This window comes from Alnus glutinosa, chromosome 3 (genome assembly GCF_958979055.1).
Source record: "Alnus glutinosa chromosome 3, dhAlnGlut1.1, whole genome shotgun sequence".
In the NCBI taxonomy this organism is placed as follows: Eukaryota; Viridiplantae; Streptophyta; class Magnoliopsida; order Fagales; family Betulaceae; genus Alnus; species Alnus glutinosa.
This window is the reverse complement of record NC_084888.1, coordinates 8672798-8744886: the sequence shown is the minus strand read 5'-3', so window position 1 is coordinate 8744886 and position 72089 is coordinate 8672798. Positions and strand designations below refer to the sequence as shown.

Sequence of the window (72089 nt, the reverse complement as noted above, 5' to 3'; positions counted from 1 at the left end):
TAATGGTTACCAAATCCTTCAGAAATTTAGCATACGAAGGCACTTGCTGAATGGCATCGAGGAAAGGAATGTTGATCTGCACGTGTTTAAATACTTCCAAAATGTCATCAAACTTTGAGCCTTTCTTGGGAGTTGCCAGTCTTTCTGGAAACGGAGCTTTGGGAACAAACTTCTGGGGAATCTCCTTAGCAATTGGAAAGATAGTGTCTAGTCCAAGATCTCTATCAAGGTTGTCCTGGCTTTCCTCCTCTTTTGTCGCCTTAGTGACTTCTTCCGGCATGGCCACTTGATTATCCACTCGCCTTCCTGACCTCAAAGTTGTGATGGCTTGCACATGCTCTTGCCCATGAGAAGGACCGGATGTACTCCCAATAACAAATTGCCCTTTTGGGTTAGGCACTGGTTGACTTGGGAATTTCCCTATTTCTCTTTCCCCCATTTAATTGGCTAGTTGGCCAATTTGCCCTTCTATCTTGGCAATAGCTTGATTTGAAGACATGACCTCGTTTTTAAGCTCTTGTATAATCTGACTGTTGTTCATGGTGACCTTCTGAAGCTCTTGTATATTTTGGTTGCTTGTCTGAATGAATGCTTGGAGTGTTTCTTCCAATGATGACTGTGGTGCTGGTTGAGGCTGCGGCACTTGAGTGGTTGACTGGAACTGATTCTGAGCCTGTGGAGGGAATCCAGAAGAATGTTGAGCATGAGCTTGATTCAAGGTTCTTCCTTGATTTTGGGGTTGATTTTGCTTCCAAGAGAAATTGGGATGGTTGCGCCACCCTGGGTTGTAAGTCTCAGCAAAAGGTCCACTTGTTGGTTTCCTGTAATCATTGAAGGCATTGACCTGCTCTGGTGGATATTCTGCACCTGTCGACAGAGATGGGCAGTTCTGAGTAAAGTGCATCAGGCTAGCACATAAAGAACATACGTCAGCTTGATAAGTATTTGCTGCAATCACTGGCTTGTTCAGAGCAATGGCTTCAATCGTACGCATGATATCCTTGAGTTACCCCCTGATATCTTCATTGTCCTTCACCCCATAGAGTCCTTCCTTCTTGGTGGTAGTGGAACATTTACCTCGACGACTTAAAAAATCCCACCGCTGTGAATTATCGGACAGTTCATCCAAAGTCTTGTAGGCTTCTTCTCTTGTAAGATTCAAGAACCCGCCACCATTCATGGACTCAATCATGTAACACTCCGATTGAGTTAACCCATTGTAGAAAAATTGAATGAGCCTCCAAGTCTCAAAACCATGGGGCGGACACTTTATAGTTAGGTCTTTAAATCTCTCCCAGCTGTCACAGAATTTCTCGTCCTCCTCTTGACTGAAACTGCTGATTTCTCGACGAAATTCATTAATCCTCGAGATTGGGAAGAATTTGTTGTAGAACTTGGTCAGTAATATTTCCCAGGAGGTGATGGATCCAGGCATGTTGGAATGTAACCATGCTTTCGCCCTACCGCTTAGGGAAAAAGGAAATAGCCTTAGACACACCGACTCATCTGAGAAATTTTGAAATTTGAAAGTGTTGCATCTCTCCAAAAATTCCTTTACATGAGCGTAAGGATCTTCATTCTCTAAACCATGGAAAGTAGGAAGGATTTGAATTACACTCGGCTTCAAATCAAAATGAGTAGCATTAGTAGCAAGCAACACTATGCAGGATGGAATGTCGATAGTGATGGGTGCAAATAATTCTCTGAGGGTTCTAGGTGGATCCCCATTCCTAAGCGGTTCTCCCATCTCAACAGACTTTTCCGACTCAGACTCTGAATTTTTCAGCAAGCTTAGATTCTCTCGAGCTGTTCTTTCGATCTCAGGATCAAAAGTGGTAAGTTCCAGATTTAAAGATCGTCGCCCAAGCATAAACAAAATTCAAAAACTAAAATAAACTAAAATTTAACTAGTAAAGAAAAATGCGAGTAGGGGAAACAGAAATCTCCAAGGACCCAGGGTTGTTCCCAGGAAAGTGAGGGGGGTCACACGGACACTCTTAAATCCCAAGACTTTCCTAGCCAGAACTTGCCTAGACACTTGGATAGTGCCGTAAGCCCACACTAGCAATTTTTTTTTTTTTTTTTGAAAAAAAGAAATTATTACAAGATAAAATAAATAAAAATAACTAATGAAAATTAACACAGAAGCAAAAACTAACACACCAAAAATTAAAAACAAAAAGTTATAAGTTGACCAAAAATAAACTAAAACTAAAACTCACAAAATCGACCAAAAATAAATTTGGCAAAATTCCGCAGCTACTAAACTTATTGATGAAGCCTATGAGCAGAGGCGTATCCGAATAGTGCTACGGCAGAAAGTTGAGTGGAAGCTGCAAAATAGGCCAAAAACAAAAAATTCTTTTTTTTTTTTTTTTGAATAGAACAAGGAATAAAACAAAATTAAAAACTTAAAAACAGGAATAACAAAAACAAATTGCAAATAAAAAAGATCCTAATTATAACTAGTAGAAACATAAAATCAATTTAGAAATAAACAGTTTTCAAAAAATCAAACAATTCCCCGGCAACGGCGCCAAAAACTTGATGTGAAAATTTTAATTACTCGCAAGTGCACGAATCGTTTGCAGTTAATGGATTGCAAGTGCGAGGTCGATCCCACCGGGAATTGCGTTTTTGCAAACAAAATTTAAATCCAAATTAATTTAATCCTAACCTAGTTCCAAAAATTAAGAGATTGTTTTTGTGAATAAAAATCAAAAGCATAAACAAAATTAACTAGAGTGAATGTAATTAAATAAAAAAAAAAAGGCACTAAGGTATCGGAATCCGCACTCACAAACTCATAGTAACATATTCTCATGATCAATAATATTTTCCAAAGTTCTCACAATAAAATCTTAAGTATGTTTTACTTTTGCTTCAAATAATTAATCAAAACCATCCCATGTATCTATTCTTTACCCAAATCACAAAAGAAATCCAATTTAAATTAAATCATCAAGTGTATCCGTAAATCACAGCAAGATATCCAATTTAAATCAAAACATCAATTGTATCCGTAGAATAAATCACAAGGATATCCAATTTTTTTAAACAAAGAAAACCAAGCACAATCAATTCTATGGAACTATCCTAAATCATCAAATGTATCCTTGAATCACAAAAGATATCCAAGAATCATTCCACAAAATTGAATTAAAGTAAAACAATTGAAAATCAAACTCATTAAAATTGGAAAATATTACATCACATGAGAATATTGTTGCTAATCATAAGTGAGGCTTCATCCTCAACCTTAGTTGAGAATTTAGCCTCTCATGGCTAAAAGTAACATGCTAACTTGAATTGAAAACATTAAAAATTAAAAGAACTTACAAGAAAAATTGTTGCAAGAAGACACCAAAATTTTGCTCTAGCCTCACACACCTTTTTCTTGAAGCTTAGAGGTCTATTTATAGGGAGAAAACAAATCCTAGAAGCCCTAGAATTTCTAGTAAAATCGGAGGTTAGTCTCCTAGTTTGAGTAGGAAACTCAAAACACAATCCAAGAAGGAAAAGGACTCCAAATCCGTCCAGATTTATGGTCTTTTATTGCGGAGCAATTTTTGCATAGCAAAAGTCCAAATTAGGAAAATCCTATTTCACAAGGGATTGTATAAAATTGAGCTAGCTTTCCAATGTCGCTTGATTCACTTCAATCAGATATTTGAGCTGAAAGTTATGGTCAAAATACTATGACATGTGCAGAATTTGAATTCTAATCCGATTTTGACTCCAATTAGAGAAATTCCGATTTAGTCATCTCCTTGATTTGATTGAACATAACCACATCATCTAGGTCTTCTCAAAGTGTGCTTTCTTTCACCATAAAGCTATTGTTTTCTCTCAATGACTTGCAAAATACTAAAATACCAAAACTAACAAAAAACATTAGAAAATAATAAAATTAAAGGTTTAGTAAATGCAAATTAAGGGGTTCACATATGCAATATTGGACACTCATCAAATACCCCCAAACTTACATTTTGCTAGTCCCTTAGCAAAACAAAACAAAACATAAAATGAAAGCATGAAATATAAATCCTCTTTCGTGGGAGAGACGATTGGATTTAGCATATGCAACAAGCCTTTTAAACCCCTAGGACTCCCTAGAGGACGAGTGAAGTCTCGTAAGGGTTTGCCAGGAATGATACCCACAAATATTATAAAGCATTATGTTGTTGACAAACAATGACTTCTATACAAAAACATGGTTCATACATCATGAGCAAGTTTAACAAGATGAACATCACACTCACATCATTAAGACATCAAAAATCATTTAACTCATAGTTGAAAAATTGAGACAACTCATGCTCAAATAAGTGTAAAGTGAGATTAATATAGATTCATGAGGTTTCAATTTTTCTCAAAGCTTGTGTACCCCAAAATTCATAGGAATCTTGTCAGATGAAACAACCAAGGCTTAAATCAAAAGTGGTTTTTTTTTTTTTTTTTTTAATAGGCTGTGATATTTGAATTGCGATTCTTGCCTTATGTATGAGTGCGTCCGGACGGGAAACCACGTCGTCCGGATGTCTGTATCAATCTTCCCTTAATCTGAACTTGGAAAGAATCTGAAGCTGGTCGATCACTGTTGGGCGTCCGGACGTGCTGCTGAAACGTCCGGACGGATGCTAGCTGGAATAGAAGCTTCTTGATATAGTGGGGGGTCCAGACAGGATGACACTTCGTCCGAACGGCTGACAGGGAATCTGAAATCTTCTATCTTCAGTGCAGAGTCTTCTGAAAAAGATCTGACAAGTGGAATCCCTATTTACAGCATCTTTACATATACAAGTGATTTTGTCCAAACACAGAATGAGGCCAAAATACTAACATGTTCCACTATTTATTAACAAGATAAAGGACTTATTGCCACAAAACACATTGGCTGGTCTGTTAGAAATACCATTACAAAAAATTGATTATTAGCGGTGACATTTTGTTGTCACTATTACTTTTTAGCTGCGACATGTCGACGCTAATGCTCCGACCCTAATGCTAATCAGCGTCGACTTTCGTGTCACTTAATAAATATGATGTATGCTAATCATTGTCGACATTGGTACATGGTTATCAGCATCGACTTTAATAAAGTTTTTTTTTTAAGTAAATTTTGGATTTTATTTATATAATTGCCAATGTCAAATTTACCATTAAGCTCATACATCAGACAACAAGTATTTACATACTCTCTTTGAGTAAAATATGATTTGCATTCAATATATATATAAGCCTAACAACCAAAGTTCACATTGAACATAAATTACATATGGATTTCAACCCCAAATCTTTAAATTAAAAGAGACCCTTGCATGACAATAACATCTTTTCCTTGTATGAGCACTTTTTGCATGACAGTATAGCTACAAGAATGAACATAATGATTATTCAAGACCGAATGAAACTCTAGAAAATGTAAGAAGGCTTTTGTTAGTTTGTGATTGGCTACATTCTGTTGGACAAAATCACTTCTATGTAATGATGTTTTTTAACAGGGATTCAGCTATTCAGAGTTCTTCTAGAAGATTCTGCACAATCTACAAGTTAGTGAAATCGGATCCCTTGCAGCCGTCCAAACGACATGATATTCCATTCGGACACTCAACTGTCCAAGCTGAAAAACAGAAATTGACTTCTAAAAATAAATAGCAAGTGTGTGCACAAAGTGTCAACAAAAATAACAATACGGAAAATAAATGACACAAGGATTTTTGTTAACGAAGTGGAAAATCAATATGAGAAAAACCACTCCAGGGCAGCCAAACCCAAGATATCCACTATTCAGAAGACAAAGCTAGATACAAAGCAGTAACACTCACATACCCATAATGCAGTGGTCGTAGCTTGCTCTCTAACGTGTGACCCAACACGAACGCTAAAAATCTTTCCTGTTTAAGAGCCGCGTCCGGACGGTGAGACACTGTCATCCCGGCGGTCGCACATCCGCTGCAAGTAATTTCCATATAAGGCTTCGCGAGTCCGAACCATGGGGGATGGTCGTCCGGACGGTTAATCTTCAACATGCAATTTCCATATTTACTGTGTGCGTGTCCGGACCATGAAAGGCAGGCGTCCGGAAGGTTGATTTGAATTACGATTCTTGCCTTAAGGAGAAGTGCGTCCGGACAGAAATCCACGTCGTCCGGACGGTTGCAGCAATCTTCCCATATATAATTTTGGAAAGAATCGGAAGCCTGATCGAATACTGAAGGGCGTCCGGACAAGCTGCTGAGTCGTCCTGACGGATGCAAGCTGGAACAGAAGCTTCTCGATACAGTGAAGAGTCCAGAAGGAAATACACGTCGTCTGGACGGATGATGCTTGGTCTGTCGGGCGTCCGGATGGTATAGCACGTCGTCTAGACGGATAGAACAGTGGACAGATGGGCGTCCGGACGGGATGGCACGGTCGTCCGGACGGTTGACAGGGAACCGATTCTTATGACTTGTACACAGTGTAGATTTTCTGAAACACTTTTGAATAGTGGAATCCCTTTTATAAAGCACCTTTACAAACAAGTGATTTTGTCCAACCAGAATGAAGCCAATTACAACCTAACAAACTCCCCATTTGGCCATTCTGGGACAAAAATCACTTGACTGGTTTGGAAATACATTTCCGGTCCAAAAATAAAAATTACTCCCCATTTTTTGTCACAAAGGGACAAAGGGTAAAATAGAGTAATAAAAACCAACTGCAATAAAGATTACTCCCCCTAACGATCTCAGAAAGACCAGGGTAAACAGAGTAATAATATCCACAGACAAAAACGTTCTAGGATCCTAAACAATAGGAAAATAGAGAAGAGTCTGGAAGTGGCCCAAAAGAGAGGAACAAAAATCCTCCAAGTACCAAATCCTGCTGATCAACTAGTTATCCCCAAATTGACATCCTCTAAGCAACTGGTCTGCAAGATAACTAAGGAGATTCACCACTGAACCTCTAACTGATGCAAATCTGAGGGAGATGCTACGGAAGGCTCTGTATGAGCTAGGGGAAAAGCCCATCTTAATCCTGAGACCTTTGGAATTTTGAACATCTGACTTCAACTACAGTCAGTTTTCCAAAGGATCCATCTATCAAACATTGTCCTGGCTGCTGCTGGATGTCATATTCCTGAATCAAAACCAACCAGAAATATCTCCAAAAATACCATTAGATCCTGTTAGTTCCAAAATAATGTGGTATTTAAGACGGTTGTCAATTGGATGCCTAAGAATTACAAAAACAAAGATCGCAATCCAAATAACCCAGATATACCAATATCAACCCAACACACAGACATAATAGGATTTTCAAATATTCCAACAAATATTCCAATATTCTAAAAGTACAAAAACTTAAAAGAATAACGGAAAACACAATGAAGATCATGGGATGAGAAGAGATGTGCAAAGAATGCCAAAATCTTGGGAGAAATCCACAAGAAAAACACATAACATGCCATGATAAATCAATAAAAAAAATGCAAAGATGTGTGTATGGCAGAGAAAGAGAAGCAAGTCTTAAACCTATAGAGATCCTATCCGGATGTGTCACTTAACCGTCCGGATGGCAACTGCTAGGTCAACATATGGCAAGACTGCTCTCGTCTGGATGTAAGAATAGGTCTGTCCTGTTGCCTCACACTGAAAATCTGAAACTTGAGGAAAATTTGTAGAAAAATATTTTTTACTAAAGTTAGCTTCAGAACACGCATGTATAATCAACTGATAAAACAGTCAAATAGCATTGCAAAAATATGCAAAGATATAAATGAGAGTTAAGTATTCAATAAGCACAAATTTCCTTGCAGATAGAAATTTTAAATAGATTACTCAACTCATGCAATGCGTGTGTGTGTGAAGACTTTTCCCATAAGGTATGACTTTAACTGATATGACAAAAAGCAACCAGATTTTCTAGACAAGAGAGAAAATCAGTGAAAGATTAGTCAAAAGTCAAACCTTAAAACTTACTAGGGTCTAGCCACCCTCATCTTATACATTCCCCCTAAGGTTCAGTACACAATTTGTTTTACTTGTACCATGAAGGACAAAGTAAATTTTTTACTTGCACGTAGAGGGCAAGGCATATTGCAAATTTAGCACATAAGCAGTGAATACACAAATGAGAGCACATAATTCAAGTCTTACTGCTTGATTCTTATGGTGCTACAACCTAGAGAGAATGCCAGAATTTTTAGGTTCTAGGTTCAACTAACATTTGGTCAATTTGGTCATCTTATCAAAAACCTCTTCTCTTAAAAAACAATTTCTAGAAGCAAAAGTCAGAGAAGGAAAAGATGTACCTTAGGGGAGTCTTAGATAGTGCACATTTTCATCGCATGAGAAAAGTAACTATCTATCATTAAGATGCAACAGGAAAACTTAGCAGATATCATGCATAAACTCTCAATCATATATAAGCATATTTAATCAATGCATAATGAACTGAGATATCAGGCAAAAACACATGCAATATCTGAAAAAGCTATCAAGAGAAAAATAAAATTCCGCATCTTCTCCCCAATTTTAATTTTTTTTTTTTTTTTGTTGAAAACCAATAAACAGAAAAACAACAAAGACATGCTTATGGAAAAGGAAATGACATCTAATCCCAGCATGTAAGGTAAAGCCAAACCTGTCCTAATGGAGAGAGGTTTAGAAATACCAAGACAGAAAAGCAGAGGCCCGACGTGCTTTAACTGTCATCCGTAAAAATAATATCTGCAGATGTTTCTCAAGACAACAAGAGAAAATATAGGGGATAAAATAAACAGTTCCTGAAACAGAATGCAAGGCATGAATAAGATATAACAAGATAGACAATGCAATGCAAACATACTTGACATGCACTAGGATTTAGGAACCACAATCCTAGGCATGGGAGACTTCACCTTTACTAGGTGAGTCCACTCCCCCTCAAGGGGTGAATGGTCTCATCCTTCTTGACCCATACCTGCTTAACCCGTGGAGATGGTTTGCGGGTCATGTCCATATTGGCCATACTCCTTAGCATATCTTGCATCAAGCTCAGCAACCCTTCATAGCCATGGTTGCTAGTGGGCTTTTGCGGCTTTCTCTTGTAGCGCCTTGGTTTGTTCTTCTTTGATTTGCCACTCTGATAGGCAGGAACAAACTATTGTTGATGCCGTGAAGCCTGAAGTGCCGTAGGAGGTAGAGTGTCTGATGTAGCTCTTGTTGGCAGCTTCCTCTGAACCTTCAACTTCTAGAGCTGTGGACATTTGGATCGGATGTGACCGGTGATGCCGCAGTGATGACAGGTGGGCAAGCTTCTTTTGTTTGAATGCTTCTTGACATTCTCTGCAAAATTATGGTTAGCATTCTTACAAATAACATTGTCCTTACCTTTTGTATGTCTCCTATGCGGAGGGACATATTTTGCTAAGGAAGAATCTTCAACTTCACTTTTCCTCAGAACATCCTGCTTAATCCAAAGCCTGTGGGATTTCAACAAATAACAATTTGGCCTAATATGACCAATCTTCCCACAATTATGACAAGGACAAACTTACCATGAGCTTGTGTACCTGTATCTTTGGATTTTGGCATCACATGATTAGTTAAGCAAGAATTTTGTAAACAAGCTGTATCTACTATCACAGGCTTAATATCAATAGAATCTATTTCAGAATCAGAAGCATGTGAAGTAGAAGTACTCATATCATCAACAATTGAAGCAGGCTTGTTAGAAATATCTGAATGAATACAAAGCATGCTTTTCAAATTATCATTTGAGAATTTTTTTCAAGAGATCCTTAGATTCTTTTAATTTATTCTCAAGTGTATCAATGATGTTAAATAGCATGGTATTCTCAGATCTCAAAGAGTCAATCAAAGCATGTGATTCAGTTAACTAAACAATCAATGACTCTTTTTCTTGCTTTACCTTTTTAAGCTCTTTATGAGAAACTTTAGAATGTTGAACATTCTTCAATTTATTAAAAACCTTAAAGAGCTTAATATCAAAATCATCATTAGATAACTAAGAAGAATTCATGATAAAGGTGTAATCAAAAAAATAGAAGTCACAAAGAGATAAGGATGACACTCAGGAAATAAATCTTAAACAGAGTGTACCTGCTCTGATACCAATTGAAAAATGAAAATTGACTTCTAAAAATAAATAGCAAGTGTGTGCACAAAGTGTCAACAAAAATAACAATGCGAAAAATAAATGACATAAGGATTTTTGTTAATGAAGTGGAAACTCAATATGAGAAAAATCACTCCGGGGCAGCCAAACCCAAGATATCCACTATTCAGAAGACAATGCTAGATACAAAGCAGTAACACTCACATACCCCTGATGCAGTGGTCGTACTTTGCTCTCTAACGTGTAACCCAACACGAACGCTTCCTAACCAAGTCTCCTACTTGAAGGGGTCTTCAATGGAATCCATTACCTTAAGGCCGACCCCTAAAATAGACTTCAGTTGTAGCACAGCAACAACACACTTGCAATGGCTTGAGAGACAAATCAGCTCCAATAATCTTACAAATAACTCTCTAAGCTCTGATGGAATTCAATACCGAATTCTTGCAGTTCTCAATCCCCAGGGGCCTCTATTTATAGGCTGAGGTTCAAATGGGCGACTGCTATAAAATATATGGGCGCCGTCCGGACGGTGGACATGGGCCGTCCGGACGGACAAATGTGCGACTAGAATTTCTGACATTTTCGCTGAAAATCTTTCCTGTTTAAGAGCCGCATCCGGACAGTCTCACATCCGCTACAAGTAATTTCCATATAAGGCTTCGCGCGTCCGGACCATGAGGAATGGCCGTCTGGACGGTTAATCTTCAACACGCAATTTCCATATTTATTGTGCACGCGTCCGAACCATGAAAGGTAAGCTTCCGGACGGTTGAAGTCGAATCCGCAATTTCCATATCTGTTGAACGCACGTCCGGACCATGCTGACAGACGTCCGGACGGAAATCCACGTCGTCCGGACAGTTGCAGCAATCTTCCCATATATAATTTTGGAAAGAATCGAAAGCTTGATCGAATACTGAAGGGTGTCCGAATGGGCTGCTGAGTCGTCTGGACAGATGCAAGCTGGAACAGAAGCTTCTCGATACAGTGAAGGGTCCGGACGGATGATGCTTGGTCTGTCGGGCGTCCTGACAGTATGGCACGTCGTCCGGACGGATGGAACAGTGGACAGATGGGCGTTCGGACGGGATGGCACGGTCGTCCAGACGGCTGACAGGGAACCGATTCTTCTGACTTGTACACAGTGCAGATTTTTTGAAACACTTCTAAATAGTGGAATCCCTGTTATAAAGCACCTTTACAAACAAGTGATTTTGTCCAACCAGAATGAAGCCAATTACAACCTAACACATGCATCATCCGTCCAGACGTCGAGAATTTTCCGTCCGGACCTTCCTCTGTGTCGAGAAGCTTCGAACTGTTCCAGCTTGCATCCGTCCGTACGTTTCAGCAGCACGTCCGGACGCCACTTTGTGTTCGATCAGCTATGGGATTTCTTTCCAAAACACAGATATGGGAAGACAGCTGCAACCGTCTGAACGATGTGGATTCTAGTCCGAACGTGCTCATTCATAAGGCAAGTCGTGCATTCAAAATCAAGACGTCCAGACGTTAGTCCTCATGGTTCGGATGCTCGAGCTTCATATATGGAAATTGCGTACATCAGATCAACCGTCTGGTCGACAGATCCTATGGTCCGGACTCGCGAAGCTTTGATATGGAAATTGCGTGCAGCTAAAGTGCGACCGTCCAGACAACAGGGCAAAATTTTGAAAAGTCAATTGCACAATTGTCCGTCCGGACACCTTATGTCTACCGTCCGGACGGCGCCTAGGTATTTCAAGTCAAATGCTCATTTGAACCTGTAGCCTATAAATAGAGGTCCCTAGGCTTGAGAATTGTAAGAATTCAGTATTGAATTCCGTAAAGCTTAGAGAGTTTATTGTGAGGATTATTGTGCTGAAGTGTTCTCTCTGAAGCCATTGTCAAGTGTTGTTGCTATGCTGAAAATTGAAGTTTATCTTAGGGATTGGCCCTAAGGTAAATGATTTCATTGAAGACCCCTTCAAGTAGGTGACTTGGTTGGGAGGCGTTCGTGTTGGGTTGCACGTCAGAGTTCAAGGTACGACCATTGCATAAGGTTATATGAGTGCTACTGCTTTGTAACTAGTCTTGTCTTCTGAATAGTGGATATCATGGGTTTGGCTGCCCCAGAGTGGTTTTTCTCTTAACTGAGTTTTCACTTCGTCAACAAAATATCTGTCTCCTTTATTTTCGCATTTCAATATTTTGTTGCACACTATTGCACACACTTATTAGAAATTAGAAGTCATTTATTTTTCAATTGGTATTAGAGCGGGTACACTCCTTTTAAAGGATTTAATTCCTGAGTGCGATCATTTTCTTTTGTGACTTCTATTTTTTTATTACACCTTTTTATCATGAATTCTTCTCAGCTATCTAAGGAGGATTCTGATATTAAGCTCTTTAAGGTTTTTGATAAATTGAAGAATGCTAAAAATTCTAAAGTTTATTGTAAAGAGCTTAAAAAGGTGAAGCAAGAAAAAGAGTCTTTGATTGTTCAATTATCTAAATCACATGCTTTGATTGACTCTTTGAAATCTGAGAATACCATGCTATTTGACATTATTGATTCACTTGATAATAAATTGAAAAAATTCTCTAGTGATAATTTAAAGAGCATGCTTTGTATTCATTCAGATATTTCTAACAAGCCTGATTTAGTTGTTGATGATTTGAGTGCTTCTACTTCACATACTTCTGATTCTGAATTAGATTCTATTGTTATTAAGCCTGTGATAGTAGACACAACTTGTTTGGATAATTTTGAAAATTATTGCTTGAATAATTGTGTGAAGCCAAAATCCAAAGATACAAGTACACAAGCTCATGGTAAGTTTGTCCCTACTTGTCATAATTGTGGGAAGATTGGTCATATTAGGTCAAATTGTTATTTGTTGAAATCCCACAAGCCTTGGATTAAGCAGGATGCTCTAAGGAAAAGTGAAGTTAAAGATTCTTCCTCATCAAAATATGTCCCTCCGCATATGAGACATATAAAAGGTAAGGGCAATATTATTTGTAAGAATGCTAACCATATTTTTACAGAAAAATCAAGCAGCATTTCAACAAAAGAGGCCTGTCCACTGTTGTGCAAATATCTACCTAAATAAATAGGCAAATACTTGTACGTTTTACTCGCAAGTGCACAAGATCAGAAAGATAGTATAGTAGGCAAATACGAGATCATTCCCATGAGGATTGGTAAATTATGTTTAAAAAGAGTTCCTAAATAATTATGATGAGTGAAAATAAATGAAAATATTAATAAGATCTAATAAAAGAAAAGAGAAAAAAATATTGAGAAAATATAATAGGAGATAAGGTAGGGCTTCAATATCCACCGCTAATCATACTCAAATAAGATTCACAATGCCAATGTTACCATCATAACTTAATACTTAATGTTTACCAGCCACAAGGGAATGGTATATTCTCCTAAAGCTATTGATTTCCCTGAGCAATGAGTTAGGCATGGTATCTACTCTAACTTTTTTCTTCATTGAAGGATTTAGCATGGTATCTACTAAGTTGTTCTTCAATAAAGCATAAATCTATGGAAATTGGTAAACACACTCAGATTGGAACATGGTATCTATTCCAGTTGTCTTTATGTTGATTAATCCAAGAACCTATGTCAGGGTTCTTTCGTTACTTTATTATGCCTAGAACTCGGTCATCCAAATTGACATAAATAACAAATCTATACCACATGTATATGATGGCCAAACATAAACATGGGAGGAATTCAAGAAACTAGAATTAATTAAGTTAAGCATCAATATATGAATTGTAGCAAAAGAGCCAATTGAAAACTTTAACGAGACATAATTAGGGCTTCAATCGAGCCTTAACTAAAGTATTAGTTACAACAAATATAAACTAAAATTATATACATACAGAAAATAAATAAAGGAATAAAGAAAATAAAAACTAGGAAGAACCTCCTTCTTGATGTAGCCTTTGATTCTTCCTCAGAGCTTGTGTGTCTTTGCCTATTTATAGGGATTAGAGAAGCTCTAGATGCTCTAGAAATCATAGAACAATTATAAATAGGACTTCTAGTCCAAATAAAATAATTACAAGTCTTTTTTCTTTTCTGAAATTCCCATCCAAGTAGGAAAAGGATTTCAAAATCCGTACAGATTTGCGGTCTTTTATTGCATGGCGATTTGGCATGGTAAACATCCGAATTAGGAAAAACCTATTTCTAATATATTTGTTGAATTTTGTCTTAGCTTTCCAACTCCATCAATTTCGTTGCAATCCAATACTTGACCCGAAAGTTATGATTAAATTACTAAGACATGCTCATTCTGGATTCTTTTCAAAAATAACGAATTTTTGCCGACTTCTCTTTCCTTAAATTCAAAATTGATTGGAATTGAATCTATCCAAAAGTGAGATTTTCAACTTCATTCTAATCTTGGAATTTGATGGATTTTCTTCCAAAACCTTTAAAATATAAGAAAACACAAAACATCAAACTATAACAAAACTAAAAGCTTAACATATGTAAATTAAGGGGCTTGAATGTGTAACATTCAGCACTTATCACCCACCTGCCATCACTGTGGCATCACCGGTCACATCCGACCCAAATGTCCACATCCCTAGGATCAAAAGTCGAAGGTTCAGAGGGAACTGCCAGCAAGAGCTACATCAGACACTCTACCTTCAACGGCACATTAGACTCCACGACATCAGTAACAGTTTGTTCCTGCCAATTAGAGTGACAAATCAAAGAAGAACAAATCAAGGCGTTACAAGAGAAAGCTGCAAAAGCCCATTAGCAACCATGGCTATGAAGGGTTGTTGAGCCTAATGCAAGGTATGCTAAGAAGAATGGACAACATGGACAAGACCTTCAAGCCACCACTACGGGTCAAGCAGGTATGGGTCAAGAATGATGAGATCATTCACCCCTTGAGGGGGAGTGGACTCATCTAGTAAAGGTAAAGTCTTACCATGCATAGGATTTTGGTTCCTAAATCCTAGTGAATGTCAGGTACGTTTGCATTGCATAGTTTATCTTGTCATATCTTATTCATGTCTTGCATTCTGTTTGAGGAACCGTTTATTTTATCTCCCATATTTTCTCTTGTTGTCTTGAGAAACATCTGCATATATTTTTTTTTTGGATGACAGTTAAAGCACGTCGAGCGGCTACTTTTCTATCTTGGTATTTCTAAACCTCTCTCCCTAAGGACAAGTTTGATTTTACCTTACATGCTAGGACTAGATGTTATTTCCTTTTCCATAAGCATGTCCTTGTTTTTTTTCTATTTTATTGTTTTCAACATTATAAAAAATTAAAAAAAAATATATATCTTGGGGGAGAAAATGCGGGGAATTTTATTTTTCTTTTCTTGGCATGTCAGATATTGCTTGTATTTTTGCCTGATATCTCAGTTCATTGTCCATTAATTGACTTTGCTTAGATATGATTGAGAGTTTACGACTTTATATCTGCCAAGTTTTTCTTGTGTATGTAAAAAGCTGGATAGTTACTTTCCTCATGCAATGAAAATGTGCACTATCCAAGACTCTCCTAAGGTACATCTTTCTCTCTCTAACTTTTTGCTTCTGGAAATTCTAAATAAGAGAGATGTTTTTCATAAGATGGCCAAATTGACCAACATGCTAGTTGAACCTAGAGCCTAAAAATTCTAACATTCTCTCTAGGGTGCAACACCAACAAGAATCAAGTAGTGAGTCTTTTGAATTCTGTGTTACATGCTTATATTCACAGCTTCTATGATGAATTAGCTTTATACCTTGTCCTTCAAGGTACAAGTAAAACTTTATCTTGTCCTTCATGGTACAAGTAAAACAATTAGGTGCTGCATCTTACGGGGAGTGTATTCGATAAGGGTGGCTAGGCCCTAGTAAATAATAAGGTTTGACTTTTGACTGATCTTTCATTGATTTTCTCTCTTGTCTAGAAAGTCTGGTTGCTTTTTGTCATATCAATGAACTTCATACCTTATTGAGAAAGTCTGCACACACACACGTATTGCATGAGTTGAGTAATCTATTTAAATTTTCTGTCTTCAGGAAAACTTTGTGCTGATTGAACTCTAAACTCTCCTTTATATCTCTGCATATTTTTGAGATGCTATCTGACAGCGTTATCAGTTGATTATATATGCGTGTTCTAAAGCTAACATTAGGAAAAAAAATTTCTTTGCAATTTTTCCTTCAATTTTTGTGTTTCAGTGTGAAGCGTTCGGACGGTCTCTCCATGAGTCCGGATGGATGCGGCTTAAATGGCCAGACGGTAAGGTTACACGTCCAAACGCGCGCGGCCTGTCACTTGCTTATATGGCAACGCACGTCCGGACGGGTTAGTGAGCCGTCCGGAAGGCGACCCCACAGGTTTTAAATCGGGTTTCAACCCTAGTCGCCGCATATTCTTTTGACCACACGCGTTTTTTTTTCATACTTTTTGTCTTCTAGTGCTTGTTTTCTCGCGATTTTTGGCATTTTCTGGCATATTTTGTCCATTTGTGCATTCTTCTCTTCTCTCCAGGTACTTTTTTAGTTCTTGTTATTCCTTTCAGTGTTTTGTTAACTGTTGGAATATCTTATCTTTTGGAGAATGTTTTTGAAATTATAAAATGCATATTTGTGATATCTGTTATGTTGGGATCATCTATTTTGGCATTATTTTGGACTGTATTGTGGTATTGGCTGGTTGTATTTTTTTTTGGAAAGTCCATTTTACTACCATTATAATACCAGATTTTTCTTTTGGAACTAACAAGATTCTAACCATTTTTGAGATTATTTTTGGCAAATATTGTTGGTTATTTTTGCAGAAATATGTCTGCCGGTAGTCCACAACGCAAAGTCCGACAGAGGACAGAAGGAGATATGGCAGCCCTTAGAGCCAAAATCATGGACAGACCAGTCATTGCCGAGAGGAATGTGGTTTGTGGAGACATCATGGTGGCTCCTCTAGACAGCATCCACGATATCATCCAGACCTACCATTGGGGATATCTTCACAATTGTGCCTGTGTTGTGCTTACCAAGCTTGTCAGATTATTTTATGCAGACCTCGAGGTTATTCAGAATGATGATCGTGGGGTGGTTCTTCAGTCCTCTGTGGACGGGCATATTATCATTGTTGATCCTCAGATCATTAGTCAGTTCATCGGGGTGCCAGTACTCCATATTTCAACCGGCCCATACAATGAGGTAGTATTGCCTCCTTTTCTAGATCATCTCAGAGAATTCTTCCATGTTGTCCCTTAGGGAGAGGAGTGTGCCACTACCATCAGGATCGGTGCCTTGACTGCCCCACATCGCATGCTTGCCAGATTGTTCAGCACAACCTCTGGCCCATTGTTAGGCGCAATGATCTAATCTTGAAGAGGGCCCAGTTTGTTTATGCTATATGTCTTCGCTTGCCTTTCTACCTGTGCAAGCATATTTTGGGGGTTATCTTGAAGGCTCGTGATGAGGGCCATACCGGTCTCCCTTTTGGCTGTCTGCTCACTCAGATTATTTTTCAATCAGGCATCGGTGTAGCTGGAGAGCCGAAGATGAAGATTCAGGATCCCATCAACAAGTAGACGTTGATGAAGTCTAATGCCCAACTGAGGCGTGATGATCAGGATGACATGCCACCACCCCCTACTATTCATGTGGTAGTACCTGATATGGTATCCTCGTCTCAGACTGCTCCGCCACCTTCTCAACAAGATGCCAGCTATACTCAGATTTTAGAGACATTGGCATCTATACAGGGGGTATGAGCTCCATGCAACTGCCAATTTCTTCATTGCAGCAAGAGGTCCACTCTATTAACCTCTGTGTGGAGCATAATCAGCTAGATCTCCAGGAATGTCTCAAACACCATCATCCATCCAGCAGCGATGATGAGGACGATGCTCCTATGACAGAGGCTACTTGATTTTTTTTTTTGTTTTGTGTGCTTGGCCTTTATTTTGTTTGAGACATTATGTTATTCTGTTTTGGGATATTTTGCTAAACATTTTTAACTCCTGGATATTATTACTCTGTTTACCCTTGTCCTTCGAAGACATTTAAGGGGAATAATTTTTATAAGATTTTTTATCTTTACTCTGTTTTATCCTTTGTCCTTTCGTGACAAAAAAGGGGAGTAATTTTTTATTTGGACCGGGTTTGTATTTTTAAAACCGGTCAAATGATTTTTGTCCTAGAATGGCCAAAGGGGGAGTTTGTTAGTTTGTGATTGGCTACATTCTGTTGGACAAAATCACTTCTATGTAATGATGCTTTTTAACAGGGATTTAGCTATTCAGAATTCTTTTAGAAGATTCTGTACAGTATACAAGTCAGTGAAATCGAATCCCTTGCAGCCGTCCGAACGATGTGATATTCCATCCGGACACTCAACTGTCCAAGCATCATCCATCCAGACGTCGAGAACTTTCCATTCAGATCTTCCTCTGTGTCTAGAAGCTTCGAACTGTTCCAGCTTGCATCCGTCCGGACGTTTCAGCAGCACGTCCAGACGCCACTCAGTGTTTTATCAGCTATGGGATTTCTTTCCAAAACACAGATATGGGAAGACAGCTGCAACTGTCCGGATGATGTGGATTCCCGTCTGAACGCGTTCATTCATAAGGCAAGTCGTGCATTCAAAATCAAGACATCCGGACGTTAGTGCTCATGGTCCGAATGCTCAAGCTTCATATATAAAAATTGTGTGCATCAGATCAACCGTCCGGACGACAGATCCTATGGTCCGGATGCGCGAAGCCTTGATATGGAAATTGCGTGTAGCTAAAGTGCGACCGTCTAGACGCGGCTCAATTCAGGAAAGAATTTCGGCAAAATTTTGGAAAGCCAATCTCACAGTTGTCAGTCCGGAAGCATTATGTCTACCGTCCGAACAGCGCCTAGGTATTTCAAGCCAAACACTCATTTGAACCTGTAGCCTATAAATAGAGGTCCCTAGGCTTGAGAATTATAAGAATTCGGTATTGAATTTTGTAGAGCTTAAAGAGTTTATTGTGAGGATTATTGTGCTAAAGTGTTCTCTCTAAAGCCATTGTCAAGTGTTGTTGCTGTGCTGAATTGAAGTCTATCTTAGGGGTTGGCCATAAGGTAAAGGATTCCATTGAAGACCCCTTCAAGTAGGTGACTTGGTTGAGAGGTGTTCGTGTTGGGTTACACGTCAGAGTTCAAGGTACGACCACTGCATAAGGTTATCTGAGTGCTACTGCTTTGTAACTAGTCTTGTCTTCTGAATAGTAGATATCATGGTTTTGGCTGCCCTGGAGTGGTTTTTCTCTTAACTGAGTTTCCACTTCGTCAACAAAATATCTGTCTCCTTTATTTTCGCATTTCAATATTTTGTTGTGCACTACTGCACACACTTGTTAGAAATTAGAAGCCATTTATTTTTTGGCATTAACAATAGCTTAATGGGGTTGACACTTTTCTCTTGCTATGTTCTCTTATCAAATTTTTTGAGGAAGTGTGAACAAATTATGTAAGTCACTTAATAAAGATGGAACCACAAAACCAAGTTGGAGAGAGAAGAAGCTAAGATAGTTACTTTAGATATATGATCTTTTGCCATCCCAAGACACATCTCTTAACCACATTGTCCATGTGGTAAGGTGGTCTCCTAGCTAGCTTGAGGGTTTTTTTTTTCTAAAAAAAAAAAAAAAAAAAAGTAAAAGTTGACATGTGGATAAAGGTGGTCAGAAGTTGTGTATTGGGGTGGCAATGTATCATATCTCGTTACTTTAATGAACACAAGTACATGGATCAGAGTACCAACAGAACATCGTCCTAACTTTTAAAAGAAATTTCCAAAATTGAAGAATAAAAAAATGATGAAACTCAATATATTGTCGTAAAAAAAAATCTAGTAAATAAAAATAATTTGCATGTTTAGAAAGGTTAATAATGGCTATTACTCCTTGAAAAGATTAATTCATTTCAAAATTTTAGTTCAATTGAGCTAGTTGTGCAGTGTGTTTTGGCATTTGATATTAAGTTATTTGATATATTTTTTTTTTGGGTGCTCCAAAATTATCACTAGTTTGCATTTTGTTTGTTAGAAATAGAGTATTATAAATACAATTCCTTTCCAACCCCAACTTACGTGGAGTCTAACGTCCCTAGAGAGGAAAGAAATGCCAAAACTCTACACTAACACCCAATCGATCACCTAAGGGAATTCACAAAAAATTCAACCCAAAAACAGCCAATACCATTTTAGATCAAGAGCCAACATAACTCAGAGGACAACTCTTCCATTGACATACCCATTTGGTTAGAGCCAAGAGAAATCCCAGCAAAGATCAACCAAAAACAAATCCTCATCAAGAAACACATCTGCTCTCAACCAGCAATCAAAAATCAAAAGGATCACAATTCTCCAACCTATTCGGTGAAGCACAACCGAAATAGGGGAGCAAGAGGAATTCACCCACCTAGCCCATTCGGCCAAGATAGAAAGAAGACCCAAAAGCTTTCTCCCAATGCCTAATCGATGCTCTAACAAAACAAAAAGGAAAATCAAACCATAATAAACAAAAATCTCACTCATTTTCAGTTGAAAACGGAAGCAAGAGAAAACTCAAAAATTCCAACCCAAATAAAACCCATTAAGCTCTTAGAGCTAGTCCAAAGAAATTTCAAAACAAAACCCAAAATCAAAATAAACCAAGATAAGAAATTGAAACCCAACTCCCATTTTCATTATCTTAAGCAAAGCACAAAGAAAAAGAAACTACATCAAGACAAGAGAAAAAAAAAAAAAAAAAAAAAAAAAAAAAAAAAAAAAAAAGAGCTGTGTCATGAAGAGAAAGGAAAAAAGTTTTTTTTTTTTTTTTTTTTTTTTTTTTTAGGGTTTAGGAAAAAAGATTTTTTATTTTTAAGTAGAGAAGATACAATCAAAAATTTAACAAGAGGAATCCATGAAAACTCTTCCATACCTCATTCGGCCCACTCCTTAATACCCACTAAAATATCAACAACAAAACACCAACAAATTCCTCCTATTACCCCATATAGCCAAAGAAACCCAACAAAACTCAACCCAAAATTTCTAAAGCGAACAACATCCATTCGGGTGAAGCTCAACCAAACAGAAAATAAAAAGAAAAAACCAAAAACCTTTCCTTAACATTCTTGGCCAAGAAAAGAGGAACCCAAAATTTTCGGCATCAAAGTTGGGATTAATTGCTAAGATAGAAAAAGGGAAAGAAAATAAAACTGAGAGAGAGAGAGAGAGAGAGAGAGAGTGAGGGAGAAATTTTTTACCTAGATGATGCTTAATTCTATGCGTCTACAAAGAGTGGGAGAAAAAGAGCCAAATGAGAGAAAGCAAGAGAGAATCGAGAGAAAAGAATAGAATTTTTGCCTAGACTTTCAGATGAAGACGAAGAGAGAGCCGAGAGAGAAGAGAAAAAAATGATTTAGGGGGTATAAGTGATCAAGTGGACTTTAAGGGTATAAAATTTTTGGTGTGAAAATTTTCAAGAAAGTGCCAAAAAATTTTACACAGAGCGCCATGGAAACGAAGTCGTTTTCCTATCAATGGCAATCGTGGGTCACCGCTCGCTAATATAAAGTTCTCAATGTTGGCCCATAGAAGTCAAGTAGTCGACATTGATAGTTCAACTATCAGATACGACATAAAATGTTGATAAAATGTCATCACTGATTATTTGACTATTAGCGACGACAAATACCTATCCTTGCTAATATATTTGAAAGATATTTTTTAGTTTCATATATAGATTTGAAAGATATTTTTTTTATTGTAAATGTTCTTTTATTACTAAATGAATATAAAGAACAAAGATTAAATTTTAAATTAATAAAATAAAATAATTTAATAGCATATTCGAATCTCACTGCCATATACGTAAATGAGTCAAACTAGTGCACTAAGATTGATCGAACTAATGCAATAGTATTGTATCACAATCGATCAAACTAATGCACTAGGATTGATCGGACATTCGATCGAACCTTCAATCATGTCAAGTTTGATCGATTATTCAATCTTGTCTCGATCGATCGGACTAATGCACAAGGATAATACAAAATTCATAGAGTTCGATCGATCATTTGATCGCATCACGACGATTGGACTAATGCACTAGGATCGATTAGATATTCAGTCGAACCTTCAATCATCTGAAGTTTGATTGATCGTTCAATCTTATCACGATCGATCATACTAGTGCAAAAGGATAATACAAAATCCATAGAATTCGATCGATCGAACTAATGCACTAAGATCGATCAGCCATTCAATCGATACTTTGATTGTACCACAATGAATTGAACTAGTGCACCAAGATCGATCAGAATAATGCACTAGGATCGATCGAATGTTCGATCGCACGACCATATTCCGTCGAGGAAAGTATGTATGATTACTTTCTCGTTTGGATCGTCCATTGAAAGCTTTTTCCAGTTGAAGTGAGCCATTAAATCCTTAAGGGACTCATTTTCCCTTTGCTTTAATGTGAGCAAATAAGTGGATAAGGAACTGTTTGTCCAAATCAACGAATGACTCAATCGATCTTGGCGGGAGGCTACCGAACCATTCCACGCAGGTCCTTTCAATGTGGGTGGGAGGGCCCGTCACGTGATCTCTTCTAGGGCCCCTTACTGGGTCATGTAGGCACGATATATTTCTATGTGATCACTAGGATCCTTAGTCTTGTTGTACAAGTCGATTTGGGGGACCCTGAATTTCAAAGGGAGAGCTAGTTCTACAACCTTCCTTGTGAAGGGAAGGTTGGTTCCTTGGAGGATAATGGATAATATCAACGACTGAAGAGTGCTTGTTGTCGGCCTTCTCGACAACTTATTCAAATTTGGCTTGCAACTCGTTGAGATGAGCATTCATCTATCCGTCTGGTTCTCGTCAGGCCGACGGTAGACGGTTCTTCTCAGCATTGTTCCCCTTGATGCTCTCACAGTTTTCTCCATTAACTTTCAGGTTTGGCTCTAATTGGTTGTTACAAGCTGCCTCGGCAACCTGGGAAACCTGGTTTGGGTTGGGCTGGCATAATTGCATCAACTCGAAAATTTGCTGGAGAATGAGGTTGATGCTTTTGGTGATCTAATTGAGATTGTTTTCCATTGCTAGAAGGCTTTGTTCTTAGGGGTTTGGTGGAGGATGTAGATGAGAATTTGTTTGAAGATTTAGTGGAGGATGTTGCTAAGGATTCGGTCGATGACTGACTCGAGGATTTGTTTGGGGGTTTGGTTGACCAGAGGTATTGGCAAATTAGAGGCCTCCTGAGTGCTCCTAGACCATGTGTTTGCCATGGCCAATCTTTTGTCTCAAAGAAAAACGACTTGGTTAGAACTGTCATCCTCACAAATGACGTCAAAGGGAGTGTCACCAACAACTCATTTCCTTATCATGCAAGTTTTAGAGAAGCAAGTTAATAAATAGGCAGATATCATTCCTTATAAAATTATTACCGTTTGGGGTATATGCAAGGGAAAGGGTTCTAGTATATCATCTACATATGCTGCTCGGTGAGCTCGAGCTTTAAGCCTAAATTGAGATTGTCTTTGGGCCGACATGCCTTTAGCTAGCCCATGGGCCTTTCAACATTTGGGTATTCCAATATTAAAGAAGTGCTCATATGTTTCACATGCATACCAAACACAAGAATGATTGCGTAAACCATGTGAGAAGTCTAGAGATGGGGATAGGGTGTTCATGAACAAATTTGACGGAATGTCTAATAGAGATGTCATATTCAAATAACGAAATTGAAAAATAAGATGTTAAAATTTAAAGGGAAAAATGCAAAATCAATCAATATGATTTACTTGATTTACAATTAGCTCTATATGGTATCAAAATGAACTAAGAGGTCTCTGGGGTATGGCAAAAAATTAAATCACTCATTGCAATCAAATTGTGTAAAAAAACTTAACGGATTCCATTAGTGTGTCATGTCAGAGCCAATAAAATGACGATACGTATCGCTCATAATAAAAAAAATATAAATATAAAATATATAAAACTAAAAAATTAAAGAAATAAAAAACTTGAAATATTTTTTTTGCTTTTTTGATTTAGACATTTCCAAGAAAAATCCAATAGAGCTAATGACTAAAATCTCAAGGGGGAGGGGGAGGGGGGGGGGGGGGGGGGGGGGGTTGGGGAAAGAAAGTTGAGTGATGTGGCATAATATGAGTGGGTATAACATCATACCAGGACTAAACCCTGTCTCTCCTTATCACTGCCCACGTTCACAAGGGGGGGGGGGGTTGGGGAAAGAAAGTTGAGTGACGTGGCATAATATGAGTGGGTATAACATCATACGAGGACTAAACCCTGTCTCTCCTTATCACTGCCCACGTTCACAAATAGGGGCTTCTGGAAATAATGAAATAATACCCATTTGGGAGTCTCGTGCTCGTCGGATAAAACCCACCCACGCCACGACTACACCCCTCCAGCCTCCCTCTCTCTCTACGCAAAGAGAAACCAAAGCAAAAACCTAATCTCAACCCCACTGGTATGCATAACTCTCACTTTCTATTCCTTTCATTTTCGGCTTTGATTTTTGTTTGCCAAAATTGCCGCCCCCATGTATTCTTGTGTCGCTTCTGCTCATCATTTTCATTGCTCAAACCCTACAAATCTCCCTCTATCTCTTCATCTATGGTCTCAGAAAATAATATCATTTTGTGGGTTTTGTTCACTGGTTCTTGCTCCACAAGCCCTTCATTTCTATTTCTGGTTTTGGATTTGATATCTCTTATATGTGAGTATTCTTCCTCAATAGGGCTTAAGATTTAGCTTCTTGCTATTTCCTTATTTTCCTTGATTTTGTCATTCTGATTACAATTAATTTTTATTGCAATGATTGTAAACTGTGTTGCGCTATCTATTCGAAGATTTGCATTTCTGGGCTCCTTGACCGAGTTCGTTTTCCCTTTCAAACTTATTTTTATTTGCTTAACCATAGGTGGGTTAGTCTCTTTTTATGTCACGTTCTTTTTATTTTATTCAATTACATAGGTTGTTTGGATATGCGCATTAAAATCTTTTGATGAACTTTGCTTCTTGTTTATCCTGATGCCCGTTTTGGAAAAAAAAAAATTAAAAAATCCTTTATGTGTCGTCTTCCTATTTTAGACTTAGTTTGCCCATATAAATTGGTTGCCATGCTTGGATTTAATAAAGCGAGGCTGGAGTTGCAGTTGTAGCAACCAAAATGGTGATTTCACTCATATAGCATTAGGGGCCCTTAATGAAATTCACTCCTGTAGCATCTCGTACATCGTCCTTTTAAGTTTTACTGGGATTGCAGTTCCGCTGGCCTCCAGCCGAAAAACTACTATGAAATCCTTTTTTGATTGTGACCGTCCTCTTGGCCTTAGATTCCTATTTGCTTCCTGCGATGATCATCATTATGAAAATTCTTATGTGGTTTTTGTATCTTTTGCGAGTACCATGAAAGCCTGTAAATTCTTATGTGGTTTTTGCAAATTCTTATGTGGATGAAAAAGTCTAGGACGTGAAGGAGCTATGGCTGAAGGCACAGAAGTTGAAGAGCGGGTGGATCTTGATGAAGACAATTATATGGAAGAGATGGACGATGATGTTGAAGAACAAATAGAAGACGATGATGTTGAAGAACAAATAGATGATGATGGAGTAGATGGAGTTGGGTATGAAAATGCTGAAGAGAATGTTGAAGAAGTACATGAGGACTCTATAACTGGGGCTAGTGGGAAAAATCAATCGCCAGAACAGAATAGAAACCACATTGCCTCCGAATCCGTGGAAGATGAAGAAAAGCCTGCTACTTCAGTTGGTGAGGATGTGAAAGAGAAGCATGCCGAACTTCTTGCTCTTCCTCCCCATGGGTCTGAAGTCTTCATTGGTGGACTTCCTCGAGATGCCCTGGAAGAAGATTTGAGGGATCTCTGTGAGCTAATAGGCGAAGTTCTTGAGGTTGGACTGTAACCTCTTATGCCTGTGCTTGCGTTTTTTGGTAGTTTTTAATAAGGGTTTTTGCTTTTTAGGTAAGATTGATGAAAGATAAGGACACTGGTGATGCCAAGGGTTATGCTTTCATAGCATTTAAAACAAAAGAGGTTGCGCAGAAGGCCATTGAAGAGTTGCATACCAAAGAATTCAAGGTAATCATGGTGCTTTTTAAAAATCTGTTGTCCTTTTGTTAGATTGTTGTGGCTTGGCAGTATTTTTTGATATCTTTTATCACTACAGGGTAAAAACTTAAGGTGTTCGCTGTCTGAAACTAAGCACAGACTATTCATTGGTAATGTTCCAAAGAGCTGGACAGAGGATGAGTTTAGAAAAGTCATTGAGGAGGTTGGTCCTGGAGTTGAAAACATTGAGCTCATAAAGGTTGGATTTCAAATTGAATATTGCTTTGGACTCACTATAAGATTGGATAGTCGTAAATGCTTACCTTGTAAGCAACATTGCTTCATTTATTTTCAGGATCCTCAAAATCCAACCAGAAATCGTGGTTTTGCTTTTGTTTTGTATTACAATAATGCTTGTGCCGATTATTCGAGGCAGAAAATGTCAAATGCAAAGTTCAAGTTGGATGGCAATACCCCAACCGTTACCTGGGCTGATCCAAAGAGTGCACCAGATCATTCTGCTGCTTCTCAGGTAAATCTGTTAATGTCAAACAATACGAATTCCTTAAAAGCATTCTTAAAATGCTCAAAGAAATGCTCTTTCCCTGTTTTACTTCTGTGCTTCATAATTCATAACTCTGTTAAAGAAGATCTGAGCAGACGAGCTGGGAAAATATGATAGCAATTGGTCCTACATTATATTCACCTCTATGTCCATTGATATAAGTCTATAGAAACTATATGGAGAAAAGAATTCATTCTTCATTGATGCAAATCAATTTATCTTTCTTGTATCTAAGTTCCCCTTAAATATAATCAAGGGCCATGGCATGATGGTCGAAATAAAATAGGTTCATTGTTTGACCAATGTATAAAAGTAGTGTTGAAGATTGCATGAGACAAGGATATTTTGTTTGTGAGAACTAGTGGCCGACTCACTAAGTTTGTCTCTCTTAGCTATCTGTCTCTCCGTTGTTCTCTCTTGCCTTTTCTTGGAGTTTCCTGGGTGGTGGGTTTAATTTTTTCGTTCTGTTGGAAGGGATGCTTTGCTTGTAGGGGTGTCGGTTTCGGCCTGATGGAGAGCCGGTTCTTTGTGGAGGCGAAGTCCTTCCGATTCTCGGTGGAAACAGGGTCTGCGTGCTTCATGTGGAGGAAAAGAGGAAAGGGTTTTCAGGCTTTGCTGTTTTCGGGTTGAGCTGCACTACGTGGATGCTGTCGAGGGTGTAAGAAGTTTTGGGTAATCCTGGGATCGAGGATTTCGTTAAATCCTTTAGGGAGGGGTCTAAGGCGACCATCACTCGGAGAGGTGAAAACAGGTCTGGGCAGTTCTTGGAGGTAGCTGTTTTTGACGGAGGCCGGAGAGGACGTATTCTCTTTCCTGAAGGTCGGGATGGGAGAGGGTGGAGCCATGTTTCCGGGGAGCTGAGCAAAATTCTGGATTTTCTGGGAACCACGGTTGGGTCTTCGACTTCTGGCTGTCTACCTTCCTCTGGTGGTTTTCCGTCGGGCGTTAAGCTGGGGAAAGGAACAAGGCGTCCGTCGTTTGCGGAGGTGGTGAGTTCAGCAGCAACCGTCTCAGGAAATAGGGTTGCGGCAAAGATTGTTGGAGATTGGCCTTTGCCGGTCAAGTGCGTCGTGGAGAAGACGCAGCTGCGGGGAATGGAGATGGGGGCGGTACGTCAGGTGAGAGATTGCTCCATTCTGGAGGAGCAAGCGGTTGGCCCCTCAGGCATGGACCATCATGTAGATGATCATTTCAGGTCTCGAGGTTGTGTCTGTAGACTGGCTGGCGTGTCCAGGGATTCAAATGTTGAGGGTGACGTTTCTCTGCAAGGGGATGGCGTGTTTGGAGTGTTCGAGAAGGTTTTTGAAATTCTGGGCCGCTTCTCCAATGCGCTGGTTTGGGCCTGTGGCTTTTCGAAAAAGTTGGGCTCTAAGTCTTTGTTTGGGTTTAAACGTAGGGTGGGTTTTGTGGCGGGCCGGGTGCTTAAGAGGGTTAAGTCTATTTTTAAAGGGTTTCGGGCTGGGGCCAAAGTGATTATGCCCAATGCCAAGTTGGACGCTGTTTCGGGCCATAAGCTGCTTCGGTTTCTGGTGCGATTTCGGGGCGGGGATCGGGTCCGGGGTGTCTTCAGTGTTCGGCGGAAGTCCATGGGAGCGTTCTTCGGCCAGACATGATGTCAGCGGCAGATCCTGGGGTGGATCTGGGTCTGTCACATTCCGAGGTTGGTTCTAGGGATCGGCAGCTCGTTCCAGTGGTCGAGTCTGTCAATCAGGCTACCGTTCTTCCCCCCCTTCCGGCGCCGGTGTTGCATCCTCCAATGCTTCTGAGTGATCTTCCTTCTGGGGTGCGGTCTTCTTTGGTTTCAAGTTTTTTCGGTTCAGGGCTCATCCATCGGCAGGCAGTGGTTCTTCCGTCGGCTGGCTCTGTCTTGGTGAGGTCGGGCGTTGAGGAATTTCAGTTTGGTGAGCCTAGTGCCTCGTCAGGCGGTGCTGGGCTTGCTTCCGTCGGCGTTGCTTCTGGTGCTCCTTCAGGATCTCTCCTTCGGCAGGCAATGGTGCATTCGGATGCCCCTGCCTTGGTGAGGAGTTTTGGCGGGGTTCCTCTTTTTGGGAAGTTCGGAGGTCCTTCCGGGGTTTCGGCTTCCATTCTCCCTTTTCAGTGGGTCTTGTTTCCTCAGTGGCCAAGGCCGTTCTCCTCTGTGTTTGGGTGCCCCCAATTACCTGGTTTGTCATCTGGAGTCTTTGAGGTGTGGGAATCTTCAAAAGGGAATGATTCGAAGGAAAGTGTTGTTGTTTACCCCAGGGTAGTGAAAGATAGTAGGTCGTGTTTTCACACGATGGGGGTTTCGTTTGTGGGATCTGATCAGAAGGGATTTCTGGATTTTTTGACTTTGATTGAGGATGAGCGCTATGACTCTGATTCCCCTTCTAAGAAGGTTAAGGAGATAAAAAGGAAAAAGGGGAAAAGAGAGGTCAAAAATCTAGAATGTTCTGTTAATTTCGATGCTAGGGGAGTGGGTTCTAGCCGGGTTAGGGGCAAGAAGTTGGGGGTTTGATGTAGAATTCTTCTTTTGGGTTTTTCGGGTGTTCTTCCTTTGTTTTTTTTTTTTTTTTTTTTTTTTTTTTTTTTTTTTGTGGTGTCCTTTTTGTATACTTCATGTATGCTTAGGGGCGCCTTTTACGCTTTTTAATGCTATTTTGTTTATTACCTATCAAAAAAAAAAATGGTGACTCACTAATATGGATTTTTGCTCATAGGAAGCTTGTTCAATTGCTTAGTTGACAATTGCCGTTACGGCTCGTCACTTTGATTAATCTTCATCTTATGTTGCTAGGAGGACAAGTGTATGTGGCCAATTTAGTATACACACATGTGCACACACACACAAAGGTATGCCTGAACCTGAATAAGTTTATTGGATGATCTAAATATACAATAAAGCATCTGATGATTCAAATCTTATCTCAATTTTTTTGTATTCCCATCCTTTTCCCTCAATGGTATTTCATGTTTAACACGTGGACTTCTATGTGGTTACAGTATAATACATGCTTGACAGTATGCAAATGACTTGAGTGATTTTTAGGAGTGTCTAAGAATGTCTTGGCTGCATCAGTCACCATACCAATACACTTACTCACTCATAAGGGTTGCTTGATCTAGTTAACCTGGCCATAAGTTTCAGACAATATCTAGATATCTTGATCTAAGTATAATGTAAGGGCTTTTTTAAATGATTATGTTTCAGTGATATTTGCCAAAATGTTTATTTGATGAAATTTTGATACCCAAACTTGTACTTCTTGAAACTTCTTGCATACTTTAGGGGAGAAATCTATGGTTTATAGTTGCTGCTATCTCTGTGGAGTTGAGAGTTGTAAATGCTACATCCTCTTTTGTGCAAAAGTTGCAGAGTCCAAGTTCTGCAAATATAATCTTCTGGGCTTACAAAACTGTATTATTTGTTTTGGCATTCTCAGGTTAAAGCTCTTTATGTCAAAAACATTCCTGAGAACACTAGTACCGAAAAACTGAAGGAACTGTTTCAGCGCCACGGGGAAGTGACAAAAGTGGTTATGCCACCTGGCAAAGCTGGTGGCAAACGGGATTTTGGGTTCATCCATTATGCTGAAAGGTCAAGTGCATTGAAGGCTGTTAAAGAAACAGAAAAATACGAAATCGATGGTACTTTTCCAACACATCTTTGGGTACAGGTTTGGGGAAACTCAAAGATGCACCAGACAACCTTCTCTAATGCATGTTAAACCTACTAATTGTTTGTTTATCCCACAATGGGATTTCTCTGTCTTATAGCTTACATACATGCAGCTGTACTTGAATACATAATGATCGGGGTCAATACTGTCTGGACTGAGTTTAAGACCTTCCAAACTGACCTTCAATTTTGAAAAATAAATAAATGACAAATGTAGGCTTTGAAATCATAGGTAAAATATCTTTAGGGTATGCTAGGACATAAAAATCAACATAAATGAAGGGTGCATTCCATCATAAGATGAAGATTGTGATGCTGTCATGATTTTGGCTCATAAATGTAATGATTAAATATATTGGCTATATCACTGTATAAAATATCTTTAGTGTTGGCTATTACTTGATTGTTCTTTTCATAAAGAACAAATGAGGGAGTGTGTCTTCACTGAACATTCTGAGGGGAAACCTGGTTTGGGCTTTTCTACTCCCACTATATATATATATATATATATATATATATATATATCTACTCCCACTAGTATATTTGATTACATGCCATGATAGCAGTAAGAATGAAGTACTATACTACTTATCAAAAAAAGAATGAAGTACTATACTAGAGTAGACTCTGAAATAAGAGGAGTGGAAGTCACTTGACTGTTAGGGAGAAAGGAACTCGTTGGCTGTTACTTCATTTTTTCTCTCTAGGGGCTGGCAACATTAAAGATATGTTCTTTCTTACAGCAGAGGAAAAAGCAAAAAATTTAGTGACTGCTATTATTATGGCTAATTGTTGCCAAGGTCTGAATACTGTGATGAGAATTAACAACATTTGCAACCTTGGGCATACTGATGTTTGTTTCAATCTCAAAGTTTCATCTGATCCATATTTATTCTTTTTGTCTTATTAGATGTAATTGTGAAGACTAAAAACTTCTGAGATATTTAATGAGTCGCGCTTTGAAACTTAATTTGAACTGCAGGCCAACTTTTGGAGGTTGTACTTGCTAAGCCACAGGCTGATAAAAAATTTGAAGGTGCTTATCCCTGTAATGCTGTGCCTCATTCAAACCATCTCCCACACTCTGGGTATGGTGGTTTTGCTGGTAATCCATATGGCTCTCTAGGGGCTGGATATGGTGTTGCTACTGGTTTTCAGCAGGTACTTGCATGGGTTTGTATGTATTCTCACATAGTGTCTGAACTGGTTGAATATCATCTCATGATTTGCAAACATGAACAGCCAGTGATATACGGTAGGGGTCCAATGCCAGCAGGAATGCACATGGTTCCAATGGTTTTACCGGATGGCCGAATTGGCTATGTTCTGTAAGTGGCATTAATTTGAAAAATAGTTTTTTTTTTTTAAAAAGAAAAAAATTTGTAATTATTCTAAGAATTTAAACACATTCTTTTAAGATTCTAAACAATTTCCTTTTTGACTTTGGCTTTTGTGCAGTCAGCAGCCAGGCGTACAGATGCCACCTCAGCCTCGTAGAATTGATCGGAGCAATGCTCCAAGTGGCCCACCAGGTCGAGCAGGAGGTAGCAGTAGTGATGAAGGCAATCGTGGCAGGAGGTACCGACCTTATTAGTGGTAGAGGACAGGTGAGACTTTTTTGGTCACATCAAATGAAATTATCCCCCACCCCCCGAAAAAATGAAAAAAAAAAAGAAAGATAATTTCTCTTTTCTTTTATTGTTGGTTGTCGTATGTTATATACCATTCGATAGAAGAAAAAAAAAAAAAAAAAAAAAAATTCCTGTATAAGGGTTCTCTCCATTAATGGCTTCGAATTAGAAACTGAAAATGAGATAAAATGTGAATCTGAAAGTTGCTTTTGAATAACACAAGAAACATTATATTCCTCTACAATTTAATTAGATGCCAAATCTAGTAATATTTCTTTCCTTTAGTAGTTGTATGGGATTTATTTTTTATTCGTATTGGGGTATCTCATGCAAAAAAAAAAAAAATGTTAGAATTAGGAAGTGGGGCATCCTAAAACTTTAAAGTGTTGGTGCTGCAGTGCTGTTAGGGGATGATTAACAGTTGAGTGCTTATTTCTTTTATATTTATTTGAATTTTTTGTTGACACATTGCCGAAAAACGTTGCCTTTGTTGCTAGAGCTATAGAATACACACTACCCATTGCGTATCCATGTCCACCATAGTTTGTTTCTTCATTGTGGTTTCCCTATTTCATGACTGCCACAATTGGATATTCTAAATTTCAAATATGATTATGCCAGTAGTGCATTTTTCTAAATGAGGGTGGATGTAGAACGTGATTAGTGTTGCTGTTTTCACAATGTGAACATCTTGTTTAGTTTTATACTATTTGGTTGTGGAGAAGATAGAGGTATAGGTACATGTTAAAGCTGCTCTGCTAATCATATCCCGCGTCTTCTCAGCTGCGAAACTGGGTATTACCAAACAGAAATTTGAATGAAATAAATAAATAAAGAGGATCAGTGACTTTGCTATGAAAACTAATCAGTCTGCTTAGGGAAAAAGAAAACTGACCAGTCTTTTTGATAATCCTGCGAACATGGACATGAAACTGATTGATGTTTCACTAGTTTCAGGCTGCTGTACGAGTCAGAAATTCTGCATCCAGAGTTTCAGTGTTGCAGCTTCTGGAGGACCACTATTACTAATCTTTTGTGTTTTTAGGTGAACCAATTGGTCCATGGCATCTCTACCATAAGATTGAAGACTGCCTCTCTTTTCTTTTCTTTTCTTTTCTTTCATTGTTTTAGCCTTTTAGGGGTCACTTAGCTATGGTAATATTCTTGACTCTTGAGGCCGCTAAGTTAAGAAAACTGAAATATGCAATTCTAGGCTCTCCAGTTCTCTGCAGACAAGCATGATAGTTGGTATTTGTTTAAAACTCTGAAAACGCTCTCCAGTGAGCAGGTAGATTTTTACTGCCAGTGTTTCAAATATGAAATCAGGAAAAGAAAATGTTGCTGCGATTAAAAGGAGCCCCATGCATCATTGTGACTGCTATTTGACATGAACCAAATGAGTCAGATTTCCTTCCTATGCCCCATGTGGCTGATAGAGATAGATTATTAGATTGCAGCAGGTTACCATTAAACATGATAAGAAATCGTTCAACCTCATGGGAATTTCTTCACAATGGCCTTCATCCACAAGAAAAAGAAGAGAACAAAATAAACATGATAAAAGAGTTTTGATCATAAGGGACAATTTTTCTTCACGAAAACAAAAAGATGATGTTAGAAAGGGTTATTTAAACTGTAAATGAGTGTTAAAAAACTTTCACATTAGCTTATTTCCAAATATAATCTTGAGCTGGAAGCTTGGCTGCAGGTGAAAATCTAATCTTCCAAGTGAAAATTTAGGTTGTAAATGAGTGTTAACGTGAAAGAAAAAACTTATTGACAAATATATTCTTGAGCAGGAAGCCTGCCTGAGGTACTAATGTTCAAAGAAATGTTTATCTAAAGTTGGACTTTTCCCCAAATATTGTTATTACATCAGGTGAACGATAGACAAACACATGGATATAACTTGGTTGGGCGAAAGGCTACTTTCGTAATCACAAGGAAACAAATGTCGATGTGACTTCAAATCACATGTTGACACGGGTTAGAAAATTATAAAAAGTTGTAAAGGAATTGAAGTGAGTCTAGCATTACTTAAAGAGTTAAATCATCTCTTATATCAAAAATTTAATATGATAAAAATATGTGAATTTAAGCATTTTAAGTTAATATTTACTTAAATTATGAAGTCTGCCTTCAAATTTAGGATCATTATTCTGCTAGGATATTAAATAACAACTTATTTTAAAAGTTTAAGCTAGTAGGAAGACAGATGCCTACTATAAAATCATACTAAATTACAATTTATTTCAAAAAAAAAATTTAAATTAATAAAACAAATAAATTAATTGGAGTTTTGAGAATATCCCCATTTAGGTCTGATTGAAAGTCCTCCAGTTTCTCTTCAACCAAACAGAAGACAAAAGTAATCGAATTATAACAAGACGGTCTCTGGTCTCTTATAATATAGGACACTACTATAAAACCAAACAATAAATCCATGACATGAATTTGATAAATAAATTGCAATATATATATAGGAAGACAAACCCCTCAACCTCAAATTCTCAATGGGTCCGAGAAGGCTCTTGAAGACGCTTCTCCAATTCATCCAACCTCACACCCCACTCAAACCTAACGCCCAAAGGTCTTCCCTTTAACAAGTAATATATATATATAATAAAATAAAATAAATTCTAGGGGATTGTTCGACAACCCCCAAATTGGCTAAAGGAAGTAATCGAAACAGTGACAGTTTTCTTCAAAATTTCAAATGGAAGTTCAAACTAGGGACTTATTCGTTAGGGAGTTCAAGTTATAATTTTTAAACCTCATGGAACTTAGTGAAAATCAGTGCAACCGCATAAATTGATTTTGTATTTTTCATTTCTCCAAATTTCACAACTTAATCCAGACTGACTAAATTTGCTATTTTGGAACGCAATGCGACTAAATGTCTCACTTAAGAAAAATAAATCATAGATATTTAGTGTGATAAAAATAAGGGTTGGTCCATGTGTTTTGGACTTTTATCAAATAGCTATTTCAAATTTGAAAATTATCAAAAGTGGTACCTGCGGTTGATCCACAGTAAAGCACGTGTACTGTCATCACTAGTGGCCTAACTAGATTTAAACTACAGGTGATTCAGACCATTAACGATGCCGTCTATGTGACCACCACTTGTACATGATTACGCTGGTCACCTATAAAACTATTGGATTCAAGGCTAGACAATAAAAATAGATCGTAGATTATAAGGTTAAGTTTTTATACCCATGTACGTATAGACAAAAGACATTATTTGGAATGTATAGTTTTGGGTCTAACGTAGAATAGTGTCGCGATATGAGTAAAGGTTTGGTTGGAAAGCATAGATGCGTAATTATAACTTGCTTAAATTTAGTGACACTCTGATATGTAGGTGGATGATACGCGGCAATAAAAAACGACCCCTTTTTTTATTGTTTTTTTGTGTGAAAGAAAATGCTTATTGGATACATAAAAATGTTGCCACCAGAAAATATATACGTAACAACAACAATAATGCTTGACCGCTCAATCGATTGGATTATACATGAACTCCAAGGTCAACTTCATCTCCTTTTTGGAGTACTAGCTAGCTTTAACACGGAATAGGATTAGGATTCTTTTTATTTCATTTAATGAGATATCAAGATTTGAAGTTGATGTATCTAACGGTATATATATATATATATATGAAATCAATATTGACAAGTACGTCTTTTAAATCTTAACCACAAAATTAATAAATATTATCCATTTTTATTTAAAATGGAAAGGATCTTATTCCCTTTTAAGGGTATTGGTTGGAATTTGATTCAGAAAATAGTGATTGATTTAGCATGATATTAGTCTTTATATCAACTCTTACAATAGTGATTGATTTAGCATGATATTAGTCTTTATATCAACTCTTACACGTGTCCAACATCCATATTAAAATTGGAAGAAATGGGAGTATTTTGCTACAACCTTGATGAATATTAAAATTTATAATTTCATAAGAATCAAACATTACTCTATATATATATATATATAATTGCTGAAAATTTATACGTAGATTTATCAAAATAAAGATAACACTCGTTACATGTTTTTTCTTTTCTCTTGTCGATGAATTAAATAATCATGAACACCCATTAACTCTAATCATTTAGGCCTCGTTTGGTTTGCGGAATGACTATTCCATTAGGAAAATGAATAATATTACTCCTTTTTTATGGCCATAGATGAATAATATTATTATAATAATAATCACCCCTTTTAGGGCCTTTACCCCCCCCCCCCCCCCCCCCCAAAAAAAAAAAAAACACAAACACAAACAAACACTACAGCAGCGAGATAACCCCACGTGGACTCTCTCCTCCACTTAGACTACGCCGCGTGGCCATCCTTCCCAGCAGGAACCTCAACCGGGTACCTAGCGACTGAGTCGACCCAGGGGTTTCCTCGGCAATCAACCACAGGAATGGGCCTGAGAGCCCTCCAAACCGCGCTGTTACACTTGAAGCCCGACCCGAACGCAATCTGCCAGACACGGTCGCCCCCGCAGACTCGGCCCTTGGCCTCTGTGTACGCCAGCTCGTACCACAACGAGCTGCTCGACGTGTTCCCGAACCGGTGCAGCGTCATCCTGGACGGCTCCATGTGCCACTCGCTGAGCTGCAAGTTCTTCTGTAGCTCGTCCAACACCGCCCTCCCGCCTGCGTGTATACAGAAGTGCTCGAATGCCAGCTTGAAGTTCGGTATATACGGCTTCACCTTCGCTTTCAGGATCTTCTTCCTCACCAACGTCACAAAGAACATGAATTGCTCAGAAAACGGCAGAACCAAAGGGCCCAGAGTCGTGATATTCGTTTTCAATGCGTCTCCGGCCACCGCCATGAGTTCTCGAGCGAGCGAAACCCCGACAGTTCCTTTGTCATCCTCTCTCTGATAGACACAGTTGTAATTTTGGTTGTCCGCGCCTTTGTGGGTTCGGACGGTGTGGACCAGCTCGTACTTGGACCGGCCCCGGTCCCGTGCCCGGTTCGACAAGAGCACCGCCGCACCGCCCATGCGGAATATGCAGTTGCATAATAACATGGAGCGGTCATTGCCGAAGTACCAATTGAGAGTAATGTTTTCGGTGCTGACGACGATGGCGTACGAGTTAGGGTTTGCATTAAGGAGATCCTTTGCCAGGTCGATGGATATAACCCCGGCGCTGCAACCCATGCCCCCAAGGTTGAAGGTCTTAATGTCGGTTCGAAGCTTGTAGTGGTTGACAATCATAGCGGAGAGAGATGGGGTTGGATTGAATAAGCTACAGTTCACAATAACGATTCCGATGTCTTTTGGTCGAACGCCGGTTTTCTCAAAAAGCGCATCCAATGCACCGAACATGACGGCCTCGGCCTCAGACCGGGCCTCTTCCATGCTGAAGTTGGGCGGTCTGGACGTAATTCCTTTCGGTAAATACGTCTCTTCGCCAAGGCCGGAACGGGACGCTATTCGTCTCTGAAACCGGATGCTGTCCTCCTCGAATGCGCCGCTATCTTCAGTTATCTTCAAGAAATAGTCCCCGGTCACCTTTCGTTCGTCGTCCGGTTTGTAACACGAAAAGTCTACGAGATAAACCGGTCTGGACCGCTTGGCCCAGTAGAGGGCGAAAAGAATGAGCAGCGAAGCGGAAGCAGCTGTTCGTGTGGCAGCGTTGAGGTTATCGAACCAAGCTGCCCGGTTTGTCCATAACTCGGAAAACCGGTCCAGTTTTAGACCGGCAAGCTGAAGCACAAGGGATAGGGCGAGAGGTGAAATTACAAGAAACATTAGTATCGTGGCAGGGTTACATGAGTACCCATAGCCTAATTTGACGTACTTGAGCTTCACAGACTGTAAGAAATTCGGCAGGCGTCGCCGGATTTTGATAACGGCGGAGGACGAGTCTTTGAAAGCCATTTCCGCCGTTATCCTCTCCTTATCCATCTCTACACTGTCCATTTTCTTCGTTAGCAAGATATATCTCTCTCTTTTTGTGTTTTTTGGTTCTTGAACAAGATGGGTAGCTTGTTTATTTATAAACAAGAAGTCTACGAGAAGCTGAACTATAATAACCCTCCAGAGACTGAATTGAAAGCAATCAATAGGTACACGTCTTGAACAGTTATATAATTATTAGTTGGTTGAGACTTGAGAGAGAGCTAGCTAGCGATTGGAAGCAGACATAGAGAAGCCAGACATCAATAGTACCTAGGAATATTAACTGCAAGAAAGGTTGGAATTTTAGCCTTGAATAAATGGGGAGTAGTTCCAAGAAAGGGTAGATAGCTCAACAACCAAAGGAATTTTGTATGGGAACAAACATTCAAAAAAGAAAAACTATTTTGGTAAAATGTTGCTAAACAGTACTGTGGTTGATGGGATGAGAATTTGTTGGCCAAAGTGCATGAGCATGAGTGTTCCCATGTGAGGGAATATATATGAGATCACTTTCAAGGAAGCAAGCAAGCAAGCTTAAGAGTCCTACAAGTTTTTCCCTCTTTTTTTTTTTTTTGTTGTTGTTGTTGTTTGGGTAAGTAGGTTTTTTCTTTTTTTCGTTTGAATAGTCACGATATGTTTCACATGCAAATTTAAGAAAAAAAAAAAGATAAAATTAACGGGAATTATGGGATCCATATGCGCGCATGCATGTCCATTAGAATTAAGTGTATAAACATTTGAATTGCAGTAGGACGTTAACGTGCAAGAAGGAATTAAAAGGGTATCCGGGGAATTAAGTTACGAAAAAGGTCGATCGGTTGGTGTTGTAGGTGACTGGCCATCAAGGTGGCAATAAATGGAGAGGGAGGCGGGGTCAAAGACGGGCAGCTGCTAACTGCTAAATGCTCACCTGTCGAACATCTATTGCAGAACCGACAATATAATATTAATATATGTTGTCGCCACTTAGTCTTGGATACCATGAAAAAGGATGAGTGGGAATTACAAAATTATCACGGGGCACTCCGCTGTCCGCACATGTTACAGGAGAGGAGTTTGCTTTCGAACTCACAAAGCTAATTAATTCTTGTAGCCAAACCAACCCCTTAAAACACAAACGGCTAGCTAGGGCTGTATTCTACCTTACTCAAGAAGGTGGGTACGTAACGTTGATGAAGGGACTTTCTAGGGTTATGCTATATGTTTGTGTTTTCTTCTTTGAAAGTTTGGGTAGGGCTGAACGGTCGCCGTGAGGGTTATGTTTTTTATGCTCCTGCCTGTTCAAGTAGGGTTTTACAGTTTTTCAAGGGTCATGCCCTTGTTTGTGTCCTCTTTATTGGGGGTTCTTGTAGAATTAAAGGATCTCGCAATGGTCATATCTCTATCTTGTTTTGTTTTGGTGCTTATACCGTTTTCTGTAGCCCATTCCTTACTGTTTGCCCAAGGACTAAAGAAACGGGACATTTATGACCTTTTTAGAGTCATAAACACACCTATTTCTTGTTTGCCGAATACTGCTACCCAATTGATAGGCATAACTTTTATAGCTACTTTATTTGCATGAAGTCGCGTAAACCATAAATGAATTAACAAATATATATGAAGCAAGCCAGACCCACTCTCTCCCATCTCAAATTTTGCATTATTTCTTTGGTTTGAGTTTTGTTGGGGAGCCAACTCCTTTTTAAATTTTTTGTTACTTGTAACCTTGTAACCCTTTTCCCATTTAGTGAATGATGTACTTACCAAAAGAAAAATAAGTCGAGTTCTGACGGTTTGAACTCGGCTCGGCCGAATCACTATATATCTTTCTCGAGTTTTCGAGGCTTGACCAACTTCAGCTCGGCAAGCCCAAATGCATGTTTAAAATCTGCTTGAGACTTGGTAGGTAATCAAACTATGTACTCACTGTAATACTCAGTTCGATTGACATTTTTTAAAATAAAAAAAAAAAAAGGTTTGCGTACTTCATCTTTAAAAAAAAAAAAATAATAATAATAATAATAATAATAATAATAAAATAATAAATTGTTTGGTTTCATTCAATTACAATAGGTTTGCAAATCCACGTTGAATTTATGGGATTCACATTGAGTTATACAGATTCAACGATCGATTTGCAAAAAAGGTGTGCAAGAGATTGATGTTTATAGCATCTCCAGCAGTGGTGCGTGGTACGTAGTTGTTTCATGAGTTGCTTAAAATACACATTTTTCTATTTTAATTACTAGTTTTTCAATATAAATTCCAATAGATTATCGATATATCTCATTCTTTATTTTTTTTAGATATTATTTTTTAATATATTTTTTATTGTAAAAGTTGAAGGAGATCGAGGGAGAGAGATCAAGGCATCAAGAGAGAGGGAAGAAGATAAAAGAATAAAAAAGATTATAAATCCACATCTCAAAATCAAAACACGAAGCCTCCTCATACGCTACGTACACAGTAGATGTAATAAATTTAGGGTGCCTATGATCAGTGGGCAGCCCAGGAGCTAGCTAGGCCAGGGTGAACGTTACTCCACATAAATGAGTCAACGTTCACAGCAATAACGCTACACTGAATGTAAAGCAACAAGAGTTTCCAATTTGGCGAGTTACTGAGTTAATTAGCTAGCTAGTCTTATTATGAGTGGTCTTAGCTTGTTTCTATGGCACTTTCTTATAACAATTAACAAGTACGTCAAATAGCTTTCAAAAAGCAAATCTTCACTCAACTACATTAATACTATCCAACTTTCACTAGCAAGCCGTAAATTTTTTTTTTTTTTTTTTTTAATTTTTTAAATGAAATTTAAGGTCTTCCTACAAATTAATGAAGATGATGTTTCACGACGTCCTGAGTTAGAGTGCAGTACTGCCTCCTTCCTAAGGTTCTAGTCATTTCCCTAATCTATAATCGTAGGGTATATATATTAAATTTCACCTAATCGGTTGTGGATTCCACTTTGATCGACCTCAAATATGTAACATAAAAGTAATGATATATGTAATACTCTTTATTCCTCTCTTATTTCTCCAAATTAAATGCGATTTGACTTTTAAAATTACTATTGGACATCTCAAATTCAATGGTGATTTTTTTAATTATGTCTTATTTGGAGGGATAAGAGGAAGATATGAATCTTGCATATATTATTACTTTTAACAAAAACTCAAATAGAAAAAAAAATTAAAAACTTATATTTATGGGTACAGCGTCCGACATTGCCCCTTAAGGGTGTAAAGCCGGCCGGTTATAACAGGCCGGTAACCGGGTACCAATTGTTAGAGAACATACTCTCCATATATTAAGGGATTTGATTTGAGCAATTTATTGTAATTATAATCAATCAAATCCCTTAATATATGGAGAGTATATTCTCTAACATCCAAATTTGATTGATTATAATTACAATAAATTGTTCAAATCAAATCCTCTAATATATAGAGAGTATATTCTTTAATGCCAACCGGCCAACTAGTTTTGTATCCGGTTGGAAATAACCGGTAACCAGTTATAACTGATAACTAGGTGTGTGTGTGTGTATATATAAAAAATAATAAAATATATATATTTAAATATGTTTATTTATTTAAAAAATTAGAATAATAAAATTAGCCTTGGGGTTTTACATTTTTCTTTCTTTTCGCCTCATCCGGCAACACCTCTTTGGGTCTTTCTCAGTTTTTGCACTTTATTGTTTCTTCAATATTCTCCAGTTCTTCTTTTCTTTTCTTTACTTTTCTTTCTTGTTCATGTCCATCGAATTTGTTGCCGAGAAATCCCTCCAACACTTGGAACTGTTGAAAAAATGATCCTCTCTGACCAAGACTTCTTTGGGCACATAAGATTATATATAGTGAATTTTATTCACTGAAACACTGGTTTATTGAAGCAAATCTCTACTGCATACCAATTCCTTTTTTGTTCGATCGATCTCTTTCCCATTTCATCTTCTTTCTTTTTTTTCTTTTTCTTTTTCTTTTTCTTTATCTGAGTTTATGCAAATTTGATGGTTACAGCTGTTGATTATTAGGTGAATATTGCTTTTATTAGTGATTGTGACATTTCTGCATATGGGTACGTAGTTGACTTTACTTGTTGGCACTTATTAGTCGTATTTAGTTAAGGCATAGCCTCCGGTCGATTACGCTAATTCTAGAGCCAATAAGGCCTCTAGTTAAGAAATATTAATAGAAATTTTTTTTTAAAAAAAAATGAGATATATGTTTTCTTTTTCTCTCTCTCTTACATGTGTTGCTCCAGTACATACAACGTTCAAAAATAGTGTATTTATGATTGAGCCCAAGGTTCAAAATATAATGAAAAAAAAAAAAATGTTAAGAAGATGAAAAGTCTCTAAATATTTTATTTAATTACTGTCAATATTATTTAATTAAGGCTCCAAATTGTAAAAAAATAATTAAGAAATACATTAACATCATTGCATGAGATATGGGTTTTCTCTCTCTCGCTCTCTTAGGTGTGTTGCTTAGTACACACACAACGTTAAAAAATAGTGCATTTATGATTGAGTCTAACATTCAAAATAGAATGAAAAAAAAAATGCTAGGAAGATGGAAAGTCTCTAAATATTTTATTTTATTTAGTTACTATCAATATTTTTTAATTAAGGCCCCAAAAAATTATGGTAAAAAAATATTTAAGAAAGACATTAATATCATTCATGAGATACGGATTTTTTTTTTTCTTTCTCTTACATGTGCTGCTTCAATGCACACACAACGTTCAATAAATAGTGCATTTATAATTGAGTCTAATGTTCAAAATAGATTGGAAAAAAAAAAAAAAAAAAAAAAAAGGAAAAGTACACGTACATAACCCCCTCAAACTACTTTCTCATTGTCAATGTCCCGCCCCAAAAAAAAAACTACCAATTGTGTCAATCTCCCTTCCTAAACTACTGAAAAATGTCAATGTCTACCCTAATGACAAAAATACCCTTTATAAAATTATTAAAATTAAAAATTAAAAAAAAAAGACTAAAAAATAAACAAAAACAAAAAACAAAAAAATAAAAACAGGTTTTTCTTTTTTACTTCGTTTGTTTTTTTAATTTTTAGTTTTTTTTTTCAAATTTATAAAGACATTTTTGTCCTATTGAAAATAATTTAGGTTCATTTTTTATCTTTTTGTTGGTATTAGGGGAGGAACATTGACATGTTTTGGTAGTTTGAGGGGAGATATTAACACAATTGGTAATTTGGGGGAGACATTGATAATTGAGTAGTAGTTTGAGAGAGATGTGTACTTTTCCAAAAAAAAAAAAATAAATATTAAGAATATGGAAATTCTCTAAATATTTTATTCAATAACAAATCCTACTCTTTATAAGTTTCCATTTTTTTTTTTTTTATCTCAATTTCCCTATTCAAGTCTCATTCAAATTTGAATTTCTATCTTCTTCTTCAATTTCATTATTTCTCAATAACTTACTATTCAAGTCCTTAAAATCATTTCATATCTGATTAGTGATATATATATATATTAAATATAAAAACTTAATAAGTAATTTTTCATCTCAAAAAGCGAGAAGAATGAATTTTAAATTAAATAATATTTAATTTCAAATAAAATGGCTTACTTAAACTTCTCGCTTAATGCCCCAAAATGTATCGAACCGGCCCTAAGGTATTGATACCTACTATCTTATAGATCATAGGTTTTATCCCATCCTACATGCTCAAAATGAAACAAATCCTAGCATGCCTCTTGATCGTTATATGTAATGAATCTTGTAGAAAGGATTTCAATGATGGAAGATCTTATATTTCGATTAAAATACAGCCCTACATCTAAATGAAGCCAATAAACCAGCATATTGGGCCAAAAAAATTTGAAATTTTTTTTAAAAATGGCTAAAAATGTCTAAATGAAGCTAAAAAGAATAGGTTCAATACCTAAAATAGGCCCAAAAATCCAATTTTTTAAAATTCCGATACCCGGTTCGGATAATCAGGTGCCAAACCGGTAACTGCCGGTTATTAAATACCCAGTTACCGAAGCCAGATGAAAATTTTGGCCAACCAGCTACCCCAATTACAATTACCGGTTTTAGCCAATGATCGATAACCGTAACCAGGTTTTCACCCCTACCGCCACCTACAACCTTATCATTCCGAGCTTAAGTTCCAATTTGGTTTGCTTTGCATTGGATCGGGTCTCCCTTCATCTGCCCATAAGAGGTTTATCAATGGCTCACTAGGTCAAGTTCACATCCAAGGTTTACTTCATGCCAATCTTTAATCAACACATCATAGTTTCATCCAACAGCTATATTGGTTGAGCTCACACTTAATTTATGGTCCTTGTCGCACCGGATCTCTTCCGAAAAAAAAAAAAAAGTAAAAAAAAAAAAAGAAAATCATTGTTTTTCTTTCCAAACTCAAGTTCCCATATTGAATTTGAGAGATGTTAGAATATATGGAAAATATTTTCTATATTAGGTTGATATTGAAATATTCTCTATTTAACAGTTAATTGTAATCAAATCTTACTTGTATTCATTCACCTACTATATAAATAGAAATCTTTATGTTGTAAACAAATCAAGTCAATGAGAACACAATATAGTCATTGGGGCAATTCAGATTGGTGGACGACGGCCGTAGATGTCTAATATCAAACCACCCGTAAATTTCTTGTGTCTTTTCTCTATCTTTGCTTTCACTATAATTCTCATATTTTATATTTCCCATAAATTGCTATGGGGAGTAATGCTAGATAACATCATTTTATCTCTCTAATTGTAATTTTAAAAATTACATAAACTTTGAAGGGATAAAAAGATAGTATATAGCATTAATCGATGGTTGAAGGAATCGCACCATATAAGCTTTGGGGTGATAGGAGGAGAATAACAGGGTGATGTATAACATTACTCGTCATGGTTGAATACCTTCATATTTGAGGCCACGAGAAAAGATGATTTCATCTCCGAAAAATTCACATACTCTCCTCAAATTACTATTTAATAATCTTAATTGACAATGTCTCCCAAACTTTCGTTCAAAAATTTCGGTTCAATTCTAAATAAAATAATAGGAATGATCATTCCATTTATTCCAAAATCTTTTTATTTTTAATAATACACATTCTTATCCCTAAAAGAATGATCATTTCGAGGAACCAAACGTTGCCTAACTGCCTAAGTAGTTAAGAGCCGCAAACCAGAAACTGATTGAATTAATGATCATTAAAATGGTAGTGACCACCGGAACTGGATCCACATGCATTCCACGTACAGGTTGGTGCCTGGAAGTCAAGTGCAAACCATTATCCGTACTCACGAGCTTAATTCACACGTACAATGTACATACAATATTGGTTGGTGGTCCATTAATTATCACTTAACAAATTCTATCGGACAGCTATTAACAGATCCCCAAATACCTAATTATCTCCGCCACCAGTCACATCCTCAAGTTGTCATTAAATTTGGTCGGTTTCGTTTTGTTTCCAATTAAATAAAATGTTCAAATTTAATTCATCTATTTTTCAAACGAATTCGAACGACTTTATTACTTAATTAACTAACTCATTGTTTATATAAAATAAATATTTTTATTGTTTATAAATTTCAGTAAATTCATACTAATTATTAATTAATTATTATTAATGTTTTATAATTCAAATTAACTACATACTTTTTTATTATTATTTTTTTGATGACGATAAACTCCTTCAAGGCAAGATTACTTCATATACTTACCTTTGTCAGGTAAATTTTGAACCCATGTAAAGTTTCATCACCATATGGATCGAATAATACTTTAGCTTCATCGGCGAGCTGACCCCAAAGAATTATTTATGTATAAAGGATACGAACCTTAAACCTCACGGGACTACCACAAAGATCAAGGCCTTACGGGCGGAGCCAATTTTTAGACTATTGGGGGGGGGGGGGGGAATTGAAAATAATAATAATAATAATAATAATTTAGGGGGCCCAAACTAACAAAAAAAAAATTATAGATAAAATTTATTTATTTATTTATTTTTGTAAAAAGCTTGGGACTTGAGGGGGCCATGGACCCCAAAGCTCTACCTAGCTATGCCTTTGGTCTTACCACTTGAACCAACCCGTTAGGGTTAAAGAATAAACTTGTAAAAACTAACATCACCAACATTATATTTGTAATAAATCATATATGATTTTCCTTTTGTATACTCATTCTTGTCAGGTAAACCTCGAACCCATGTAAAGTGTCATCACCATATGGATCAAGTGATACTTTGGCTTCGTCGACGAGTTGATCCCAAAGAATAGTTTGCGTCTAAAAGATTCGAACCTTAGACCTTACAAGACTATCACAAAGCCCAAGGCCTTACTAGTTGAACCAACCCGTTAGGGTTAAAGAATAAACTTGTAAAAATTAACGTCACCAACCTTATATTTGTATTAAATCATATATAATTTTCCTTTTGTCATGAAATGAACTATATATATTGTATCTAATATTGTATCTAATGGTCTTATTTAGAATCACTTAAACAAATCCAATCTCGAGTTTATATGAATGTTTTACTCATAGCTGTAGCAACATTAATCATATTATAACTTGTCCATCACTCCAAAGCTTATTGCCATAGGACTACGATAAGAAATAAACTAACATTTACGAGATAGTATATGCAGGAATTGGGTCTAGTAAAAGTTGTGCTGATTAAAAGAAAAAAAAAAATCCATGTTATCCATTCTTTTTGGTGACAATAATTGCTCATTCAAGAAGCAAAAAGTTATCCTGTTACAATGTCTATTTCTCCATTGCAATAAGTTGAGGCTTTTTCTCACTTGTGCAATCTTATGAACTATCAAATTGTAAAACGATGAATGGTTAGAATTCATCGAAATAATAAAAAATAAAAAAGAAGAACAAACTCCTAATTCAGGCGCGGTTTCATATTGCCCACCAAGGACCTTTTCAAGCGACACATCAATATCTTCCATGGGCCGCTATGCGTCGTTGTAAGTACTCAGATTAAAATGCACAACAGGCTAAATAATCAGAAGGTCCTCTTCTGACCTGCACAGACATATAGTCAATCAAAAATGTTATTCATAACAAAGGAGAGAGAGAGAGAGAGAGAGAGAGAGAGAGAGAGAGAGAGAGATTACTGAAATCCTTCAGTATTTTCTTCAGTGTTCCAAACTATATCTTTCGATCCAGATTTTCTTCAGTATTTTCTTCAGTGTTCCACATTATATCTTTCAATCCAGACGAGAAACTTTTGTAGAACTGCCATGTGATCAGAGCATTGACAGCCAAAACAACAAATAGCAAAACTTCAGCCCTCGGAATATTTTGGATTAACCTTCCATTTAATTTAGAGAAAACAGAGTAAAAAAATTAAACAAAGCAAGCTTTTCACAAGTTTGTTTACCATATTTTTCATTTCTTAAATAGAAACTCAACAAAATTAAGCCTGTAGTTGTATTAGATTCAGTTGTATGCAGTAGCTATCAGGGACTCTAAAAGATGAAAATAAAGATTCAAAAATTATTTTACTTCCATTATTTTCATACACTTTCTGAGCAACCAAATAAAGTCAAGAAAAAAAAAAAAAAAAAAAAAAAAGGAGTCAGCATACCTTGTGAAACTCCAATGTGTCACCACCCGTTTTTCGGAGTTCTACCATGTGCAGGGATGGAGCCACCTCAAACACCTGAAGTTGAAAAGGAATCAATTGCGAAAGTATTTTGATAGGGTACCATAAAATTGAAATTAACGGTGACCCACAAGAATTCAAAATTATTAGCAGCAGCCTCTAATGTTTTTAATTACATTGCCTGAGCTATAAACTCAATACCTCAGTTGCTACAGAAAGGTGGCCCTTCCTTCCAGTTTTGTCACCTTTCAACTTCATCTGGAATGGTTGGAAATTAAGAAAAACATATAAATAGGAATTTTGAACAACAAATTCATAGCTTTCAATGAGATACGTGTGCAAAAAATAGCAAATAAAGACAAAGCAAATGCAATAAGTATGTCTAATGTGAGAATCATTACCTTGTAGTTTCGCTTATTAACATTAAAGCCAAGAGGCTTTGCAGCTTCCTCAATTTTAGACATAATTTCATTTGCAGGGCACTGGGAAGTAAAACGGGTTTCTCGCTTCACAAGACCCTACAGAGTTAAATTTATAAATTAACGGAGAAGTGAGGATCATTAGTCAGCAATAACAGCCATCAATAACAAATATAATATAAATCAGAACGGAGGGCCATACACCTTGAAAAAAATAGTGTACTACCAACGTTACCTGAAATTCAAATGATTTGGTTTGTGGCTAGATAAAATTAGATCAGAACTATGGGTTTTAAGACTACACAAGCAAGAGACTGGAAAAGTCAATGTGGTAATCACTAGGCACCAATATGGTGCACAATTGATATTTAAATCTGCCAAAACTTTGGAAGGTTGACATATCAATTTTGCAAAAATGCTAATAATTTTTATTATTATTATTATTTTTTTTATATGTAAAGCAAATTCATTAAACGAGTAAGGGCAGCAACCCGAGTGCAGAAGACATATACAAGAGAAGAACATCCAACAAGATCAAGAACGATGAAAGAGAGCACAAAAGTATACAAAGGTAGAGATATTGAGAAGGCGTTAACAGAGATCCACTCAAAGAGTGATTTAAGAAAACAAAGTAATGATCTAATTGATGCAATCAAATAATAAAAAGAAACAAAAGAAAAAGATATGGGCTACTTCGAGAGAGCTGTGATCTCCAATGGCTACTTCGAGAGAGCCTTGATCTCCAAAACAACCAAAAAGGTCTAGGTTTTCATAATATTCAGCATGCTTCTTCTTTGAGTAGGATTACACTTAAATAAATGACAGCTAGGTCATAAGACATAACCATTAGGTCTAGCCGACATAACACAATGCAGAAAAATAAACTAAGAAGGAAATAACTAATGGAAAATACATTCCTTATTAAACTAAATACTTAAGGAAATAAAATATGGAGAATTAAACTCCTTATTTCAGCCGGCTTGGGGTTGCTTGGTGGCTACGGTAGTGCCACCTAGCCCTAGGAAAATCTGAATGTATCACTAATTTTATCAGATCAGAAACGATGGAAATGATTCGAACCATGTTGGGCAATAAAGGCTTTAATCCCCAACCTCCAGGACTTCACAAATTCCTTCGAATGTTCTGGTTGAAGCAAAGCTCTCATGGTGTCCAACAATCACGATACACTGACTTTGCCCAGTAAAACTGAACAAACAAAATGTCCACTTCTTTCATAAACCCGTAACCCGAAACTCCCTCCTTACAAACAAACTCAAAGGACTTGGATTCAACTTAAAACCATATTGAAGTAACCATCTCCATCAACCCAGAACCAAACAGTCAAAAAACTGAAGAATCAGAAAGCCAGAGCCGGCAAACACGAAAGGGCATGATGGGACGCACCTACATGCGCAGGAGAGAGACAGAGGGAGAGAGAGAGAGAGAGAGAGAGAGAGAGAGAGAGCTCATATGCTTAATACACTTACCCCAAGAAAAGAAAAAGATTCACAAGTAATAAGATGTAAAAATGTAAACAACACTTCCCTCAATGCTCATAATGAAATATTCATGAACAGAAGACAGAGAAATCTTACATACATACCTTCTGCTTCTCAAACAAATTTTCAAGATTAAAACTCGGGGACCTAGATATAAGCTCAAATGCATTCATGGAAACAGGTCTCTCCTTCCTTTCTGTAACAAGATGTTCCTGCATAATGAACATACATGTAAAAGATTTCAGGTGGAACTTGGCCTCACATTTATGTTTTCAGATTGACTAGATTGTTAGTTTATAATTCCATGGGAAGAAAGCAAAATAGTTTCCGGAGTGAATATTGAGCACTGGGACATGGACATTCTATCAGTCCCACTATATGACGTCAGTAGAATAATCTGTATGAAAAGTCCATAACTGGCACAGTAACCAGACATCTTGACTGAGAGAAATTGTATTTAAATTGTCTTACCTCCGAGTCATTGAATACAGCATCTACATCATCAAGATTTACATTTTGCTCCTCTTCAGAGTATGCTGGCTTGTACCATTTCTTGAACCATTCATCTTCTAAGATTTCAGGGATCGTTATCCGCTGAAATAAAGCACCACCATATTTTACAACAAAAAGCATGAATGCTACAAACACACCATATTAATATACCCTTGCTTATCAAATCATGCTCTTCCATACAACTCAGGAAAAGAAGGTGCAGAAATAGAATCTACTTCATAAATTTTTCGAATTATAAAAGGGTTTGGAGCTCACTGTAAGAGGGTTTGGATCAAGAACACGCTGTATCAGTTTTTTCGCACCAGGTGAAAAGTATGATGGACATGTGAAATCAGCCTTGCAAATCTGAAATATATATATCAAAATTATGTGTTTAATGAGATTCTCATCAAATGAAAAGACTAAGCAAAATATAAAGACTTACTTTTTTATACAAAGCCATGAGATTTGGTTCATCAAATGGCAAGTACCCAGCCATAAGCACAAAGAGAATGACCCCACAAGACCAAATATCAGATGCTGTACCGTCATAACCTTTATCATTTAGCACCTGATACAAAATGTCACATGCAAGAAATCAAACATGGAGATGCACTAATTCATTCTGTTATGTTCATAAACTTGTAGGTAGATACCTCGGGAGCAACATAGTTCGGGGTTCCACAGGCAGTGTGAAGCAGCCCATCCTCCTGCAGTAAGAAGAATGTAACTAAGGTCTACCTTCATTTTGTATAATGCCCCCAAAATATTTTCCATTCTTATTCGGAGTAAGAAATACAATTTCCACTAACAAAAACAAAAGGGTAAGCTCTGTATTCAGATGAGGCATGCCCATCCATATTGAAATGTTTAAAATAAAGGTAAATTAATAGAAGTTAATGTAAATAAAAATTGGAAAACACTAAAGACCATGAGAGTTTTCCACATTTTTATCACAAAATAACTTACTATGACAGTGGTCACAAAATCTTAAAGCAACTCAAAGCTAAAACCAGCATCCAAAACTCAACTTGCTCACAGCTGTGGGCAAATCAACTTAATAGGTAGTCAAAGTAAAAGTAGAATCTAAGTTTAATTGAGCTAATAACAGTTTAGCTAAAGCAATCCCATTCTGAGACTAAAAAATTAAATAAATATCAAAACCAAGTCTTATGTGGGCTCCCCAAACATTATTGAAGCAGTGCTACTAGATATTTAAATGAAGTTTAAACACAATTTTTTTTTTTAATAAAAAATCAGCATAGCCTCTTTGCCCTCTTCTGTAGTCAAGAAGACAATAAAAGAGGCATTGATTTCAAAGAACAGTAAAAGTGTAGCCTACACAGGCGCAATCAAAAGTTGAGCTTTATCTATGCCCTAGATCTTGCTAGCTTCACTAAAATCAGCTAAAAAAAAATCAAGATATGTAATTTTTTGGTTTTCTCATTCACAAATGTTTATGACCTCTACCAAACTCCATCTTCAACCAAACCTAACTCCCACTTCTGAGATAATTCCTTTCTTTTGCAATCATGTCAATGGCATGTACCATATATTCTTACAGGAGTTGGTCCTTGATGACAAATTTCCAGTATTCATGGATTATTCTATAGTTAGATTTCAGAGAGAACCTGCCTTTGACATGATTCACATGAGAAAGTAGGCAATTGCAGTTAATGCAGAAACCCGGAAATATGCTAACTTAATTTATACTGATTTTTTTTTCGTCTTCTAACTTTTAAGGAAAAAGAATGATGTATGAGAAAGGTTTCAAAAAGTACACCACCAAAAGGTTCTTTTTCTATAAAGAAATGGGGAAAATAAAAAGTGCAAGACGGAAAGAAGGATAAAAATTCACTCCAACCACAAGACACCCCTCTTCAATAGAAATTCAAGCTCTGAGTTTGCTGGTGTTGGCAACCACTTTTATTAAATGATGTCATTGATTAGGTGACTTCAAATAGATCAGTAACTTTGATCCTGGAATTCAAAACCAACCTATCCAGAAAAAGCTACTACTACACGAAGTATGCCTTTAGGATCTTGACAATAGTTGATCACCACTCACCCGTACTTGCTGTGAGTATGCACTCAATCCAAAATCTGAAACTTTAAGAACACCATATGAATCCAAAAGAAGATTCTCAGGCTGCAAAAGATGAAAAATAGTACATCAATAATCAAACATAACCTAGCTGAATTAATTACCAGAGAAAGAAAAAGTTTATTCCTGGGAACACTCTTAAGTAATAACTCTTTGCGGAAAGGTAAGGAAGTATGTTAAACCTTCAAATCTCTGTGGTACACGCCTCTACTGTGGCAGTAATCCACAGCATTAATAAGCTGCTGGAAATATCTCCCGGCATCATCCTCTTTAAGTCTCCCATGTTTGGCCTGGGAATCAAAAAGCAATAAGGGAATCTGTTTTGTGCAAATAGAAAAATAATACCCACTGACTGGTTATTAGACATACAAGAACACAACAAAGAAACATGGGAATATGACCACAAAGGACGATTACCATGAATTTATGTATAGTCCAAGTATAGAGTTCAGTTTCTTACTATTTGGTCAAAGAGCTCGCCGCCACCAACAAATTCCAGAACGATGTAGATCTTTGATTTGCTTGCCATAACCTATGCATAAGCACATAGGATATATAAATTAAACCATAAACATTAATAGCATCTGACTGATATGCAACCAAGACGCACTACATATTGACTGCTTTTAGCTTAGGATGTAGTCTATGATGTCTGGAACAGAATAGATACACATGTGTCTACCTACATTTGTGTGCATGTGCTTTATATATATATGGCATGAATTCTGCTCAATCCATTGCCTTCCCCAAACAGAAATGGTTAATGTTATAGATGACAACGCTTAACACATTAATGGGACACGTGCTTAAATGTTTTCTTAGAGCATTTGACAAAATTTCAAGTTCAGTATCATGAAACTCACAACAAAAATAATTATCAGTTAACATCAAAAAGGGGGGGAGAGAGAAAGTCAAAACTAAGGTCTAAGGTTCCAGAACCCACTCTATTCATCAGGGAATTCTTGCCACCTCATAGAATTACACTTAGCTTGAAACAATATTTTGCATCATACCGTGACGAGATTATGTACAAGATAAACAACCAATTGGGCAGAAATGTTGCCATTCAATTTCACAGGCTGCACAATCCTACACATTTATTTGAACTATTATACAAATTTTGGAAATAAAACATACCAGAATGATCCCCTTTTGCACAAAAAATTCAAAACTGCTAGTACCTCAAAAATTTTTACAACATTTGGATGTTTGATCAGCTTCATTGTGGAAATTTCTCTTTTTAGCTGCCAAAACGAGAATCAACAAGGTGTCAAAGCAGTTAATTATAATCAATACAATAATATTCTAACATTACGAAGCACATAGAATGGGAAATGCAACACATAGTAAACTATTATATCAATAAACGAAGAGTCAACAGAGTACCATTTTATATAACCAATTATTAAAAGCTTAGGACAAAGACCTCCATGTGTGGCTCGTGGCACTAAACTAGAAAACAAATAATTTTTATAACTCTTAATTCTTAGAAGAAGAAGAAGAAGAAAACAAGCCGTTACATGTTCGACCATCTTGTGACGGAAGACTTGGTCGCGGTCGAGGATTTTGATGGCAACGTTTTCAGCGGTCTCGAGGTTCTTGGCGAACTTGACCTTGGCAAAGGTACCCTCACCCAGGGTTCTACCCAGCTCGTACCTCCCGACACGTGTCCTCGTCGCCGGCGTCTTCTTCGCGCTCACGCTCATCTTCTCCCCCGCCGTCCGATCAAAAATCAGCGAACCTGAGTCTCCGTTGGGCCCTAAGAGATATGCTACTACTTGCGTAACCGAAATGTTCGAACGAGATTTGCGCGTTTCTGTTTTGAAGAGTTAAGGGAGGGAGGATACCTGAAGGAAGAGTTCCATCGGTTGGTGGACTTGTGCGCGTTTTTGTTCAGAGGGAAGCCATTGGTGGGGCCCACAGGACAATGATGTGGGTCCAGTGGAACCAGATTTTAGGATGTGTGGTTTTGCCCAATCAAAAATTGCGCATGTTCCGTGGCTGCGGATATTTTTGGGCCAGTTACCGTGTTAATTACTAAAACAACCCTCCCCACTCGATAGCCTTAATTTACTAAGTTGACCCGCTCCCTACCGTACACACTCCACATTCAGTCACGGTACGGTTTAGAAATGGAACATGCATGTATAGTTGGGTTTTAATATATTTTTAAAAGATGTGAAAAAAAAAAAAAAAATTCAATCATGAAGCCAATAATGGATTAGGATTAGAATTAGGATTAGGATTATGATTGTGATTAGAATCTTCTAAAATTATTTATCTGAATTTAAGTGAATTTTTAACAGGTTATTATGAAAGATTATTTATAAAATTTATTTAATTAAATAAAAATTAAACTGCATGTGAATTTTATAAATAGTATCTTATAATTTTAGATTTTAATTTTCTTTTTTTATTATGAATCAAAGGGAGGGGGAGGGGGAATCGTGTAACTGTGAGCGAGCATGGCCTAGTGGGTAATCTTGCATTTTACAAAAAAGACGCGTTATTTTTTGTTTTGGGTCCATACTCATATTATGTGGCTCAATAATTGAGAAACGTCCAAAGAAGCATTATTGGTGTGCTTTGAATTCTCGTAAGGCTTATCCAGTTATGTTGACGTGGGACTTGGGAGAGTCGAACTTTATCCACACATTATTCGTGGGACAGATTTTTTTCCCGTGCGTCACAGTACCGTGTAATAGTTTAGGGCTTGTTTAGGTAATTCTTGTTTTTATTATTTTTAAAAAATATATTTGAGTTGTTTTTTTTTCAAATTAAAATTCTATTAAAGTTTTATACAATTTTTTTTTTTAATTTTGTTTCAAATTTTTTAAATCATCTAAACATAATTTTAAAAAATAAATTTTCTTAGTGTTCATAATTTTAAACACAATAAATAATAGTATAATATAATACAAATAAATTGTATACCCAAACCAACCCTTAGCTTCCATAGATCCAAATCTTCCTGATATGAAAATAAAAAATAAAAAATAAAAACAAAAAAAAAAAAAAAAAAAAAACTTTGTCTTGCCTTCTGGAAATGCTTTGGATTGGATCCATTCTTGCAAGAGCCCACTTAACAAGCTTGGGCTTCGTTGAGGCTCAGGCTTTGCTTTATGCCATTGTGACAAGAATGCATTCATGGTGCACAACCCAATTTGCTGTATTCTTTATAGGATTTCTAGCAATACTGCCCTTTTTTTTTTTTTTTTTGAGAGGACAATACTGGCTATTTTAGGAATTCAAAACACTCAATTTTTTTTATTTACCTACTACATTTTTAATATAAACTCCAACAGATTATTTATTTAACTCTTTACTTTCTTTATATATATATATATATATATATATATATATATTTTTTTTTTTTTTTTTTTTAACCCTACCCTTTTTTTTTCCCTCTCTCCACTCTCTCGAATATATTATCTATTTTTTTAAGCTAAAACTATCATATTTATTTATTTATTATTTTATCATGTTAGTCTTATTTTTTTAAAATTTTATTAAAAATCGCGTTCAGCTCATTATATAAAACAAAATATATTTTAGAAATATTAATTATTATTTTTATTTCTTATAATTTATAATCTTATGGTTTAGACCAGTAAATATTATTTGAGTTAAATTACAACAGAGATAGACAACATAATTTGTATAGTTTTTTTTTTGTAATAATTTTTTTTAAAAAAAAAACTATTGTAGTGACCCATGCAACTTCATAATGGTGGATTCTCTGTATAGCATATGCTTTTAAAAATGTTGAGAAAAGGTTAACAATCATCCCTTGCTGCCCAGCAGACATGCACGTACGCACAAACACACATTCAAGTTCCAAATTAAAATCATGCATGATATTCTCAATAGAATTTCATAAGTGAAAGATAAGAGAAATGTTAGAGATATTAAATCTTTTACTATGGGATGGTTATTAAGATAATGTAGAACTTATTTATTAGTACCTGTAATATTTTTGTTTATTATTTTAATCATTTTCAATGAGTAAACTCTACATTATTTTAGTATACATCTCTTAATAAAAGATTCAATATCTCTAATATTTCTCGGAAGATAAAGCTATATTTCATAATTGTCAGAAAAGAGGAAAGAAAATAAATTTGTTTTCACACATTTTGGTACGTTTAGCCGTGACTACGATGAAAAGATATGGATAATTGGATATCCCACCACTAACTGCTTTCACGACACACACAAAAAGAACGAGTATTAAACCACCTTTTAATCAATTTTGAGAGTAGTCAAATCATGTTTATAACCACCTTGTTGAGGTGATTCAGTTTACTAGTTTGGAGGGTGGGTTGGGTGGCCGAATCACCTTTTCATGAATAATTAAGGGATGGTTTGGCCACTTCTTTAGGGTTGTCCGTTACTTGGTCGGTCATTGGTTCTTCTTCTTCTTCTTTATTTTTTTTTAAAAAAAAAGGAAGAAAAAGTCATAAAGAGAAGATATTATCTAGTAGTAGATAACACTGTATCCTTGAGGAAAATAGTTGCTGCTTATCGATTGTTTCATTGTCTGCATGCATGAGAATTGCCATGAGAGACGGAGCCAAACATTTTAACGGCCTCACTTATTTTTATTTTTTTAACTAGGGGTTGAAATATATATATATATATATATATATATATATATATATATATATATATATATTTTAACTAAATTAAACATAACCCGGCTAGTTTTACATTTTTATTATTCCATTCAAATTAAAAATCAATAAGCAAAATTGAGAAGAAAGTTTTTTGGGAAAAAAAAAAAAAAAAAAAAAAAGTAAAGAAAACCATTGTCCAAAGATTATTGCTCATTGTGTTAGAAGAACTCACTCTAACTAACACAGTAGCCCACTAACTGTTATACAAAACACACGATATTTTATATAAAACACATTCGGCTAAACCCAACACAAAACAAATGAAACACATATCTTCTAGACTTTTCTAATGTCATCTAGCTATATTGAAATGAATCCTCAATTTACGTTATCTTTGTCATGCATTCTCAAGAAATCAAGCTTTGCTAGGCATGTGACTCATCGAGTCCATACATGTCTTTTTCCAATGCACTGCTTTACTAAACCCCTTTCATTTATTTTGAGCAAAACCTTTACGACTTTGTAAAGCTCCTTTCATTGTTACCCTTCTCAGACATATCCGTTGCTACCCATAAAATACTAAAGGAAAAGGTTTTAACAATGAAACTATTGTTCCAAATGAGATGAAACGAGTTGAAGAGATCGATGAGAAAAGAAATGAGCCAAGGGGCCAAAAAAATTATTTGTTAGTAGCTGATAGGCAAAAAAAATTTTATTTTTTATTTTTTATCTTAAAATTTTTTTCTTCTTAAGAGTTGAGGGGACTATGGCCTATACCAACCCCATCCCTCCGTCCCTAATTGCCAGACTACTGTGTATCTTCAACTATAAGCTAATCAATATTAAATTGTGCTTTGGACTTTATATTCTTCTTTTTTAGGGGTTTGTTTAATTAAATAATCATGTTGTTACCGGCGTGCACTTCCTTAGCTAGAGACTCTACTTGATAGTAATAGTTGTCTTTTTTTTCCTTTTTCTCATAAAAGTAGAACACCCTATCCCTAGGTATAGCTAAAACCTGACGAGGTACGTCCTGTTTATGAATATCAATTAATTATCTTTCTAATTTAATAAGAAAAATGGGTGTATCATGAAGTATAGATGCAGGAGCCAACCGGACAGGCCCTTCTATCAAGCTATAACTTACCCCCAGTATGCTACTCAACTATAACTCAAGAATAAGCGGCGGACAGGCAGGCTAGAAAGTATAGTTATAGCTGTCATTTTATATTTTCATAAAATGTAAAAAAATAATTATATTTCTATTTTATAACTAAATAGAGAGAAATAGAGATGATTTAAATTTCACCTAATTATTGCACAACTCCAAGATATATTGGAGTGGAGTCCACAATTTTTCTCATATGTTTACTTTTTTCAATATAGTTAAAATATTAATTAAATTTACGTATTTTTATGAATTTAAACCTTTAGAACAAGTTATAAAAACATAGTTGCTTTAATCTAATTCTTAATTTGTTTGTTTCATATATGCAAATATATGAAAGAGCCCATGGTTTTTTTTTTTTCTTATTTCTTATTTTTTGAACTATATTAAAAAGAAAAACATGTAAAAGTTTTCACTAATGTGGGTGATGCATATGGAAAATAAATAATCAACCCTTTTAGTTTTATATAGGTTATTAATATGAAATTTTATATTTTAAGAGTTAGTGTTATTTTGTAATTTAATAATGGGCTTAGCCTAAAGTCAGTAAAATTAGGATTAGAGTTTTTGTTAGTGTCTATTTAAAGTATTCTTTTGTACTCCAATAAAAACAAATTAGAATGGATGAACAAATAGATTTTGTTCTTTTGCGAGCCGTAATTACTATTGTGGTGAGACACCATTCTCTTGGTGTGACGCAAATTCTTATGTTTAGTGAGACGCTAATCCTTTATATTTTTTTCAGCTCTTGATCTGTTTGCATGACAATTCTTTATGTGTTGCATTAGTGGACTGCGTTTGGGGAGACGCTAATCCTTTATATTTTTTTTTTTCAATTCTTAATCTATTTGCATGACAATTCTTTATGTGTTGCGTCACTGGACTACGGATAATCAATCTTTACTTTTATTGCGTGTGAAAAAAGCCGAGTTAGTGTGAATCCTTGCAAAGGTTAGAGTAAATTGAATTGAGTAATGGTTAATGAGAGTAAATCTGTAAATCACTTGGCTTGAACTCATCTTAATATGATGTGTACCTTTCTAGTGTTCGTTGACGCATGGTGTAATCAATAATATTCAATTAATTTAGTTTAGTAATGCCTGTACGTTTTGTTGGTTGACGGTGTAATCAATAATGTTTTATAATATGTTCTCATATATTTGATGTTTTATCATTTTTGTAATTAAATATTTAAATTTTAAAAAGTGTCAATTTGGAGTATTTATTTTTCAATTTTTTTTCAATTTCAACCGTTCGTTAAATTTTTTCCGTTAAATCCTATTAAATTCTCAAAATACCCTTTTTTTTTTTAAAAAAAAAAAACGAAAAGAAAAATATATATAAATTATTTCAAAGATTTAGGCATATGTATTTTTTGCAAATTTCGTAAATTCTAACCAACATGCACCTAAATCCTTGTAAATTTTTTTTCTTAAAAAATAAAAGGGTATTTTGATAGGATTTAACGGAAAATTCTAATAATAATGAGTTAAAAAAAAAAAAAAAAAAAAAAAAAAAAAAAAAAAAAGAGAAGAAGAATCTTCAAAGGTAAATTTCTTAAGCTTTTGTTATTTGGATGATCGAATCTTTGTATTGTTGTTGTTGGAAGTATGTTTTGTGTTGTTGAATGCTTCGATTTTTGGTGGTCAAAGGGGAAAAAAAAAAATATGATTTTGGGTGTTTTGATTTTGGTGTGATTAAAAGATGGAAAGATGTTGTTGTTGGATTTCTTGTCTGATTCGGTTTTGCTCTAATGGGGTATTGTCATTTGAGATATGATATATTATCACTCCAAGATATAATTCTTGGCCACATTTGTTTACGTGGTAATTTTTTTTTTCTTTTATTTTATTTTTAATAGAAAAAAAACTCTAAAATTAGCTAGGAGACCACATTGCTACATGGGTAGGTGGTCAAAAATTATGTCTTGAGGTGGTAAAAGATTATATCTCATCTAGCTTTATGGGTTTATTTAGGAAAAATATTTTTGCACAACAAAATTTCACAACTTGTACACAACACAATACACATGGGGTGAGACCCATGTGAGTGGGTTCCACCTAATATGTCTTGTGTTGTGCACAAATTGTATAATTATGTTGCACCATATTAAAAATAATAATAATAATAAGAAAAGTAAAAATTGCAACGTGAACAAAAGTGGTCAAAAAATATGTTTTGAGGCGACAATATATCATTATCAAATGACAATAACCCATCATAGCAAAATCGAAACAGAGAAGAAATCCAACAACATCTTTCCCTCTTTTAACCACACCAAAATCTTTTGTTTTTTTTTTTCCCCTTTGACCACCAAAAATCGAAGCATCCAACAACACAAAACATACTTCCAACGACAAAAATACAAAGATTCGATCATCAAATAACAAAATTCAAAAGCTTAAGAGATTTACCTTTGAAAATTCTTCTTCTTCTTCTTTTTCTTTTTTATTTTTTTTATTTTTTTTATTTTTTTATTTTATAACCCAGTGAGCATGCACTCCCTCTCTCATTCACTCTACATCATACGCAGGGCGGAACTAGCGTTTAATATTTGGAGGGCAAAATAAAAAAAATAAAAAAATAAAGGCGGTAAATTTTAATTTTTAAAAAATTATAATAATATTTAAAAAAAAAATTGGAGAAACATGGTGACTTCCCAAACCACCATGTAGCTCCACCACTGATCATACCTAACACCTCTAACTAATTAACTAACCGTTGTAACTTCTAATTATCTAATCTTACAATTAAACTAACTAACTAATTACTAGTAATGCTAAAAAAAAATATCAATATTCTCTTTGATTATCTCAAAATTAATGTGGCTTTTAAAATTACCATTAAATCAAAATTTAATAATAATCTATAACACATTTATTGGTACGTGATTTTAAATATATACTACATCAATTTTGGAAGAATTTAAGGACATGGGTCTCTCTTTTAGCATTACTTACTAATTAGACATTTAATACTAACTAAACTAGCTAACTCCCCCCATTAACTTAACTAACCAATCGTTTATCCTTAACAAAACTGACTCACATTATAACTAAACTAACTAAATCATTAATACTAAAAAAAAAAAAAAAAAAAAAAACCCATTTTCTTTCATACACTTTGGCCTTTACTTTTTCTTTTTTTATGTTGTTAATTTATTATTTTAATTATATTATTATTATCTTCCGTGTTTTCCAAGCAGGGTAATACAATGATATATTATGAGTAAATCAGGTCCTATATTCTCGTTCAAGCAAATTAATGCATGAACTAGAATGGTACTTGTATTAAGAAGATTTACATTATTGAGTTTAATGAAATTTAAGCCAAGGTAGATATTTATTGATTTGGTGGTTGGAATTTAAATGAGGTTAAATGAAGTCATTCACCACAACCACTCATTAGCGTGGCTCACTCTACTTTGGCACATAAAAAGAATCCTTACCAACTTTGGGAATGACACCCTAGGTGTTTTTCCTTCTACACTTTCATATATACGAACAATTACATTTATAATTCTGAATTTTTTATTATTTTATAATTAAATACTTAAAATTTAAAAAAATTTACAGAAATAAACATGCTTGAATCTTTATAAATTTTTATAATATATTTTTTTTTTTTTACAAAAAGCATAGGGTTATTTGAAAAATTTTGATCAATTTAACGAAAAATTATAACAAATTATTTGAATGCATTGAATTTTGGATTAGAGTGATTTTTTCTTCGTCACAATTTTGTACTCCAACTTTGGTTAGTAAATTTCATTGTGATTACTTAGTTTCTATATGAACGTACTTCACATCTAGATCAAGAAGAGAACCATGTAAATTCTTGCGTTCTCTTATGTGATTGTTTCATGTTATTTACCATAATTATAGTCTATTGCACAACATGATATTATAATATATATATATTAGCATACTAACATACTACGTACAATATATCAAGATATATATATATATATATATGTTGAAACGTATAACATATACATATATACCTCCATTTAAGTATTAACTTATTGACATTAATTATAACATACATATACGTTGACGTACGTACTAACATATATAAATTCAGAAACTAATAGGTTTAGATACGAATTAAGCACCATAAAATAAACTTATATATATACATATATACATATAACTTGCGTGTGTATATATAGATCGAAAACCAACGGAATCTACCCTAGATACCTCCACCACCAAACACTAGTGTCAAAATCTGAGACGTAACATTTTTCTTCTCTATATATATAATTTATATAAACATTGGGTTTAACAAATAACAACTTTGATCAAAAGGCACGTCTCTTGCTACCTCAATTATACTTACTTAATTGTATGACTTGCAAAATCCAGAGCTTCAGTCATGGGTCTCTTTCCTTGTAGCTCCGCTTAACTCTCTTATTCTCTGGCTCTTTGCCCCCCCTCCTCTCCCATATATACCTCTGCAGACTGCTTCCACCATCTACTTCCACGCCTCTTCTTCTCACCGCCGCCGGCCATCATCAATAACACACAGGCCGGTGTGTATGTATATATACATATATGCATGTTCTTTTCTTTCTATATATATATATATATATATTATAGTTTATTAATTAATCTGCCTTAATTACTTTATTTGAAAACTTTCAGGGCAAACCCAGAATTCGTTAGCTGTATTTTGATGGGATTATTGAAGGAAGAGGGAGATGAAAGACGCAAGGAACAGGAACAGGAACAGGAAGAAGAAGAGATCAGATTGAAGACATGCATAGTTTATTCGTGGTCATTAATGGTAAGCATGATAGGGGGCTTAGCATTGGGATGGTGGGAGTATGAATACCACTCAACAAACAGTCAACTGTGGATGGTTCCCTTCGGTCTCATTCTGCTTCTTACGCCGCTCGTTGTTTGGTTCTCCATCTTTGTTTCCGACATATGTAGCTCTGAGGTGGCCGACGGCCTTCCAAGGGCGAGTCAACTCGTTCGTCCACCAGATGACTCGGTTTCTGATCATGACCCTGAGAGATGATGATCGAAATCATGCATATTGGATGATCATTGATGTACACAATCACCTTTTTTTCTTCTAATTCCTAAGTTTTAGAGACGCATAATGAATTTAATACGCATGAATCGACTCTCCATCCCTTTGTTCTGTAAAAGTTATTCAAAAAGCTTTGGTACCTCTATATATTTTTATTTGTAATACCCGCTCTTCTTTTTAACTGGGTGGGAAGAAATTTCTCCAATTTAATTTATAATATTGTTATTTGTGTATGTATTTTTTGAGCATGCGAAAAATTAAACGCATGTTTTTTAACAGTTTTATTATTAAAAAAAGAAAAAAAGAAAAGAAAATGAGAACTTCACTTATAATTCCTAAATTTTCACCCATTTTAAAAGAAGGTACCTAAACTTTAAAACATCTCAATTTAGGGTAATCATTTTTCAGAAAATTTCAATCACAGTCATCCGTTAGAATTTTTCATTAAATCCTATCAAAATTTCCAAAATACTACTCCTCATTTTTTTTAGGAAAAAAAAATCTTAACATTTAGGTGTTGATTAGAATTTAACGGAATTTGAAAAAATATCAATGTCTAAATCTTTGAAATTTTTTATAAATTTATTTTAAAAACATAAACACTAGTATTTTGAAAATTTTGATAGAATATAACGGAAAATTTTAACGGATGACTGAGATCGATTGAAATCTTTTGAAAAATAAATATCCTAAATTGAGACGTTTTAAAGTTTAGGTACCTTCTTTCAAAATGGATGAAAGTTCAAGAGTTATATATACAAGTGAAGTTGTAAAAGAATATTAATAATTATTATTTATTCTTGTGAATAAAAAAGATGCCATTTGGATGAGAATTTGTGGGTAGAATCTGTGTACATGTGCTGCGCGCATCATGAGCTATAATTAACAAGGAGATTTAAAAAAGATACTGCCTTAAGGTCATCTGATTCGCGAAGGTGCAGATTGATTGTTAGGTGGTTGGTGGGCTAGCTGTAGTTTTATCTATCTAACTTTAATTCAATATATATATATATATATATATATATATATATATATATATATTCTTTTGCAGTTTCTTTATGTAGTTTTTTACTAGTTTAAATTAAATATTACGAGGATGAGGATCAATTTAATTGGGAAACTTTTAATATTATTATTTAATTAGTAGTATAACAGAAGAGGCCGGCTACAAGAAATAAGTGAATATGGCATGAAATTAGGGGAGGTTAGTCAAGGCAAGAATGGAATGCTGCCTTCCCCAGATTTTATGGTTCCAAATGATATTAAAGCTAGCTCTACCTACCTTCCTGTGCATTTTTTTTTTTTTTTTTTTTTTTATTCTCAAGGGTCAACATGGCGTTCCAAATAACATACAAAACCCTCACCAGAGAAAGAAATAGAGGTAAATGCACGTGGATAAAAGAGAGAGCATCAGCTTCTTATGTTAAATTATTATATATCTCAAAAGTTTAAGCTAATAAGAAGAGGTAAATTTAATCACTTAATCAATATTTTAACACTCTCTCTTATGTGTGGGCTTAAACTCCAATTTAATAGGAGAGGCCCAACACATAAAATATTTAATTGAAATTAGAGGTAAATGAAAAAGACATGATTCGAACTCAGGACATTTGTTCTAATATTATGTTAAATTACCAACTTATCTAAGAACCTCCCGCTCAAATTGCTCCGATAAATCTCCCTCCATTTTTAGCCAAAAGTAACATGCATTTCCACAAATAAATTTAACGGTGATTTTTTTTTTTTTTGCCACATCAGTAGTATATTGAATGAATCATCTTACACTAAGACTGTGTTTTGTTTCAAAATAAAATATTTTTCGGTGTTTGGCTCGAATGAAAAATGAGCGGCGGTAGCTAACGGCCGATGATTTTCGGCGAACACCGTGGCAGATTCTGACAATCTCCGGTGGTGACGACTCGTAGTGGATTCCGACAGCTTTTGGCGAACTCCAATAATGGTCCAACAGCTTCCAACAATGATCTGGTGAACTTCGGCGGCTTCCGGCGGTGGTCTGGAAAACTTCAATGATTTAAGAAGGATAAGCTTAAAGTCGAAAAAAAACGATTTACAGTTTTAAAAGGAAAAACCATTTTACAAAGATTAAGAAGGTTATCCTAGTAAGTGGAAAATGTTTTCGTTTATCGAAAAATAATGAGGAAGAGGGGGTAACGACAGGTTAAGGGAGATAGGCGAGCGACAAAGAGAGAAGAACAGTGCCGAGGGGACAAGATGGTTGGGTTCCTTCGTGGAGGTGGACCGAAAGATGGGGATCGGGAAGATGGCATGCAAGAGGTGAAGGAGAGTGACACTGAGAAGAGGTAGTTAAGTTCCTCTATAGGAGTATGTGTTATTGCGGTTCAAGGAGAAAGGAGTAGTGAAGCGAAGAAGATAAGCTTACACCTCTTGAATTTATAAAGCCATTCTCCTCCATATAGTGACAATTTATTGTTAACCCCGAATCATTTTCGGCTAACCAGAATTTTTTCAACTTTCGAAAAATAAAACATTTTTCATATTATATTTAACGCTAAAACAAACGGGACAGAAATTTCCTACAAACCGATTTGTAAGAAATTTTTTATAATCCACATATAAAAATGATGTGCGTCCTTTAAACATATGAAAAATACGTGTTTTTTTTATTAAAGCTATTAAAAAAGCTCGTGAGAAGTACATACTATTAAAATAACATGTGTTTTTCACATGTATAAATGACACATATCATTTTTATATACGAATCGTAAAAAATTTTCATACACGTACAATTCCAATTGGTCCTCCAGAACAGACTATTATATATGGACCATTAATATTGTGTGTGTGTGTGTGATGTGAGCAATTTTTTAAACTCTCTATCTTCTGTTTATCATAAGCTATTTCAAAATAAAAACTTGTTCTTAAAACCAAGGTAAACTTTTTCTTAAAGGGGAATGCTCTATTTTAGAAAATTGTCGCGACAACGCGACTTTGCATAAACGATGAGCGTAAGAACTCATTCCTTGAAATCTGAAAATGATCGAGAGAAAATTTTTCTTTCATTAACTCCAAAGTTCAAAAATATCCTCAATATTTTCTTTTTTAGTATCATATCAAAGATATATATATATATATATATATATATATATATACACACACATTTCAGTGCAATTGCTAGCAAATAATAATGGAAAATCGTAATAAAAATCAAATCATAGCCATCTATACATACTCGGTAAAACTTTATTATATTTTGTTTCTGTTATTGAACTTGTACTTTTTTCTTTGTTAGTCTTTCTAATGTGTGTCGAACTTAATTATCATGTTCAACTTACGGTGTTGAATGACCTCCTTCATTCAATTAAAGGGAGTTGAGAGTACTACTCGGCCTGCTTAATCTAAGTCGGTCAAGCGTATTATCCTATTCAACCTATGCTTGTCAAGCATACCACAACATACCATACCACCATATTCAACCTAGTCTAATGTGAATGCTCTAAGAGTTTTTTTTTTTTTTTTTTTCAAATGCTCTAAGGGGCTTTTAAATACAGTGAGTGTACAAGAAATGTCATTCTTACGGAAAGAAAGTTTTTTTTGTTATCATTATTATTACACAGAAAAATAATGAATTTTGGATTTCATTTTTGACAACTGTCTTTCATTTACATGGATTTCATTTTTGACGAGTGTCTTTCATTTACATAGGGGAAAGATGCTCTAGAGGTCCTTAAGATATGATTCTTTATCAGCTCACTCCCTAAAATATAAATTTTATTAATTTACTTCCTAAGGTTCTAATGGTTATCAAATAAATCATTTCATTAGAAATATTTCATTAAATATATATATATATATATATATATATATATATATATATTAAAAAAAATAGAAGAAGGAAGAAAAGAAAAGAAAAGAAAAAAAAAAAAAAAAAAAAAGAAAAAAGAAAAAAAGAAAAAAAACAGAAGTAGGTGTGGCTTGTGCACGGGACACCTCTTAGAGGTAGGGGGGGTGGCCATGAGAGCCACCTGGCTCCCATTGAGAGGTGGTGGGTGGCTGCGTGAGACTACCAGGGGTGGCTCATGCAGCCACCTCCACTTTTTTTTTTTTTTTTTTTTTAATATATATATATATATATATATATATATTTTCCTTTTTAATGTATTTTGAGGGGTGAGTGCGCCAGCCATCCCTATATATAATTATAATTATTTCTTATACGTATTGACAATTTTCTTTTCTTATTAAACGAGACGTTAGTAGCCTTCTCAGTGCATGGGTATGAAAAATAGACGAAAAGATCTATATGATAACAATTAGAATCTTAAGAAATAAATCAATAAAATTTAAACCTCAGAGAGTGAGATGATAAAAAGTCATGAAAAATGCTACACACCTTCAAGTGCACAATCTCTAACGTGGCAATGAAAATTACCATTAGATCTAAAATTCAATAACGATTCATCCAAAATATAATAATAATTTTTACTGCTACAACACAGAGTGTGCACTTGAAAGCGTGAGAGTAAAAGTGTGTAGCATTTCTTAAAACTTTTCCCTTCAAATAAAAATGAAAGGAAATTAGAGAGTTTTAAATGAAAGATGAGCCGCTCCCAATATTTGTGCACTTTATATCGACAAATCCAACAAAAAAAAAAAGGCTCCTGTTAGATGACCCCTGTAAAATTAAATATCCACTGGGCCAAATATATTATTACACACATGCTGATCAATATTATAAAAACAGATTAAATCTAACACATCAGAACACAATTTTCCAGGGCCAATATGTTACAAACATCATAGTATAGTAAATACCACAAAAGCTACACTGCCCAGAATGAGATTTAAAACAAAAAACAAAAAACAAAAATTGTAAGCTCACGAAGCCTCAAATTAAGCCTCAACATCTGAACGTGTCGGGAATTCGAGGCCCTGAAGTGCAGGTATCTTGTCCAGATCTTCTTTCGAAAACACTGGTAACAACCATAGTGCCTTTTTTGTGCCAAAAACCTTTAAGATAGAAAAGACCACACCAGAATGAAATGAGAAGACCGCACCATAATGACATGAGAAGACCGCACCATAATGAAATGAGACCTAGCTATAAGGGCCCGAAAATTCCTCAGGCCAATCAATTTTATTATTGATAGTTAGATTTGCTTGGACAAAGGCCTTAAAGTGATTTCTTGTAGAAGACCAATAAACGACCAACTCAGAGGTAGCAAGTCAAAATGTTTTCAAGAAATTACATTGGCTATAATTTTTTTCCTCTTTTTTCTTTGTACGATATTTCTTAAGTGTTACATTCCCATGGTGATTAAAGATTCTTTATATGAAGACCCTGTAAATAGGATATAATGTCACATACCTTCTCTCTCCATCTCAACCATTCTTATTTTCAAAAAACTTACTCTTTCAAGTTCACAATACATTTTCTTCCCCACCTCTTTCTTTTTCCATTTTTCATTTTTTGCTACAATTGCAGAAACTTTAGTATTAGAGTATTATCTCCCTGGTAAGCCTTTAAAATCATCTATCCCAAGTAACTTTTCCCAATTTTTTGTGTCCATACAAAGTAAAGAAAGAAGAGATTCCAGAGGGCACATCCAACTAGGTCTCACCTGCTCAAAATTCTTTTTCCTGCCCACGTCATACCTCCACCTGACTGCTTTCTTCTTCTCATAAACCTGAAACATTGTTTTGAGACGATTATATATGATATTTAACAGAGGACTTAACCATCAAGAGCAGGTAGTGGTTGTTTCCATTAGGTGAGAGAAAACTTTTGAAAATATAAAAAATGAGTTTATTACTTTATTTTGGAAGTAATTGAGGTCATGATAGCCCATGCATTTTACGCAAACTTTGGTCAGCTATACTCCTCCAACATATAGCCTTCTTCTTCTTTTTTTGTGGAATTGAAGAATAATTAGCCATTTATTTGCAGTTATAGCTTAAAATAACTGCCAGAGTTTGTAGCACATTCCAAGAACAAATATATGGCAGGTCATGGTGAAATGTCAGAGACTGACATAGGAATCAGAGTGCAAGAGCGAATTTACATTATCAAAATCTGAAAAAAAAAAAAAAGAAGAAGTAAACATTGTGGTTATTACCTCGACTGACGTGGTATTGCTCAACACAAGAGATGCATGCATAACTATGAAACAAAGAAGACTCAGCGCAAAGGCTAAATTTAGAACTGCATCAAGATTGAAGGTACACAATCTGTAAGGAATATGGAAACAATGAGAAAGCAGAACTACAGCATGGAGATAAAAGGGTAACAAAATAAGATTTCAGGCTGAACACTTACCAAATGCCAAAAACAAGATTGCCAGACTTCCAGGAGAGGTAGAATGATTCTTGGCTTCACTAAAGAATTGGATAAAACTAGGCAGCAAAACTAAGGTATCCATTGTTGTCTCAATGAATGTATAAAGCTGTCAAGGGAAACGATAAGAGAAGGAAAAAGTAAGCCAGGAAAAAAGAAAAAATAAGCTTGTCATCACCACCCACCCCCCCCCCCCCCCCCCCCCCCCCACAACACCCCCTCTCTCTTTGCTTGCTTTCGGTAAACTTTCTATGCTTACTTCAAAGGTATAAGTTTTACAATTGAAGTCCTTCAGAATTTCAGAACCACCATAATTAAGTCAAGTTTACTGATGTCATAGTAACGAGATCTTGTGAACCCTTCAAGTAATAGTTACTAAATTGGGAAGAGACTCCATTTAAGCATTTTTAGTTATCTAAAGCAAAATATTACAAGCAGCAGCTGCAACAGCAATAATTTAAAATAATTAAATTATGAAAATTTTTTACAAAATCTTAAAAGATCTTACATTATACATTTTAAGTTCATTAATCTTCATTACAGTAATTATTTATTTAATATACTAGTTTACTTTCGATCTTAAGGCCTGTTTGAAAGCAACTTCAACTAATGTAATTTCTTCTGATAAACTTAAAATGAGTTACAATATTTTATCCAGAATTGATGTCTTGATTTCAAAATTCAAAAGTTTAGGTGGATAATTGGGTTGAAATTCAAAAAATTTTGGGGATGAATTCACTTTCAAGTCCTCAAATAAGACATCTCAAATAGGTTTGTTTTTTCTTCTTTTTTCTTCTTAATGAGTTACAAAGTATATTCCAATAACCATGGGCAGTCATTCTTCTGTGGGCATGTGGGGCATAAGACCCCTGTACCATACTTATATTCTTATCCTCTGAAGAAGCCATTTAAGATAGGCCACAAAACTAGAGGCCATTCTTCTTCTTTTTCTTTTTCTTTTTCTTTTTTTCTTTTTTTGTGAGCCATTGCAATTATTTCCTTTGAAATGCTACCCGAAGTACTCCTACTTCTAGACACGTTGCTGAGGAGATATATTTGGGTATTATCCAGCTTATTCAAATCATGGACTGGGTGTTACAACCCAATTCACTGGCTCTTATTAATCAATGATGAATACAACAAATTCTGGCATATTTAGCTACAAATAAATATGGAAAAATAACATGGCTTTACCAAGAAGAGAAGAAAAAACTTATAGTTGAACGCTCCAACACAATTCACCACCCAAACACAATGATGATCCATCTTCAGAACACATCTTTGGCCTACAAATAGAAAAGAGTTACAAAATCTAAATGATTCTGAAATTTCGCTGTAAACTGTATTTGAACAAAGGGCTATAGCAAAATTCCAGAGGAATGCAGGAATTCGAGAAATACACTGTTATCTTTTTAAGAACTATAAAAGCGTAAGACCAACAAAATCCTCAGAAAGTGCAGGGCAAACGAAACAATAGATGCTGAAAATACAAGCATAATAGAAACACATGAGCGACATCAAAAAGCAGGTTGACTTACAAATGGAGCAATGATGGCAACGTGGTGGCTTCCCATTTTGGCATTGACTACAATAGCCTATCGGTTTTCTTTCCAGTCCACGTCCATCTGAAGAAGACCATGGAGAAGCTAAAGCCTCAGGTGCAGCATGATGATACGACGCCGTAGAGCTACCAGCCTCCATATTATCCTCCTCTGTTACAGGTCTCCAATTTTCAGGCACAGAACCAGGGTTCTTAAACACTACCATGAAGTAGCTCCATGTTAACAGGATTAACTGCAAACAAAAAATTCAGTTTAATTACTATATGATATGTTTTTCTCAGAATCCAAAACATACAAAGCCACTGCACCCAAATCTAATCCAAGATAATTTTTTGAACCAGATTTTGCCGTGCAATTCAATCAAAGAAACAAAACTAACTGGGAAACCATTAAGGATTAAGTTAGGGATGAACTACCAGAACATGGAAGAGAAAGAGAATAGAGAAGGCCAGGAAGGAGTGGATCCCACCGCGAAGCAACTGTGGGCCCCAGGTGAGCACCACAACGGCGTAGTACGAGACGGCGATAATTGAAACGACTAGGAGGATCATGAAGTAGCCCAGGACTTTGAGGCCCGAGCAGAACTTGAATAGGTTTATGTCCATCCCGGGAGTGGAACACCGGCCTATCCCGATTTGGGAGATGACTGGGACGGCTCGTCTGGTTCGAAGGGGTGGGAATAGGCGCTTCCAAATATCCGCAGCCAGGTTTTTATTTGTTCGTCGATCGGATTTGGTCAGGAATTTCTTTGTTTGGCACTCGATCAGCGGGACGAGTTTATGAGAACAGTTCGGACTTTCGAGAAATTAGGGCACAGCGAATTTGGTCGTAATTTCGTGGGGGGGTGAAAGAAGAAAAGACAGCTCCGGCGTAGATGGACTGGGTAGAAGTACCCCCATTCAGTTGCTCGAGTCCCACACAAACGAAATTCGCTTGATTTACTGGGACACAGTTTTGCGAAGTTCCACCGACTTCATCTAACTTTCTAATTTCCTTCGACTTTTTTTTTTTTTTTTTTTAATAAAATGAAAAAAAGAAAAGGTTTAATGGGATCCTTCCCGCTCTTGATTCGAAAGAAAAAAATGACTGATCTTATAAAATAAAAATAGGTGAGCTCCAAGCAATAGATCCACAACAAACTAAAACAGTGCTAAAATATATACAAAAAGTAAGAAATAATACAAATAAATGACATGATCCTTTTAAGTTTCAAAGGACCGCATAAAGCGATTTCATAAGTTAAAGAAGCGCAGAATAAGATAAGCTTATCTATA

General features: G+C 35.9%; 4 protein-coding genes and 1 long non-coding RNA gene across 8 annotated transcripts; 2 read left to right on the top strand and 3 right to left on the bottom strand.

Annotated features, from left to right (window-relative positions):
* The first annotated feature begins 24454 nt into the window (after positions 1 to 24454).
* Positions 24455 to 33412, top strand: LOC133863513 (heterogeneous nuclear ribonucleoprotein Q). Of its 4 annotated transcripts, XM_062299481.1 has the most exons (11): positions 24529 to 24605; positions 24811 to 24854; positions 25603 to 26050; positions 26122 to 26238; positions 26327 to 26467; positions 26564 to 26740; positions 30193 to 30397; positions 31411 to 31589; positions 31671 to 31756; positions 31887 to 32035; positions 33017 to 33412. In XM_062299481.1, the coding sequence occupies exons 3-10, from the start codon at positions 25622 to 25624 to the stop codon at positions 32020 to 32022; spliced, it is 1470 nt and encodes a 489-aa protein (XP_062155465.1). In that variant the 5' UTR covers positions 24529 to 24605; positions 24811 to 24854; positions 25603 to 25621; the 3' UTR covers positions 32023 to 32035; positions 33017 to 33412. The 4 variants fall into 4 exon arrangements, with proteins under 4 accessions (XP_062155461.1, XP_062155464.1, XP_062155463.1 ...); XM_062299477.1 differs by lacking the exon at positions 24811 to 24854 and having other exon boundaries at positions 24455 to 24605; XM_062299480.1 differs by lacking the exon at positions 24811 to 24854 and having other exon boundaries at positions 24455 to 24605; positions 33011 to 33412.
* A 2899-nt stretch (positions 33413 to 36311) lies between these two features.
* LOC133864248 (3-ketoacyl-CoA synthase 1) lies at positions 36312 to 38075 on the bottom strand. Its single transcript, XM_062300532.1, has one exon. It carries the CDS (start codon positions 38006 to 38008, stop codon positions 36401 to 36403), a length of 1608 nt encoding a protein of 535 aa, XP_062156516.1. The 5' UTR covers positions 38009 to 38075; the 3' UTR covers positions 36312 to 36400.
* An 8566-nt stretch (positions 38076 to 46641) lies between these two features.
* On the bottom strand, positions 46642 to 54002 carry LOC133862869 (CBL-interacting serine/threonine-protein kinase 9). Its single transcript, XM_062298773.1, has 15 exons — positions 53637 to 54002; positions 53298 to 53360; positions 52577 to 52648; positions 52299 to 52406; positions 52081 to 52161; positions 50669 to 50722; positions 50458 to 50583; positions 50289 to 50378; positions 49992 to 50114; positions 49625 to 49732; positions 48004 to 48120; positions 47804 to 47860; positions 47585 to 47659; positions 47112 to 47232; positions 46642 to 47019 (listed from the first exon to the last, which is right to left on the bottom strand). The coding sequence occupies exons 1-14, from the start codon at positions 53820 to 53822 to the stop codon at positions 47146 to 47148; spliced, it is 1347 nt and encodes a 448-aa protein (XP_062154757.1). The 5' UTR covers positions 53823 to 54002; the 3' UTR covers positions 46642 to 47019; positions 47112 to 47145.
* An 8107-nt stretch (positions 54003 to 62109) lies between these two features.
* Positions 62110 to 63121, top strand: LOC133864149 (uncharacterized). The gene is made up of 2 exons (XR_009899466.1): positions 62110 to 62434; positions 62547 to 63121. It is a non-coding gene; the product is annotated as an uncharacterized LOC133864149 (long non-coding RNA).
* A 4404-nt stretch (positions 63122 to 67525) lies between these two features.
* On the bottom strand, positions 67526 to 71797 carry LOC133864633 (probable protein S-acyltransferase 12). Its single transcript, XM_062301022.1, has 7 exons — positions 71232 to 71797; positions 70792 to 71047; positions 70448 to 70539; positions 69236 to 69362; positions 69036 to 69121; positions 68541 to 68606; positions 67526 to 67929 (listed from the first exon to the last, which is right to left on the bottom strand). Exons 1-7 carry the CDS (start codon positions 71418 to 71420, stop codon positions 67813 to 67815), a joined length of 933 nt encoding a protein of 310 aa, XP_062157006.1. The 5' UTR covers positions 71421 to 71797; the 3' UTR covers positions 67526 to 67812.
* Between the last annotated feature and the right edge of the window lie 292 nt (positions 71798 to 72089).

Bases quoted from the DNA above. Each gene is read 5' to 3' on its own strand.
- LOC133864248 (XM_062300532.1), bottom strand. From the start codon at position 38,008: ATGGACAGTGTAGAGATGGATAAGGAGAGGATAACGGCGGAAATGGCT.
- LOC133862869 (XM_062298773.1), bottom strand. From the start codon at position 53,822: ATGAGCGTGAGCGCGAAGAAGACGCCGGCGACGAGGACACGTGTCGGG. The intron at 53,361-53,636 runs GTAACGGCTTGT...TCGTTTTGGCAG, and splicing joins GTCACAAGATGGTCGAACAT to CTAAAAAGAGAAATTTCCAC. The intron at 52,162-52,298 runs GTTTAACATACT...CATCTTTTGCAG, and splicing joins TGTACCACAGAGATTTGAAG to CCTGAGAATCTTCTTTTGGA.
- LOC133864633 (XM_062301022.1), bottom strand. From the start codon at position 71,420: ATGGACATAAACCTATTCAAGTTCTGCTCGGGCCTCAAAGTCCTGGGC. The intron at 69,122-69,235 runs GTAAGTGTTCAG...ATCTTGATGCAG, and splicing joins AATCTTGTTTTTGGCATTTG to TTCTAAATTTAGCCTTTGCG. The intron at 67,930-68,540 runs GTGAGACCTAGT...TCTATCTTAAAG, and splicing joins GGAAAAAGAATTTTGAGCAG to GTTTTTGGCACAAAAAAGGC.
- LOC133863513 (XM_062299477.1), top strand. From the start codon at position 25,622: ATGGCTGAAGGCACAGAAGTTGAAGAGCGGGTGGATCTTGATGAAGAC. The intron at 26,741-30,192 runs GTAAATCTGTTA...TGGCATTCTCAG, and splicing joins ATCATTCTGCTGCTTCTCAG to GTTAAAGCTCTTTATGTCAA. The intron at 30,398-31,410 runs GTACTTTTCCAA...TTTGAACTGCAG, and splicing joins AGAAAAATACGAAATCGATG to GCCAACTTTTGGAGGTTGTA.